The following is a 69664-nucleotide window of genomic DNA, read 5'->3' as shown; positions in this document are numbered from 1 at the left end:
GGACTGGCCGTGACCTATCATGCACTAGGAATACGGTTTAGGTACAGGTGTAGCATATTCAACATCTAAACCCTTATTTTTGTTTCTTATAACACCGGTCTAAGTGCATGATTTTGAGAAAATCAGTTCATTATGTTCTTTACATTTGGGTCAGGATGCGCCACAGATGACTAAAGTATATGATGGAGTAGACTATGTCTCACAGCAGGATATGGTTCCTGAATTTGAAGGGTAATAGTGCCCCGAAAATTCATAAAGAGATGACGGTTTGTGAAAACGATTGCCAATTTTATAGCTCTACTGTGAAGTTGAAAAGGAATTTCTGAACTAGTCACATGCTCCTCATAGACGAGCCAAGACCTGAAAGTCCATCATTGGATGATGATTGATGCTGTCACAGCGAAGAAAGTGAACTGTTTAATCCTGAAAGACAGACGAGCAACCGAACTCATGATCATAAATGAAACTGGTCTCAGTTATGGTAGTGTGTGGACAATTATCCAAGACGAACTGCACGTGTTTCACGCTGTACTCCACGATTGCTGACACCTTTCCAGAAACACACATTGTTTGTCCTTTCAAGACAGATATGTTAATTGTGTGGTAACAGGACGAAAAGAATTATTTTTTTGGTCATGGAGGAATTCTGGGTCTATTAGTATCATCTAGGTATGGAATAGAAACATTCCGATTCCTCTGCCCCATAAAGGCAAACTGTCAATGTTAGCAGTGAAGGGCATGTTCGTAGTGATTTTTTGGGGACTGTCATGATTTAAGTCCCACATGTTACCTTGCAATTAGAGAAACCATCATTGGCATATACTACAGCAACCTTCTGGACAAGTTACGAGATTACAATAGTCTCTAGAGGCATTTATCTTCTATCTATCAATACACCGGCTAACTCATTTCAATTTTCAGTTGAAAAAGCAAGGGAATGTGGCTTTTAGATCTTGCAGCATCAGCTTGATCCTATCATTCTTGCTGTAACTGACTTTTTGTTTCCCAGATGTGAAATATCCGTTTCTGGATAACCGATTTGACTAAACGGCAAATATAATTCATGAAGTGGAAGAATGACTTAAAGCTCAAGCTGCAGATTTCTACAATAAATGTATTCTAAGGGCCAAGAAACGCTGGGAAAAATCTGCAAATCTGGATGGTGACTATGTAAGGAGTCGTTAACAACTACAAATAAAAACTTTCTGTCAAATTCATTCGAAGAGGATAATTAAAACTCTACGATACCCCCTCGCATGTTAGTAAATTAACTTATTATTAAATTTCTTAATTTTAAAATGAACTCACAACAGTCAAGTTAGAGTAAAAAAAATGCTACGTTTATCCACAACAAAACACATTTATTTCTTACGAGTACGTGTTAACCTCCTCACAACACAACCCACGATCTCGGAAATTGCTACAAATTGCTTCGTTTATTTGTTGTGATATCTTCAATGAAAATACCTTAAATGTGCTGGTATTCCTAACAGTGTGAAAATAAAATATTTTTGACACTAATAAGCAATTAATAGTCACTATACTCTGTTCTTGTTGTTACCATAGAATATTTCGTAGAGGTGTTTATATCAACAACAAAAATTTTTGAGGGTAAGTATTTATTTTTTCAACTAGCTGATTCACCCGTGTTACGCTACGGCAGTCTAAAGGCAGAACATTGCTCATTATACATGCCCCTCATCATGGGTACGCCACTGCTTGGTCTCAAACGAAAAAAAAAAAATCTAATTTTTTAAAGCAGCCTATGAAAAAAAATTACAAAAAGATAACAGTAAGTAATATAAACTAAAGACGCAATCTTGGATTCATCAGTTTTAAAATACCTTCAAATTCGCATTTATTTAACCAGTAGGTACCGTGTCAACGTGATGGCAAAGATGATTACGGAAAGACTATCCGAACGTGAACAAAGTGATACTAGTGCAGTAGCCGCTGGCAGGAGACAAAGAAAGCATGACCAACAATACAATAGCAGTTGCCATGGAGGTTATCGGGTAGACCATGGAGGTATTATTATACAGAGTAGGTGTCTGTTCCGAAGTTTCAGTCAACAGATTAGCAATTGGATAGAAGCTAATACGCTATAAATATGTTTAATGGCTTGAAAATAACTCGCTAGGGAGAATCGTAAAAATGCCACCATGCAGTGAATATTGGTAAACAAACATAATACCAACACATCTGCAAGAAATTAGCGCCAAACTTAATTAAAACCAGTCATTGTTTGCTATGCCCACTGGAAAGACTGGGGGACGTTCATCATTTTGAATTCAAGAACTAACATGGCAAAGATTGTAGTCATGAACTTTTCATCACCATGGGAAAGACGTGGTCAAATGAAACCAATTAAATTAAAAAAAAACTAAACGTATTTCGAAGGAAAAAAAATCTCCTTGAGGTGCAGTCGGACCAAATGTTTTTCTCAACCCCTCCCTTTTTTTCTAAGAATTCAAGTACCAAATTTCACGTATCTATGCCTCACTGTCTTCCACGCCACACGAACCAATGACAGACACACTCAACAAAGCTAGTTAGATTGATGAAGGATCATTACATTCATCATCCCATCCGGCAGGTGTAAGGAATCGCAATTCTTAGCCGTCGTCCGGGGAAACGCCAATTTTTATTTTTCTGCGGCGTTGCGCAACGGCCCTTTTCGCACGATTTTGAAGAGAAGGGGGGGGGAGGAAAAGGGGCACGTAGACAGGCGTTGCGTGCATGAAATTCCTACTCCGACATTGGGTAAGACGGGCGCCGCGGGAAAAAAAAAAAAAAGAAATAAAAATCTGCGAGTGGTTACGTTTTGCAACGCATACCGCCCCAAAACGTGACTGGCCGTGCCTGGCGAATCCCCGAGGCGAACCCGACTGCTCGAGACGAAGACATCCGATATGACGAGCACCCGGGGATCTCTCTGGGACGTGAGTGCGGTTACAGGGCCGCTTCGTGCTTCAAATGGTACTCTTTCCAGAAGACAGCTGCAGTGCGTATTCCCGGTATTTCTCCCGCGGAAACTGCCACTCGCTATCGAGTAATATTCACTGTAAATATTTTTTGCAGTTATACTACTAATGCGACTTCCAACAAGGTTGCGTTAAACGTTTAACGCTCCTGGGGAGGGGGAATAGAAAGAGAGAGAGCGAGAGTGAATGCTATTGTAAGGAACTAAGTAGAGAGTAAGAAAAAAATAAAGTTCCTGACAGTTTGTAGTGTCGCCATATTTGTTTCAATTTTCAATACCCTTTTTGTATATTACAATTTAAATTACAGGAAAAAAAAATATTGGTTGTCTGTAAAGTCGGTTTACGGACGATAGTTTAACGTGACAACGTCATAACAAAACATTGATGAAATGATTGATCCAGAAGAAAAGGAAATATCATATTCGGCCTGAGACTGAGCCGTAATAGGTTTTTGCAACCAAACCATTTAGGCATTAAAAATATTATATTCTTCGAGGAAGAATTTTTTTTTAATTATTCAATCTTTCGCATGATAAAATCTACCTCTGCATACTTTTATGAATAAAATTGAATCATTTTTATTGAATTATCACTATTTTGTATGGATACAAAGAAGTGAAATGAAATGTGCAATTGAATTAATAAATTTACTTTTATTTGCATTCAATAATACAAATATATATTTATTACTTTTGAAATGTTGCGTGCGCCATATTTATTTTTACATTCTAACAAAATGTAGTTTCAAATGTTATATACATGTATATATTTATAAAAACTTTGTTCACGGCAAGGGTAAAATATTAACACGATTTTATAACAAATACGCATCCCAAATACACCAAACATATTTATAATGTGTTACAATATTTTTTAAAACATTGTGCAAAAGATCCCGGGTGTAATTTGAATTATTATGTGTAACTGTAAAACACCATTGTGGGTTCAAAACGTATTTGAATTTTCAACATTACTTTTAAATAACCGTACCGATTGTGCTGAAAATCGGTGGACGATCGTTTAGTTACATAATATTAATAATTCAAACGACGAAAATATGATTGAAAAGTCAAATCGATGGTTGTTCCAATCGAGTGGAAGAGAAATGCCACGCATGCGTACAATGAGTATGAAGAGAGAGCCACGCATGCGTACAATGAGCAAACAGAACACATCCGTAGTGGGACATCCATAGTGGGACACTTTTTCGTGCGTGCAGCCGGCGTTCATCGATTTATTAGACGTTGTCACGTCAAACATGTTTCATAGACACTTAAATAGTAAGTGTGTGTCATTTCTCTATGTCCACGAGGTCTCGCCGCGTTAATTTTCTCCTTGGGGCGAACCCGTCCACTTAATTAAATAAACAGCTTTTATCGTTGAATGATTTCATGATTTATTTCATGAAAATCTGCTCTCATAAAAAAGTTAGTTTTATAGACATTCAATAGGTGTCTCTCTCTCTCTGAAAATCAATCTATGAATCGTTACAAATTTATTTCCTTAATTTTTTTAGTTTGATTTGATTAAATATGATTTCACTAAAAATCAATTTCTACCCCTTCCTATTTTCATTTTTACATTACGAAGTTTCACTTCTTCCGCGCGGAGGGACTCCACGCACTAATTTTTCATGCAATTAAAAACTATTTTTTAATGATGCCAAAGAAGTATAACTTCTCACACGCGTACCTAAGTACACGCACCCATTTTTTTTATTACAGGGGCAACTCCCAAATAAAATAAGAAAGTCAAAAATTCAATCTGTTTCCTTTTCTGACACAAGATCATGGTAATTACTTAAAAATCTAGCTTTCGCAACATGATAATTAGACATACATTCAACGATTGGAAACTTATCTCATTAATTTAGCTAACGTCCTTCGTTGTGTCCTAGGGTGGGACAGATTAAAAAAAAGTGACGCAGAGAAATTTTGTTGACGCAATTTCCAAACTGGTGTATCTATTTCTCAATACTGTCGCCGAATAAAATATTTTCCTTGGGATTTGTTACGATATTTTTATTATTTGGCCAATAACGAAGACTTTTATGTTTTGCCACAATTTTTTTTAATTGTGGTACCTGTTTCTCCTTATTGTTACAGAATCAAGTCATTTCCTCGGGATTTTGCTACGGCATTTTTTAATCTGGCCAAGAACAAAGACTTCGATCGTACAGGATGATTCACGTGAAGCTTTTTTCGTTCTGACAGCTCATTTCTTACGACGTTTGCCGCAAAATACCTGCTATAAATGTCGGTCGTATTCCAAATATTAATTATTTAATTAATTCGGAAAACTGGAAGGACAGCTTATTGCGAGTGGCGATGTACGAAGAACATTGTTTACCAAAGGACTACTCAAACACATATCACGCAGGCCGCTGCAGTAGTCACAGACAGCCGTGTGCAGCAACGTATAGCAACACGTGCGGTACATAAGTGTGTGACTAGGGTCGGTATTCAAAGACGTTCGGGTAAGGCAGTGAATAAGCACTCCCAAGTTGGGATACAACAGTGTCCTAACTCGCGGTCCGTATTCCAGGACGTGTCCAAAACCGAATCCCAGCAAGGAACCAAATAAGCAACTGTTTTAATAATGTCCAATATGTGCACCTTTTTAGGCACACATCAAACCTGTCTTCCAATTATTCTTACACTTTGGTTAACACGTCCGGATTAATGGAAGCAATAGACTCTTCAATTCTGTGTCTCAAATCTGGCAAATCATTAGGTAGTGGCGGAACTTAGACACGATCTTTTCATAAAGCACGAAAGGAAAAGATCGCATGGCGTTATGTCAGGTGAACGTGGAGGCCAGCGATAAGGAGCTCTGTCATATTGACCATTACGAACAATCTAAAGATCAGGTACTTCGAGGATCGAACTCTGAAATTACAGATTCACTCTTAGCAACTTGCAGAACACAAAACATCTGTGAGAAAACAACAAAGTAGTACTCGGGCATGTGCTTATTTAAACCTGTGACCTCGCACACAATACCTTACAACGCTTACAGTTTATACAATTAACATTTATAACTGGAACATTCCTTTATGGACGTACGGCATTTCATTGATAATACAATTATATGATTTGAAACTTTTATTTGGACAAACGACATAACTGATTAAGCGCAGCATGTCGTAGAGAAACCTTAAAAACAGACAAGATAATGTGTTTAATCTCATTGCTTTGTTCGCCTGTGCGTCGCTTTGTTGTCCAAGGTCCCTTTCTGTTTCAAATCTGATTTTGCTGTTCTTGCTCCAACCATCTCATCTTTGTCAGTTCACTGTTTTCGTCTTTGCTGTGATAGATTTGCCTAACTAATACCTTCCACGGAAATCTCTGTGCTGTCTATACATTTTAAGTTTTCATACCGACTGATTTTGGTATGTTTTCTATGTTTCATCTCTTTGTCCGTTCTCGATGTTTCTCCATTACTCACAGTGTAAACCGGCGACAGCTTTCGTACAAAGAATCGTTTTAAATCAATGTCGTCCACTGCAATAAACATTCATAACACAAATAGATTTATATTTTATGTATTCTTTGAGGTTTTGAATACCAAGTTGGTATTTGATACATTTGAAATATTTTCCAGGGTACAAAGATACATCTTTTTTTTTTAATTCATTCGGATATATATATATTTTTATTTATATATATCAGAATTAAAAACTAATTTTGTATTGAAATAATATTTCTCAAAAAGGTCGAATACTAAGCGAATACTAAATGGCGAGAAGCTTTATATATACATAGTGGTTTGTTTCTGTTCTTCGCACAAATAAAAACCTGCAAGTTTACGGTAACGTGGTATTTTTTTTAACCCTTCACGTCGTATACTTCGTGGCTATCGTGATGCTCAAACGGCAACAGTGCTGCAGACTTGATGCATATTGTGGACGTTAAATATATAACCGTGAGACAAACAGAAGAAATAAATCCAATAAGTTATAAACTATCGTTTCTTTCCAGTATATACTTGACCCATTAACACATAAAAGTTTACAAAATTGTTTGAACGGACGTGATTTAGATAAATTTTGTTTGATACTAATCAATGCACGTAAAATTTTCTAACAGATTTCCCGAATGAACTTATCAAATAAATAGTACAAATTAACGCATATAATCGCCAATGCACCAGTTTGGCCAACAAATGGTAATCGAATTCCCACGCTCATTTCAGTGACGTCGCGCGTCCAAGAAGGGATGACAACGATAACAAAATAAACCTTTTTAATCTGTAAGTCTGCCGCATCCGTCATTTTTTTTACCGATTTGACGTCGCTGATGTTTTGAAATGGATGCTGAAATCACAATGGCTCGAAGATTGCGATGCAAAGGAAAAATCATTGCGTCATTGTGAACTTACGTTTTTGCTCGCGCGATAAGCAAGAATAAACGATTGCATAAAAAATGTTTATCGCTGTTACATACGCATCAAACATACGTCAGACATCAATGCTTTCTTGCGTAAAGATAGCTCGTTCTGCTTGATAGAGATTGGTTTCATTTGAATTTAACATTAAATTGGAAAAAAAAAATCACTGTGCGTAAACACATCTCAGAGATTTCACAGATTATTTTAGTAAACAAAATACGAGAATAATTAAAAACAATTTAGCAATGCACCAGTTTAAAAATCTTTCGTTTAACGAAATTCGAGGACACGCATTTCAGTAACGCCGCGCTCGTCACGCAATGCAAAAAGAATATCTTTATAATCGGGAAGCCTGTCGCCTCAACAAGTTCTGTCACGCTTACGTCATGGATGCGTCGAGCGTTATTGTTTGGAGGTATTCGCGTCACCGTGGTCGCACTACTGTTATTAAATTGTATCGCGATGCAGTACTATTGTTATTCCAGCATTATTACAGCATTACTTGTGAAGTAAAAACCAAAAACGTGAGTGAGTCTTCGAGCACTCGCCAATGTTCTATAACTTTTAACTTTGGTAACGAGGAAATTCATATGTTCTCATGTTAAAAAAAAACACATATATCATAAGTAGAGACCCGACAAATTCGCGGGTTCAATGACCTCCAGGATAGACTCCAATATCCTCTACACACTCGGGCAAATGCCACCTGTTCATTGGCCGCTGACTTGTGAGTCGTCTCGACTGGGTGGACTGTGATTCGACACTTCTATGAGTGAGGGTCTCTAATTGGCCCTCAGTCCTCCAGATTAACAGTGAACCAATGACAGAAGCAGCACTAAGGTATAATTATTTGAATTTTAGCATAACACGAAATGAACCCGCGAATTTTACGGTTCTCTATTCATAAGGAACTATACACGAAATTATTCTTTAAAATAATGCCGAACGTGATAAATATCCGGAAATTATGTATTCAACTACATTTCTGGATGCAAGTCACAAGGCAGTTTCAGCACCCGCCGCTAGAATTCACTACCGGAGCAGCTACGTCGACTATCGGATAATTCCATTTGCAGACCGAAAATTTTAATCATACGGTATGTCCGTGTGCCTTCAATTTGATTTAATAATTGTTGTAAATAGTTATAATACACCGCTGAAACAGGGAAATTCTTTTATGGAAATGCTGTATAATGAAATGGCTTCCATGATATCGAAAAATACTTGAAAAATTACTAAACCTAGGCTCTGGACCTGATTTTAATATTAGGAATTTTATAATTAGGAATTTTATTAAAATAATTCCCACTTTGTTAAAATTCATTAAACAGTTAATATTATAAAGTTTCCCTTTGGCTTTGTGAACTTACGTTCGTTCCATCCGCCACAGATTACTCCTGCCAAACGCCTTGTACCGAGAACTAAGGTGTTACACATCAAAGGGCCTTTTTTTAAATTTCTTCCTAGGAAGGAGTTTATTGAACTATTCTCTCTCTCTCTCTCTCTCTCTCTTTCTCTCTCGTCGCGGAAGCTCGGACCGGAAGAAGGTTGTCGACGGAAGCGGCTGACGTCACTCGAGAGACGCCGCCCGTTCCTGGCGATACGTCGGGATGACCTTGGGAAAGAGCGCGCGCAGGGGGGGGGGGGGGGAATAATATACCTGCGCGCGTCTTCTTGGTTCCTCGCTCCACACCCAGAGACATCTCTCTCTCTCTCTCTCTCTCTCTCTCCACCTGTCTCTCCTAGAGACCTCCTACCGCCCGAGACACCTCTTTCCATGTTGTACCTCCTATCCCCCCTCCACCAGACGTGGGAGCGCCCGCGTATAAGTGGCCGGGGCGTGTCGCAAGCTCCCGCACTGGCAGCCAAGCCCTCTCCCGAAGTCCGCCGACGTCGAAAATGTTCCTCCGGACGCTCTGGGTCGCAGCCGCCGCCGCCGTCGTCGTCGTCGACTCCGGACTGCCGCTGCGTGAGTCTCCGCAGTGCTCTTCCACCTTCCACTTCCCAACCTTGACTCCGCGAGCAGCGCTGGCTACCGATACCCCAGGGATATTTGCCCATTTACGGGGGTACCTGCGTAAGTCTTCGGGTTTCGAGGGGAAAAAAATTTATATTTATCCAATACAGACCAAAAAAAATTCATAAATTGTTCGAGCCTACGGCGAAAAAAAAAAACCTTTATTTTTCTCCTTCCACGCTTGTGTTTTTTTACCTTGTTTACAACTTTAAAAAAAACGTAACTCGGCAGTCATGATGCACGCGCCCTTGTCCTGCATGGTTAAAAACCCGCATGGTAGAGTGTATAGTCTTCGGTCTGAGACACACTTAGGTCCTCACCTAACCTGGACCCTCCCCTTAGACGCTTAGAATAAATTAGGCTAGGAAAAAAAATCGTCGGTATCCAGCTTAGTTTGTATCAAGATCCAGTTGTCAGTGCATGTGGAGCAACGAATATGTATGGGTACCAGGAGCGTACCTATGGGGTTGTGTGTGTGGGGAATGGGAGGGGGGTGGAATACGGGACTCGTGCCCCAGGCGCCGGGTTTCAGAAAGGAAAGGGTGGCCGCTAAACTTGCAGAGTAATTTTTACCACATATATATTTACTTGAAAATCGCAATGTCAGAACAAAAAAAAATAGTTGCAGGGCAGATGAAGTGAACTATTTTTTTTTGTATTGAAAGATACATATCGTCAAATATTCAAAAACTGATATCTTTCGCGTACTATTTAACTTACGATGTATTAAAAATGAGATGACTGCAAATAAATATTTTTTTTTACCATCTAAGTTGAATCAAAATTTTGGAATATGTGGTGGTGATATGAGGTGTAGACGGGAATGGTTTTGAAGTGGTCGGTGCAAAACATAGTTGGGGGAGGGGGGGGATAGCAAAAATTCGTTCTTCATAAATGTATAAAAAGAACTTGCAAAATTCCCATAATTTTCTGGCCCAGATTCGACCCAAAATCGTGTGCCTAATAATATCAATGACAGGCGTTACAACTGTTCAAACCTTTGCACTTAGACTTTCAACATGTCAAAACTCTTGGTTCTGCTGTTTCAAATTTTTTTGCCAGCATTTTTTAATGAAGTTATTTTTATGTTGAGTTTTGCTAAAAGATTTTAACAATAAAATAAATAATTAATTCTTGCGTAGCAAGGAATTTTATGATAAATGTTTCATTGACGAATAATGTCAATTTAACAGTGGTTTACATTTAACAGTGGTTTGACGATCGTTATCATGAAATGGTTACCTATATTGTTGCCTTTTGCTGCCCAAAGTTAAATTGATAGTCGTTTCACCTTTAAAATGATTCAAATGACAAGTTAACGTGTTAATTAAGTGTAAAGACACTTTAGCCTCAAGTGGGTTGTAACTATATTAGATATGTTGCTTACAATAAAAATATTAAAGTTTTAAATAGGTATTACTTTTATCATTTCTAAATTGTGAAAGTATTCATTTAAATAATACACATCAGTAAACATAACCCTTTATAAACTGGAATGACATAAATAAAGGTTCACATCTAAGTTTATCATAAGCTGTTCTAAGAAATACTCCCCGCGATAAATTTTAGTAATACTGCAGTGGGCTCCGAATAAAAATTGTGAGTCGTTCGGAAATTTGGAATTATGTTAGGCACCCCGCAACATGTTCATGTCACCAACAGCGAACATGATCACCGAGAAACCAAAAGATATACTAGCAATACTGCTTTGGTAAATGGTATAAGAAGTGCGACATAGAGTCTATTTCTATGTTACAGAAAAGAGAGTTGTCAAAATTGTCTAATATACAAGTTATACCAAAGAAAGTCTAAGTCTGATTTCAATTTCTAGACTCTGGTTTTGAATATGTATATGATGTTTAATGAACGAAATTTTCTAATGTAAATTTGTTTGTCCAGTGACTTGAAGCTAATAATAACCTTTACCTTCTTTGGCATTTTTTGAAAGACTCCATTGAAAATAAAACCCTTTTGAGACCACCACGAAATAACCGTGTCAATTTTGTGCCACACTAAATATTTTGTGGCAAAAACAAATTAATATTTAGCTTTAACAATACAGTTATTATTGACAGAAAAAATTCCCTGCCACTAATAAGCAACTTCATAAGCACTAAAAAATTATTTTTACTGCCACAGCGAAATATTTTTTGGGGTGTTCTATTATGACAGGTTCTTTTTAGACACACTATCGTTTTAAATTTAAAATATTAGACATAATCCTTTCTTTCATATAACCAATCAAATTCGTTCACATTCACCGAACGCAATTAGTTCTGTTAGGTGCCAAATTGTTTGAATTTAAAGATTAATTATAATTTTTCAAATATCATTAATTTGAAGTTAATCATTTCAATTTTAAAAGTTATTTGCATTTAAAAATTTTGTCTTGACATTTTATTAAGGATATGTTGTTAAGTGTGGGTGAAATGTTATTAAACGTAGCGTTAACAGAAACTACAGAGTCACGGCTGTTAACAAGGCTGGAAGAACTTAACCATAGATGGAAAAATGCCATGATTAGCTGGCCATCGGAGATAGAGTAAAACTGCAAAACCGCTTATGATAAAATATGCAGAAACCATACAGTAAAGGAGTATCGATAAAATTTATGCGATAAGAGACTTCTATTAATTAAATTATTTTAATTTATTACATTATAAGTTATATATAGGTATACACTAGCCATGCGATCTGTGTTGCCTTGTGAAAAAAACAATAACTATTGTACATTTAAGTATTTCAATTAATGTTCCCTATTCGCAGTCAGTACACCGAAAGTTATTGACCTAATTATCAGTTACATGACCTTTTGGTTAAATGCCTTTCGTTCTAGCGACTGTCGTTCGATTGCGTGTTTGTGATAGTTGAAACATATTTTTGTATATTTTTTTATAAAGATAAATATTTGGGCTGTCGGTGGAAAAACTGTCGGTCAAGTGAATTATTGGTTAAACGACTGTAAGGGAAAATTACTGTTTGTGTAGTGTCCTTCGGTCAAATGACTTTCAGTCAACTGCAAAGGTAATGTTATGGACACTCATGTTGTTTCACGTGTGACAAGACGTGCCGTTCGCGCTATGCCTCAGGCGTGGACAACCAGCTGTCCCTAAAATCATTCAATTTAAACTACTGAGGCATTCGTCCATACCTGGCCAAGTGAAGATTAGTTAGGACAGCGTTGGACACCTCTGGAATTGCTATCACTGTAAAAAAAACTACCTCTAGTGTAACCTATTTGATAGTTACTTCTCCCGCTATCGTGTCGTAGGCCAGTTGATAGAACTTCCGTGAGCATGTTATGTTATAATTCTGAAAAAAAATTGATTTTTTTTGTCCACAAAATTTTACAAATTTAACTTTGACAGCTGATCATGGCAAAAGTATGAAATTTATACATATTATGAATATTTTTATATGTTAAGTGGTAATTAAGTGTCCACTTTTGGTCCAAAAGAAATTTTAAAAACATAATTCTTTAACATGTAATGTATTATTTGATGATTTTTGGAATTGAATTGACCAGCACTCTAAATTGCATTCTAGAAAAAATTACATTTTCCTTTTCCCAATAACACGAGGCGGAAAGAAAGTTCCTTTGACTGCTGTGAATAATAGTTTCGGGATGTTTTAAACCCCCTCCCCCCTCCCCTCCAAAAAAAAAATTCTCATATTACGCGATTTTAGCCATTTTCACTCTTATCAAAATACAGCTTATGAAAAGAAATACTCACACATTCACAGAATATCCTATAATGCTTTCCGTAAACAGACCCTACTCGAATATCTTGAGCAGTTTTCAAACTGCGTTTTTTGCCTGAAGCTCTGCACACCGTGTGTGTGCCCGGGCAGGCGGGGGGTCATTTAGTGACCGTTTGGTTGTGCCACTGAAGGACATGCGAGCAGCACAAGATTTATGCAAATTGTCTGATTACGAATATCATTTAAAAGCGGTTACACTTTCCTTATATAAGTTTAGATTTCATGGATGCGTCTGTAACGTGTATTTATTGTACAGTGGAAAAGTTATGAATAAATTCTACACAAAATATTGTATATGGTAAGGGAAAGTCCCAGAAGCGTTTAATATTCCAGCTTAAATGTTAGGGTCACCACCTAAAGTCTCATGGAAGCACGTTTAACGACGCAAAGACTGCGCGCCGGTTCGGTGGATAGCCCTTAGAGGCGAAGAAACGTGTGATGAGCGAGCCAGTGTCGCCCTTAGCGTCCCAAGCTTTATATGCGCTCAGCCAGGAGGCCAACTTGTGAGGGCCCGCTTAGTTCAGGTGTGTATCTGTGTCGGTGAGGTGGGATGATGAGCGCGACGCTCGCTGGTGCTTCAAGCGCTGTATTGGCTCTGAAACCGGCGCGCAGTCTTCTCGACGTGCATAATGGCAACCGTGAAATTTGAGCGGTGGCCGTTAACATTATATGGCGGGGAAATTAAGATGAAGGTGTGATGTAAGTCCCTCAAAGTGCGTTCAAGAATCTGTGCCGGTTCTTCCTTTTTTGCCTAGATGTTACTCTGAAAGCACGCCTTATGCTGTAAAACTACAGTTTAAAACCGTAATCCGGAAACAAAAATCTACCAACCAGCACTCGGCGTATTCTTAGATTATTTTCCGTGGACAGGTATCACTCTTGAGTGGTTTTCAAATCGCTGTGTTTTTTTTTTGACGTCGGCTGCACGCACGAAAAAGTGTCCCGTTGCGCACATTGTCCCGTTACGCTGTGTCCCGTTACGCACATTGCGCGCTTGCGCCGCATCTATCTCTCTTCCATTCGATTGGAACAACCTTCGATTTGACTTTTTCGAGGCACATTTAACTTGAAACACTCCTATTCGTTTCCTTCTTTTTCTATCATCGTCCTATCTTTAACAGAATAACACAGATTGGAAGAAGTTAAATAGCAAACATGTATAAAAGGTATAGTTAATATAATCTCTTCGTTTAAGTAAAAAAAAAAATATTTTAATTAATGAGTGCAAATAAAAGTAAATTTATCAATTAAATTGTAGATTTAATTTCACTCCTTCTTTGTATCCATACAAAATAGTGATAATTCGATAAAAATGATTCAATTTTATTCATAAAAGTATGCAATCATTTCATCAATGCTTTGTTGTGACGTTGTCACGTTGAACTATCGTCCGTAAACCGACTTTACAGACAACCAATTTTTTTTTCCCCCTGGAGCTGTGCGCACCGGGTGTGTGCCCCCGTCAAGGGCCTGTGCGGTGGACTCGGCATCTTGTCGGCGACCAGCTCAAGGTCCCTCGCCGCTCTCCGGGACTAGTGTCGACACGAGGGGCCCCTAAGGGCTCGAGTCGGTTGGAAAAGTGTCGCTACCGTGGGGGGGGGGGGGGGTCACTCATTAGCTCGGCCTTCGCCCGTCGCCGGGCGAGCAGGGGGAAGTTGGCCAACGCGGTCGACCCAGCTGCGCCCGACGACGCGACGGCCCGGCCGAGAACGTCTCCCCCTCCCCTCTTCAAACAGTCGGGGATGTCGTCGTGACGTCGGGGGGGAACGTTGCGACAACGTCCCGCGTGTCGCAGCTCCCCGGGTGGCCGTGAACGCCGCGGCGAGTCGGTCCTTTGCGCAGTGTACACTCGGAACGTGAGGTCACTCTATCATTGCAGAAACAGCGTTCACAGCAATACCGTGCTTGGATCGACTCTTTGTGTTGCTCCTGTACCTCCAATAGGTAATAGTCATTTGTAATCCGTTCCCTGAATAGCTTATCAGTATTTACTACGTTCAATTATAAGAATAATACAACAACAAAAAAAGTCATGTATTTTAAGTTAGAAATTTTGTTTTTTTTTGTGATTTGTTAATATTATTCTTGAATAAAACATCATTTAAAATTTTAAAAATATGCCTGCAGGCGGCTGCAAGGTCCGTCCACCCGACTCGCCGGGTGCCCGGTTTCGGGTGCCCGGTTCCGGGTGCCCGGTTCCGGGTGCCCGGTTCCGGGTTCCGGCAGCTCCCGCCCGCGACACGTACACTGCCATCACGACACTTACCAGCGCCGTCTCTTCGAACATCCCACTGCATGTTGTGTTTGGCAGAAGATGCTGTCGCCGGGCACTTGTTCCGGTTAGAGCTCTTCAGCACGAGTCGTTCGGGACAATGTTGTCAATTTTCGTAAAAAAAAAAAAAAAAAAAAAAAAAAATACTCAGTAGAGGAGAACGTGGTAATATGTAACCCGCTGATTATATGGAACCTCTGGATATTCCGGCCGGGAAGTGCTGCACTCACTTGGTGGGTGATGGAACTAGTCCTTCTCCTCGAGAAGAAAAAATAAATTTGTACCGGTCACAGGAAATCAACACAACATGATAAAGACCATGTTAAATCTTCGACAAATCAAAGGTAAACGCTCTGAGAGTTCATATTGAAGAGGAAACTGTTGTGTATAGTTTAACCTTTTTTATCTGGCGAAGTTTTCACATTTTTCTATCTTGTTTCGTTGCTTTCCTGTGTCCGGTCGAAACGGCACCGTGAATTTTGAGGACACCTCTGTTATTTCCTGGCAACTGGATTCCAAAGACGTCTGCTGTAAAAAAGCACAGAAGACAGCGCCTCTCGCGGGCGGTGACCTTGGGCGGCGGAAAAAAAAATTGGTTGTCTGTAAAGCCGGTTTACGGACGATAGTTTAACGTGACAAAGTCATAACAAAACATTGATAAAATGATTGCATACTTTTATGAATAAAATTTAATCATTTTTATTGAATTATCACTATTTTGTATGGATACAAAGAAGGAGTGAAATTAAATCTACAATTTAATTGATAAATTTACTTTTATTTGCACTCATTCATTCAAATATGTTTATTACTTTAACGAAGAGATTATTTTAACTATAACTTTTATACATGTTTGCTATTTAACTTCTTCCAATCTGTGTTATTCTGTTAAGGATAGGACGATGATAGGAAAAGTAGGAAACGAATGGGGGTGTTTCAAGTTTAATGTGCTTCGAAAAAAGTCAAATCGATGGTTGTTCCAATCGAGTTGGAAGAGAGATAGATGCGGCGCAAGCGTACAATGCGCGTAACGGGACACCGTGTAACGGGACAATTGCGTAACGTGACACCTTTTCGTGCGTGCAGACAGCGTTCATCGATTTATTAGACGTTGTCACGTCAAAAACTTTGGGATGCGTTCCTGGAGGCGGCATGACGTCATCTGTGCCGCAGCGCCTATGTCCTTCCCATGAGCACCACCCGCCCCCCCCCACTTCCTCACCGCAAGCATCGGTCACGCGGGTCACGCGCCACGGACGCTTCCAGACGAAGGAATCGCCTCGTTTGCGTCCGTCCCAACAGGCGGCCTTCTGTTCGTCACGTGACTGCTCCGTCGCCGACGCGAAGTCACGTGTCACCCACGTCCGTGCATCTCTTCAATATATATATTTTTTTATTCTTCTCTGCCGTTAAGGGGGTGCCTCCCATTTCAGGTCAAGACTTTATATTTTAAAGTAATGAATTACAGATAAACTTGTAGACTATTTTTTCAATTGTTTAACTTTCACGAAATGAAAAATATATACACAGGGCATACGTTTTGCAAAATTTTCAAGACACGTCACATGAGACAGACGAGTCTAAGGGGCTCAGATAGTATTTTATTTCGGTGGAGATATATTTTGCATTGGTCATTTAATTTATTATTGTTATTTTCTAAGGATTTACTTAATTGGCGGCCTAAAAATGTGCTTATCTTAGGTGTAATTTAAGACAATATATATAAATATCTTTATATATATATTTCTTGTGTGCGTGTGTATGTCACTGAACTCCTCCTAGACGGCTGGACCGATTTTGATGAAATTTTTTGTGTGAGTTCACGGGGATTCGAGGATGGTTTAGATTCACAATTGGATATTTTATCTAGATTCTGAGTTAAGAAAAAACTAAAAAAAAAAAAAAACACACTTTAAAAGCAAAAATCTAAGCATTGTTGATAATTAGCCTCCATGGCAACTGGATTTTGCATTGTTGTTGCCTTCTGCGTAAACATGGGAAAGGTTTTTGGTAACGGCAGTGGCGTGCCCAAGAGGAGGGGTATGTATAATGAGAAGATACAAAATTTCCAGCGTAGAAATACTTACCGCCATATGTACATTTGGGCAGGACAATGTCTGTCGGGTCCGCTAGAAAGATATATAGAGATATATATGTAGAAAGATATATAGAGATAGAGATATAAATATAAAGATAGAGAGAGTTATAGAGATATACATAGAGATATAGAGAATTAGAGAGATAAAGAGAGATGCTTAGTATACGTTTAAAAAATTACAAAAAAAAAATTGATTGAGGCTTGCAACGCATGCCGGGCATTATCTAGTATGTATATATAGATTGACGAAATTTGCCGAAACAGTATTTGAAGTCCCACTAAAATATAAAGAACATGTAGCTTAGTTCAGAATTTTACCAATTGACTTACACACATGCCAATACCAAGTTATTCACAGGTTCGTGGTAACATGTCCTCCAAAGTAATGCAGACAAATTTGCTCTGAGTTTTCTTTCACTTGACGTCGTGAAAATTTTTTAGCCGCCTCGAAGCAAACGTCGGAGATTAATTTCGCTGGAAATCCCGGTCGTGCGATAAAGAGTTTGTCCTCCAGGTGTGTGACGCAGCTCACTTGTTTGCGTCTCGGACTGTGACCAGGGGCCAAAGCAGCCCAGGGGAAGAAGAATGCGAAATGCTCGCTCCGGGAACAGTTTACCCACCTTCTTCGCTTCAAGGCGAAAACCCTCGCCGACGATTCCACGAACCGTGACACCGGTGTTTACCCGCGAGCGAGGTCCAGGTTCCGCGCGGAATATCCGACCAAGGACAAGGTGAAGAGAGGATGGCCTAAAGTTCACAGGGATGAACGCCGCAACCCCGACCCGAACAGTTCCGAAGTTTACCGAAGTAAATTTTAGGTTATGTTCGGTCATTGTAACCAGAGATTAGAGAAAGTTACAGATGGAGCATAAGCTCTGAGCACTGTGGCCAGTTTTTGCACGTAAGAAGATGGCGGCCATTTGTTTGTATAGTATATAGAAACGTCGTTTACTACATACTCTTGTACACAATCATTTTTCTCGAGTCAACAGTTCTTATTTGTTTAATATTCAGGTACTTTTCCACCACCATACATACATCACTTATGAGAAAATGCGATTTTCTTCATTGCACAATATGGCGGCGACCTGCTTCCCCATTACGTCCCCTGGCTTCAGCAGAGATACCTACAAACTGTGTTTATGCTCCATCTGTAACTTTCTCTAAACACTGATTGTAATAGATAAAAGTTCTTTATTTTTTTTCCGGGATGGTGTGTTAGTTTAGGCTATCGTTACCTAAATGAAAGGTTGGTTATGTTAAGTTAGCGTTATTTAAAATACTCTATCTGTTAAATATACAATTCTAGTGTTACCACGAGCGAATGGTAAACTTCGGGGGAATTTCGGAATTGTTCGGATATGGCTCTCATCCATGTGAACTGTAGGGATTACAGAGAAGAGAAGAAAGGGGATTGTGAAACTGGAGGAATTACTGAAGCTATAACTGAAGACATTTGCATCTCACAGACCCCGTGGAGGTAAACAGAAAGCGTGTGTGTGTGTGCCATGGAGTTGAGGATTGTCAGATGACGGCATGCTGTGGCGTACTTAAAGTCAGTTTATTACCTCGCCGTAACCGTATTGTTACGCCCAAAACATTGCGGAAATGGTAATTGACCACGTATGGTGATGGTTAGTAAGTATGAATTATAATCTCCGTCGTTAAACAAAGTCACTTCCTCTAACAAAAAAAAAAAGAGCCCGTTTAACTCAGTCAAACCTCGACTCGTAACTATATCGTAAGGGTTAAAACGGCAACGAGAGAAAACATGATTTAACAAAATTATTACTCATTTCAAAATAACTGCTCAGGATTTCAATAATTATTGATCAATCAATAATGATTAATTATTAACCAATATTACTCACTGTTGAATAGTCACACCATAAAATATTATCTTAAGATTTTCAGGAAACCAACTATAGCACGAATACAATTTTAACTAAAATTAATACACATTTTAAAAAGTAACTCAACTTCAATAAATTTTATTGTCAACCATATTCATAATATTACATAGTATTACTCAGAAAAATCATTTATACAATTTAAAACCAGATAACACAGCGCGAAAATTTTTGCTTTCATTTATTTTTCAAGTATTTAAGAATGCTAACTTTTTTGTAATTATTAATAATTAGTTTCAAATAGAAATAAATAAATCAACATGAATTAACAAATTATTTACTCACTTCAAAATAATAGGTCAGTAAATTAATAGTTATTGAACAATTAATATTCATTAATTAACAATAAATATTACTCACTGTTGAAATACTCAAAACATAAAGAAATTTTGTTATTGAATATCAAAGTTCGTATTGATTAATAAATTAGTTTTTAATTTAATTTAATTTTATATCTATGTTACATGTGATCGAGCATTCATATACATAGACTGCCTTTGTAAATCTACAAATATCAAATTACCATTGAGTTATAATGCAACAGATTTTGCCAATGGGCTGCACAGACATACTGCAATGTATTCATATGCATTGATAATATTCTGCCGTCGAATGAATGGACAATGTGTAACATGTCAGCCGCTTCTCGACGCGAAAACTAAACGGTTCGGATTGTTTTTGTTTTTTTTTAACATTTTGCTAAACATACGCCAATGTTGGTTTACACTCATGTCAAAGAGAAAACCAACATAACTGACAAGGAAGATGAATACACAAACATACGATAAAAAAAAACCAGCCAAAATCCTTCGAAGTCAAATTTTAAATGAATCGATGGAACGGAGAATTCTATGGCAGGAAATGATCAGGAAAACAATATCATTTCACGGACGATCACATTCGACTGACAGCGACGAGACATTTGCAAGAATAACAGAATAAAAAAAATTCAAAAACAACCTTGTACAGCACAGCGACCAACAGACGAACCCACCGATTATATAACAGATAAACTTCACAACACAACGACGCAGGGGCAAACGCAGCGATGAACAATTCCAGTTGTGATATAAGTACAAAAACATAATCACTCATAGCTTTTCATATTAATTTAGAACATACCCTACAGTTAGTGAATTTTTAAATAGAATAAAATTGGTTAATTGTATATAGTAAAAGTTCAAAAAAAAAAAAAAAAAAAAACAAGAAATATGCTGTTAATAAAAATATGCGAGGTATGCTTCTGATGACAGAAATTAATGGCCAGGGTACTTATTGTATTCAAAAATGGTTTGTAAACACTAATCTAGAGATTTTTTTCCTTTAGCAATGTTTCGAAACCTCATACCCTTCGTGTCAAAAATCAACAATGATCAAGAGACGAATCGTTTATGAATGAAAAAATAAAAACACTGCATGAAAGATTAATTTAATTAACTTTGTCCTTGAATTTTTATAACAACGATTGTCATGTATTTCCACTAGGGTACATTAATTTTAATGTAACTATTTTTCTTCTATTTTTGTCATTTAAATTATTGGTCGATGGCTATGCAATATATAAGTTGTTTTTTAAAATTTAGTTATAAAGTTCTGTCGTTTTGTTTATTTAATTCATATACCAAAAGTGCATAAGAGTTCTTTCATCAGACCAAAATTTTATAAAGTAATGGAGAAAACATTCAAAAATATACATTTATATTTTTAAAGCATATTGCTAGTAAATTAATAGCAGAACAAAGTGTGATGGAATAAATCTGTTCGCGGGACATTATTCCGATGTATCATGAAGCGACGCGACGTCCCTTTTAATTTCAACTCCAAAAAGGATCCAGAAAATAAAAAAACCTACTAATTCGGGAAGGTCGGCAGCTGGGCTCGCGACACTGTCAACTTCCACGCGAGGCTCAAAGGACTGGTCGCGACGGGCCCACTCCTCCGGGAGGTGTTGACTCTGACCGGAACTGACAAGCATTTGGACCGGGCAGGGTCGCCAACAAACCCAATCACTCGGGATTGCAGCCGCTCGCTCGCTGTGGTGGCAGCACCTGCTTTTGTTCTCGAGGAGAGAGAGAGAGAGAGAGAGAGAGAGAGCGTGCCTGGGGCCAGACGTGACTGAATCCAGCGACCCCTGGGGGTGAATGGAATTTGTTTGCCGGCCCGGAGGGTGATTCGAATTTTCGGGAAAAGCGGACGTTGTTGACAAAAGACGACTCTTATTCGATGGAGCCAAAAAAAGGACTGAAAGTTCATGAAGTATCCACTGCACCTCTCAAAAGCGAACTAATAGTGCAGTAATTTTTTTTTTTGTTATTTCATTTTCTTGAGGGGGGATTACGCCTCGACTTATTGTAATTTAAAATGTTGCGAAATAAAACTAAACTTTTCTTTTTTTGTTTTCCACGGCGGAGGACTTAGCTTTGCATATTTTTAGAAGACAACACGTGTGAACACGTGTAATTATCATGACAGTTGCAGTAGTGCGCGGTAATTATTACGTTATTTCCTTGCGACGCTGATAGACTAGAGCTTGTTAGTAAATATGTGTTTGCAGCAAGGTACAGAAGGTATTAGAGACAATCATTATTTATGCCTAGACATGCCAAAAATTGGGATGAATAGTTGAAAATTAAAATTGTAGAAAAAGGTTGGAAAAATCTAAGATGGCGGGGCGTAATTCCTCTTAAGTTACCATCATTGGAGAGTCTTCCCCTGTTAATTATTGGCGATACAACAGCTCCCTTCAGTTTAATATTTAGTCTTAAATATTCTTAACAGACATCTACTAAAGGTTATCTAACAGCAGTTAAAACTCCTGCATGTTTTCATAATTGGTATCACGTCTGTGACCTTTTTTAGTTAAGAAAATGTTTAGATAATGTCTGGTGCGATAGTTTGTGACCCAGTAACAAAAATTATCAAAACTATCGGAAAAAAATTTACAGTAAACGCTATTAAAAATAGTAATGACAGAAAATTGATACACGTAACTTGGCGCGTGTGAAAACGAGCCTTAATATACATTTCTGGAAGCCACATATACGGGGACATATACTTACCTTTACTAAACTATGACCCAAGAGACAGTTATGGAATTTTCAACAATTTAGGGCATGTTACATAAAGCTCAGAATCCCCACCATGTCTGTTTTTGTTTATTTATTTTATTTTTATAATTTTAGATATTTGGGATAAAATATTTTTATAATATTGGTTCAGAAAAGTGCTCTTCTTTTACAAGAAAAATACCTTCAGAGACTAATTGCTAAGAAATAGTTTGTAATAAATACTATCACAAAATGTGTTACTTTGTTCTGTTCAACACATGGATATGGTTTATTGCTTACATGTGAAATTCATTTATATTTTAATTGATGCGTAATTTTTTAAATCATAGAAAAGAAAATTAATTTTCATTAAAATAAATTTAATTGGTTTTTCCATTATTTTTAATATGCACAGTTAATACTCGGACAACATGAAGCATCAGTTCCCGGATAAGAATCGGAACCCATTATTACTGCGGACACTATGTTGTAGTGATACGGTTTTTTTTTATGTAAATGTACAAATATCTGTAATTTTACATGGATATTTCTTTTTCATTTACAAAAAAAAAAAATTACAGTCTATGGATGTTGGGTTATAAGTACTTTTGTAGTAGTTGGAACTCACAGAAAAGTAATTTCTATAAAAGATAAAATATCTAGACACCTTGCTCTATTGAATAATAATGACAACCTGTTAATAATTCTGAATGTATTGCGCATCACAAATGTAATCGAATTTCAACAACTTGAATTTGTTAACAGATCAACTTTTCTCCGGTTGAGGTGGATTATGCCTAGCCAATTTGCAATTTGAAATATTTTGATACAGCTTCCAATAAAGCTTCCGTGCAAAAAAAAAATTTTTTATTGACATGGCGTAGGACATACCTTTGGCTATTTGTTGAAATCAACACTTGTGAACTGATGTGATTATCGTGATAGTTGTAGACACCCACGTGAAGTAATAAGTTATTTCCTCATGGCTCTTACAGACTGTTGGTAAATAAGTAGAATCCGGAAAAATTCGCGGATTCATTTCACGATATGATAGAATCCAAAAAACTGTAGCTTTAATTGTTTCGCTGATGGCTCACAGTTTATCTGAAGGACTTTGAGCCAATGAAAAACCTTTAACCAAAAAAGTATCGAATCGCAAGCGTCCCAGTTGACATGTGTCACGAGTCGGTAACCAATGAGCAGGTGGCATTTGCCTGAGTATGCAGGGGATTATGGAGTCTATCCTAAAGGTCAACCAAAGCGCGAATTTTTCCAGTCTCTATAAATAAGCTGTTGCAACAAAGTATAGAAGGTCTGGGAGATATGATTTATGCCTTTACATGCCAAAAAATTGGGATAAATAGTTCAAATTTAGAAATATAGCAAAATTATGGGAAATACCAAGATGGCAGGGCCTAATCCCCCTTAAATTTTGGGCCACGTGGGCATCACCTTCGCTTATTGCATGCAGTCTGTTGCTTGTGCAAAACCAATAAAAACATTTATTTTTTTCCTTGACCGTTATTTATTGTGCTCAGTTCCCCACAAAATATATTGTTACCATGAGATTTTTTTTGTATCCGTACAGAAACTCTGCTGTTATGGCGTAGGTCTTCATATTAGTACATTTATACTTTTTTAGGAAGAAGATAGGAACCGTTAAGTGCAATTACGAGTTTAAGGTTATTATGCCGTTAATAAAAATTAATTGGTAAATAGGTATTGAAAATATAATCTTTTAAAGGTGGATGTCACAATTAAAGAGCATTTTGAGACAGCATAATAAATAGTCTATTGACAATAGGTAATAGATATTAGAGTTATAACATTTCCCAAAAAAAATATTAGATGCTATTTATAGTAGCCGATTCGTTTTATCTGCTTTAACAAACACCAATTTTAAAAATTAATTTTTTAAAACACTAATGACTTAAATATTTTGAAACCAATATGGCGTTTTTCTGTGCTGATTTATCCCCCTCAAATTTATCGAGTTGTTATTTTGGTAATGTTATGACAAGAGCAAAAATAGATAAACCTTAAATATTTTATAATTGGCCTGCGAGTATTAACGATTTTTTTTTTACAGATTGTGGTTTTAAAAATATACGCTACTCTAATTTAAATTTGAGCATTGAATGACACAACTGCTGAAAATTCAAAACAAATTTTTTTGAGTATTAAAATGGCTTAAACGTTTAATAATTATTATATTAATATATATTATATATTATATATATTAAATCAGGCATGTATTTTCAAAATTAGTGAAATGTTGATGATAGAGAAATTTTTACGCTGAATTATTGGTTTCTAATCAATAAAAGTCATTAAATTTTCGAATACACTATCGTAATCCAGCGGAAAGTTCTTGAAAAACATCTAAACAATTTAAGTTAATCTCATATGTTTTCGGAAGGTAGTTTTCTCTGTGCACCAATTAATATTTTCGTTCTGTTTGAAGTAAAAGATTGAAAAAGGGGGGGGGGGGGGAAGTGACGGGCGGATAATTTATACTTCACGCTCTACTTTCTACATTTATAAAGAAAAAAAAATTTTTTTTATTGGAATCGTAAATATTTATTTACTTGTATTCTGCTAACTGAATATAAGTTTTGTGTGTCTGGCAGACAGTGCGAATTGCTTTGATTTTTTATCCAAATTATTATACAATTTCGAAACGGTCACCTTTCACATGCGACTTATCCTTCGTGTCGATCATCGAACTAGTCGATAGTTGATCCGCGGGAACGCGAGTGAACCACACCATCGATCTAGTTTCCTTACGAACGGGCCGGGGGTTTAAAAAAAAACACGGATCTAACCGGGTTAACCTGGGAGGTTTTCGTAAGCGCCTTTCGTCACCGCACGTTGCGTCCAAAGACATCGGAAGGAATTTTAAACCGCGTGTCCCCTTCTCCTTCCCGCAAATTAAAAAAAAAATAGAACCGAGACGCCAGGTTGCACGAAAACTTGTTTTCGCCGCTAACTCGGGTCTGCCGGCCCCCTGTGATGAGCTCCAATCATTACGCAGGCCCACTGCTGTTAGAACAAGAGCCGTGCAATCACGACCTTTCTCAAACGTAATCGTAATTGTCTCGTTCTGGTCTCCTTGCAGCGCCGTACATCAAAGCCTGCGGCCGACATGACCCGAACTTGAACGAGTGCGCCAGGAGGAACGGGAACGCCGCTCTGCCGACTTTGGTGAAAGGTCAGTCTGAAGTATATCTGTTATATAATAATATATATGCATAACATATACATTAAGAGGTTGTAAGGTGGCTAAGGCTCACGTTGAAATGATGAATGTAAAAACCACTTTTAATTTAATATTTAATACATACTAAATTTTTATTAAAAATTCCATTTTTTAAATTTTTCGCAAATAAAAATTATTTTTGATATATATATATATATATACATATATATCAGATGATAAAAGTATTTAATAAAAAATTATATATTTGCTCTTAATCAGTAATTTCAGCAGCAATAATTTGATCACAAAAGAAGAATATTATATAAAATTTCAAAAAGGCGTTATTACAAAATATATAATCTGCAAAAAAAAAAACTTTCAGGCGTACAAACAAATATTATATACATAAAACAATTAAAAATACCACAGGTTTTTTAATAAAAGTTACTTAAGTTAAAGATAAGCTTTCTTAAAAATAAAAATAAATTTTATCGGAAGGTCATAAATACAAAATTCACAATATCATCAAAAGATTACCAGTGAATCAAACTTGGATTTAAAAAGAAGGAATTGTTTTCATCGTTTGTCGTTTAGAGCTAAACCTTTTGAGATATGACTTTTTAGTGATTATAAGCATAGTTATTCGTAAGGAGCCTAAGGCATCCATTGAAATTTGATGAATGTAAGAAACAATTTAATAACTAAGGCATGTTACACTTACTGTAGGTGTATTTCAAATGTTACTCTAGTGTTACACTTACTTTTTTTCTTTTTACTTTATACACGTCTCTATGGAGTAGGCAAATATTTTTGCTTCATGATAGGCATGTATCCAAGATGTAGGTATGTATGTATGTATGCTTGAATAGTGAAGCATCCAGAGATTTCCTTGAAACAAAATACAAAAGTAATGACGTGAAAATGTAATAAACAGAAATGACGTGCTGATAAAACGTCAAGCCAGCAACATTTGAAAGGCCGGTAAAAAATTTCTGTTCTGAATCAAATTCCTAAGTTTCCAAAAGAGTCGTTGGTTTAGAGTTAAAGGCAATTTTCCAAAGATATTTAATTCACACCCGGCATTACAATATATTATGGGCAAATTTTTCTACGTCAATGATTAATAGCATTTCTATTAATAACAATACTTCCAAATAAAAAGAAACATGCTATACTTTAAAGGAAAATTATATTTGGAAGATTTATGCAGCAGAAGAAAAATAAATCAGGTACATTTTACTTGTCATACTATTAAATAAAATACTTTGTTTAGCAAGCAAGTTTTTTTGAAAATATGGCTAATTAAAGCAAATAACTTGCTAAGTTAGTAAAGTAATTTTTTTTCAGTGTGAATAGTCAAAGTTTCCAGATTAAAAATGGTTGCCACATAAGTCGCGCAAAAAAAATTTTTTTACCAAAAGTAAACTATTTCATGCCTTACTTTATATTTAATTCAAAAATTGGGGAATATTAAGCTTATTTATAATTCCGTACCAAGCATTTGTAATCACAGTAACTAATAATTTGGTTCTGGGTATGAATTTAAAAACTTTTAAAAAATTCCTTTTACTCGAAAACTACGACACTTTTTGAATTTTGGTTAGTTATTCAATAGCCTAGCAACTGTTCTCTGCTTGAAGTAGAGTTATGGGACATCCTGTAGATATTTATATATAAACATATTTATAATATCACGATGCAATAAAACATTAAACGTGATTGTTATGTTGTAAAAAAATTTTTTGTTGCAATTGCCCTGAAACAAAGTAATGATATGAAAATTAAATATAAATTTGTGATGGATGAAACTGGACCATGATAACAACTATAAAAAAATATTTTCTTTATTAATATTCGTCAAAGTCTAAGCATTCACTAAATACATTTTTCCTTATAAAACAGAAAATGAAACCTATTTTAGAAAAATATATTAACAATAAAAAATTACGAATATGCCATTTAAATATTAATTGAATATATTTAGTTTATTTTAAAATTAATGTTTATTGGGGATTAAAGTAATTTTTACATGTAACACAAACAATATATTTATGGTAATTACAAGTCTTTGGGAAAGTGGTGCCTCTATTTAAAGACTTTTCAAGCTTACTCTAGTTTTAAATATGTTTGCAAAACAAAAAAAAATTGCTAATAGAATCATTATTTTTGCACTAATTATTGTTTTTGAGCAAGGCAAGTTGATAGTAGTGTACAGTGAGTGTTCACTACACAAAGGACACTGCAGGAGTTGCGCGGTGCTTTGTAGTTTTTTTCTCGCAAGCGGACACGCGTAGAACCACCGCATGACCCTTCCTTCCTCCCCCCCCCTCTCTCTCTCTCTCTCTCTCTCTCTCTCTCTCTCTCCCCCCCCTTCTCCTTATACAACCAAACCAACCCAAACCACGGCTGCGTGGTCATTACTGGCTGCCCGCAAGCTGTATTAGGAGCCGCCAATGGGACGGCTTACGGGCTAAATTACCGTGACTTACCGAGCCCGCCTAATCGGAACTACCCTGGATTATTGATTAGGGTCAGCGGTGATCAACCCGTGGGCCGTAGGCAATTTTTTATTATTTTTTTATCTCCGTCAAGGCTAGGGCAACGACCCGCTACATGCTAACAGGAAACCACTGCTTTTCAAACTGCTTATTACATTTTAAATCAGACAAGGTAACCCAGTTAATAAACACGTTCTTTAAACGATTCAAGAAACGAGGAGTTTTATACAATACAATTTCTTGGACATGCGCCATTTCATTTTTTTGCACTGTTTGTAATGAAAAACTGCAAAACAAAAAAAATAAAGATAACAAGTCAAACAGATGGACCCAACAATGGCCTTAAACAGATATTATAGACATCAGAAAACGACCTCACAGACCAATGTATTTAAACTTAAAATATCAGACAGCAGAAAGATTCCGTGGTAGGAATTTAGTCACGAAAATACAACAGCATTAACAACGGCGAGACAGTTACAACAAGAATAGTTAAAGCAGACCGACAACGCAGGCATACCTACGAACACAACGATGAAAAAATAAACAGTTGTTATGGACGACACAACTACGAGAGCACCGATGAACACAGCAGGTTTCCTAAGACAAAACAGTTGCGACATTTTGGGAACATATTCCAGTGCCCAGTGTTCGTGGTAGTGTAGTCCATTTATAGGCCAACTAAACACGGATTAAAAAAAAAAAAAAACTCAAAAGTTTTAAAGTAGTTTTCGAGTTATTGGCAATTTTTTCCAAAATATTTTAAATCTTCGCTCTGCACCAAATTATTGTATATGGCGAATACAAATGTTTGCTACTTAACCCTAGTATTGATAACAATTCAAAATAAAGTCAAAAATGCTAAGTATATAATTTTTGGGGGTAATTGTGTTCACTTGACTTATGCTGCATGGGTTTTTAATCGGGTGACTGATTATTCCCTCTAAAAAAAAGAAATTAGCTTACTGAACAAGTAATTCGCTCTAACTAGCCATCTTTTCAAAAAACTTTCTATGTTAATTAAGTAACTTCTTTTTAAAAGTATAATCAATGAAACCGAAAATCTTTTTGCCGCATGAGTCTTCCAAATAATTTTTTTTACCCAAAAAGTATAGAATGTTTGATTTTATTTTGAACTTACATAATAAGTGGTTTTATTTTTATGATTGTGTAGCAAAAAAATAAATATTATTCACAGTGTCTAGTGGAGATTTTAAACCTTTTTGATGAAAAAATATGTATTTAATTCGAAAACTACGACTCTTTTTTTGTGATTTTTTTTTTAAATTCAGAACTGTGATTAATTTTTTTGTCAAATGTTCTCAGCCTGACGTTGAATTATGGGACCACCTACAATTTTTTTTTTATCTTGATATATGTCTGTCGCCGCCGGCTTGGACGCGTGGCCTGTCGCGTCCTTGAAACCACAAGGCGTGGGGCGCGCGCGCCACTTTCCCCAGCCGTCATCGTAGACGTAGCCGACGACGTAGCCTACTCACCGCTCTTTTTTTTTCCTCCCCCTTCTCTTGACACGGCTGTTGAACCTGCGCTACTTCTCCTCCCTACTTAACCCCCCTTCCCCTCTCTACCACCGCAGAATTCCACCCGCGAGAGGGGAAAGTGTGAAGTACCCGGGCAGCTTAAGGCTGGTACTCACTCGCCGTTGTTGTTTCATTCTCTTTTAATTACTGTTATCTCAATTTTTGTTGATGTGACAAAGTCTAATAAATCGATGAACGCCGGCTGCACGCACGAAAAAGTGTCCCATAACGCACATTGTCCCGTTAAGCTGTGTCCCATTACGCTCATTGTACGCTTGCGCCGCATCTATCTCTCTACCACTCGATTGGAACAAACATCGATTTGACTTTTTCTAGGCACATTAAACTTGAATCACTTCCATTCGTTTCCTTCTTTTCCTATCATCGTCCTATCCTTAACAGAATAACACAGATTGGAAGAAGTTAAATAGCAAACATTAATAAAAGTTATAGTTAAAATAATCTCTTCGTTAAAGTAAGAAACATATTTGAATTAATGAGTGCTAATAAAAGTAAATTCATCAATTAAATTGTAGATTTCATTTCACTCCTTTTTTGTATCCATACAAAATAGTGATAATTCAATAAAATTGATTCAATTTTATTCATAATAGTATGCAATCATTTCATCAATGTTTTGTTATGACGTTGTCACGTTAAACTATCGTCCGTAAACCGACTTTACAGACAACCAATTTTTTGTTGTTGTTTTGTGATTTCATTGCGATAGATTTCTTTCACGTGTTGGGTAACAAATTAATTTTTAACCCCGTGTTCGCTTAAACGTTATTTTATAGCTGTGAATTACCACGTGAGATAATATGATTAACAAGCGCGCGCCTTTATCACGTTCACACATTCACTATAATCACTGGAATTCCAGCTTTAGGTTTTTACAAAACCTTGAGATTACTCTTTACTATGAATATTTTAGTTTGCCAAATAGATTCCAACGTAGTTTCACTATCATAAAGTTTCATTTGGCACACCGATACGTTTGGTATGTCCTTTAATGTTAACGAAAGTGACTATATACGGGGTTATGTTGCTACACGTGGATCCGCCATCCACTGCCTTTCCAGTTTAATGAAATTACTTCTACCGAATTCCGTATACAAAGAGCTAAGGTGTTATTTACACATAAAAAATTATGACCACTTACAAGACTTCCTCCGCTAATTGGCAATACTCGGTTAATATCTGTGGAGAAATTTTGAGACCAAGACGGTTAACGTGACGATTTTACGGGAATGACCTCAGATCCACGTGATGACAACGAAACCAACTAAGCAATGTGTAGGGACACCTGTATTTCGCGAATACATTTCGTGTCAAGGTATTTCAAAAAATACTGTAGCTTTTCTTCTGTGGTTATTGGCTGAGGTCGGTGAGAGGTGTCGTCCCGCTCTTGACGGGGCCAATGAGAATGTGGTCACCGTACTGCTGCACCCTCACAATTTGCCATGACTCTTAGAAAAAGCTACAGTGTTTTGTGAAATACCTTGACATGAAATGAAATCGCGAAATACAGGTGTCCCTACCAATGTGAAGTGTGCGGACGGGCCTTAAAGAGACTAGACGACCGCGCTGTCTCGCAATCGCCGGGCTGCAACAGGTGCAGGCACTTGTTAAGACCCCTCGCGGCTGGTGACCTCGCTGATTAGCAGTTACTTCTTTTTTTTTACCGTTCGGCGTATTGCCGCAACACCTCTTAAAGACGTTGCCAGCTGCGACGCCTTAAAAACCACGCCGCACTTAGCCGTGGCACGAGGAAGAGTTAGTGTCGGTGAAATGAGGGAGGGTGTTCGAGCCTCGCACAACCGCAAACATTCCTGCGCTCCCGCGCGAGGTTTGCGTCAGACTCGCCGGCCTCCGCAAAACAAAACACTCTTATAAGTAGAGACCCGGAAATTTCGCGGATTCTTCTGGCCTCAGGATAGAATCCAAAGTTATAGGTGTGCTCGACCCATGTTTACTTTCCCACTGGTTGATTTTTTAGCGAGAACATTGTTATCTTTGTTATTCGGCACTACCTGATTCGCTTACTTCTCTCCTAGCTGGGCATCGTTGGCTCACAGTCGTATAGGGGCGTGTCCAAACAACTGCGGGCCAATCATGAACACAGTGAGAGAGTGTGAAGGTTTTCATTCTAGCTTGCGACTAAAGGAATGCACGAAAATTATAAGTTTTTACAAAACGATTTATTTGAAGCTAAGTTTGAAAGAGGTTTTTGGTTTTAACGGTACAGGTAGAATATGTCAATACAATAATATCCTATTATTTTTTTGTTCATCCAATTTGATACCTAAAACCACAGATAGAGTTAAAAATATGTTATCCTTCTGTCTTTACGAAATTATTTGACACAAATACTACTGATACTTAAGATCGTTAACTGCAGGATTAATTTTGGTATTTAATTTATCAATATGTTGTACCTCTAAGAAAACAATTTTATGTAAACTAAGTTTTACAGATTAGTTCACTGCACCGTTAGAAATAAAACATATCTACGTGCACATTCCTTATTTAAATAATATTAAGTCATATCAGCAGAAATACTTTATTAATAGTCTGTCTGTGCTCGAACAGCTGTATCTTTTTTTTTTCATTTGGGTTTATCTACATCGGACTAAGAGCGTCTTTGATCACATCTAAATCACAAGTCGACGGTCGCACGTTTGATACAAACACCCAGCCATGACCCAAATTTATGACCATCGAGTTGACACCCAGGTGTGTTTGGAAACGCTCAATACGCATGGAGTTTCAGTCACGCTAAACTCATGTATGAAGCAATGCGACATAACATTCATTAAAAGATTATTTTATTTTACTTTTGTTGGATGGAGAGTCGTAAAGAAAATATCAATAGTTCAAGGTAATTAGAAAAGAAATAGGTAGTACGTAGAAGAAAACTCGACGTTTATCTCAAATTATTTCAGCTGAAAATAAGATATTAACTGCCAAAATGGCCGGACCATAGTTAAAACTCAAGTCATCCCGAGAGTGAATCCGTGACGATAATCTGCTCGTTAACATTTGACGCCGTAAACATATTACAGAAATCACTCCAAGTAATGTATTTGATGGGAAGGCTTTTTTTTCGATTTCCTTTCAAAATAACACGTGTGTGTCAATACTAATAATATGAAGACATAATAAATTAATAGAAGTAAATAAATGTCATTCAAAATTATTTTTAAAAATTTTATTTTGACAATAGACATGTAAGGTCTGTGTCACGTTCCTTGTCTCGTGTTGGTCGTTTCTCAAAAGTAATATACAAGTTGGTATCCATTTCCCGAATTGTCACGCAAAGAAACACGTAATGTTTCTTGACGAACACTTGACAACAATACGAAGTTGTTTACGTAAACAGTTGAGATAACGACAGTTCTAATAGGAGGTACGAAGACCAATGGTAATATATTTTAGATCCGTCAAATGTTATACAAGTTGCATGACCAAAAACTATAAGTGCAACGAACACATCGCGAAGAATTTAAACGATAAATGTGCCATACACTGTTGGATATTTTCACTTTAAATTTACGAAGAACGCTGTTTATAAACTATCCAAGGATCTTCGAAAATTTACGGCTATCTTTGTAAGTTTACTGGGAATGAGTTCACTTACTCTGAAAACGAATCAAAACTAATAATCTTATGCTATTAAGAAAGCATTAAAAAAATATACAGTCTAAAGAAAAACCTTTCTTTTTTCTTCCAGTTGAACGTTTACTTTTTTTTACAACGTAATGCGAAACTCGGAAGTTGAAATACGGCGTGCGTTTCTACGAAGATTCATCTATCTGATATTACGAAGAACTCTTCTTTTATTTGAGGTGAAAACGTTGCTAAAACATTCCGTATATTTAATGTCATTTATAACAGTGTAGCGCACAGCTACTGACTCCATTACCCTGAAGTCAGAGGTGGATTAAGAAAATTCTTTCTTGGGTGGATTATAAATAAATATTAAAAAATAAAACCCGTATATTTAGGACATTTACACCAACAACAAAGAGTTTGAACTGTGGCATTATCATTTTAAACATGCACTTCCAGTTTATTTTGTAGTTCCGTTGGTTGTGACAAATTTCGAAAAACAAAATATCATAATTTGTTGCCAAGGGGGGTGGGGAGAGGTTATCTACCCTTTTCCACCATTTGCATTCGCCACTTCCTGGAGTTATTTCGCGGCAACTACGGCCCTACTATAAGCGATAAATAAAAAAAGCAGCATTCTGAAAATTCGCGTGATTTCGAAGTGAAACTTCTTTGGTGAGGGGGGTTACCATTTTCGAGCGTTACGAAAATTAAAATCGCTTGAGGGGAATGGTTATACTATATGTACGGGCGGTGGAACCAAAAGAGGAGACGGCAGACAGGAGATGTAGAAATGTCGCAACATACTTACATACTTGCATACTTGCATACTTGCACTTGCACTCTTGCATACTTACATTCTTCCATACTTGCACTTGCACACATTCATACTTACATAGTTGCATACTTGCATACTTGCACTTGCACTCTTGTATACTTACATAGTTGCATACTTGCATACTTGCACATGCACACTTGCATACTTACATAGTTGCATACTTGCACTTGACAATTATATACTTACATAGTCGCATACTTTCATACTTGCATTTGCACACTTGCATACTTACATACTTGCACAATAGCACAATTTAGCACTCGCGTAGTTTCATATATATATATATATATATTTTTATCTGCGACCTCAGGTAAAGAGATTTAGGTTCCTACACCTAATAATAGGCCTATAATAAGCAAGATTTTTCACTTCTGTCGCAAGTGCATTCCACGCACACTTTTTTTTTGACGTGATAACGTCTTATAAATCGATGAACGCCGGTTGCACGCACGAAAAAGCATGACTCATTGTCACGTTCCGCCTGAGCCGTGCGTGCAAGAACCGGCCAACCTCCGTGCGAGATAATCTTCTATGATATCGAACAGGTTAAGGCGGGCCTTTTTTAACTAATCGTTCGTGATTATATTTAAACAATTTAATTATATTACATTTGCAAAAACTGTAAATAATATTTGAAAATTAAAAAAAGTATGGAATTTTTTCATCAATGTTTTTCTTATGACTTTATCACGTGAAATTATCGTCCGTAAACCGACTTTACAGACAACCCCCTTTTTTGACGTGACAACGTCTAATAAATCGATGAACGCCGGCTGCACGCACGAAAAAGTGTCCCGTTACGCACATTGTCCTGTTACGCTGTGTCCCGTTACGCTCATTGTACGCTTGCGCCGCATCTATCTCTCTTCCACTCGATTAGAACAACCAGTGATTTGACTTTTTCGAGGCACATTAAACATGGAACACTCCCATTCGTTTCCTACTTTTCTTATCATCGTCCTATCCTTAACAGAATAACACAGATTGGAAGAAGATAAATAGCAAACACGTATAAAAGTTATAGTTAAAATAATCTCTTCCTTAAAGTAATAAACATATTTGAATTAATGAGTGCAAATAAAAGTAAATTTATCAATTAAATTGTTGATTTCATTTCACTCCTTCTTTGTATCCATACCAAAAAGTGATAGTTGAATAAAAATGATTGAATTTTATTCATAAAAGTGTTACCTAGTCGTTGGAAATTAGAATGGCAACAAGAGCTTAAGGAAACACAGAGCAATGTATAACACATATTTAGTACGGCATGTACAGAGATTTATTCACACATTATACAAACATATATAATCCTCATATAAATTTTCTTATTATGTTGGCTGTTACACATTACTGCTACAATTCATGTTCCAGCGATTACCAACAAAACACCTGAAATAAATTTATACAAAATTACGTACCATTCACTACTTTTTAAACATTTTCTCATAACCACACGAATTATTCCTCAATAAATAATTCTAACTGGACCCTTTTCTTTTAGTTATAATTACAAATTCTTTTTAATACAAAATACTTAAACCTTCACTTACAGATCAAAATTAGACATTGTTTTAACAGTACCAGAGACTTAGGAACGAGATATTTCTAACACAATTTAAATTTCAACACTTCTCCCGAAATAAAATTGGCTAAAATCTTCAGTGTCGTTTAAGTGATAGCGGCGAGTGTTTTTTTATTTCCGTTGATCCTTGACCTGATCACCCCAGTCGGACCGGAAACATCGACGGAGCGAATGTCTTTATTCTACCACTGCCGCCGTGCTGATTCCCTGATACTTGCACCTTTTCGCCGGCTCTTAATTCACACTATTTGGTAATAAAACGAACACTATACTAGTGCAGAAAATTGGAGACAAATCACCTAACATGCTGTTGCTTGAAATTATTTTAAAACAGTTTTTCATTAAAAATTTACCTCCTTGTTTATGTTCATTGGTGGTCTTAAACGCCACGACTGATAGTCCCGCTAATGCCACTGCACTACGCCCTTAACGTTTTAATCAAGTAGTAGCACCTTTTATTTTCACCATATTAATAGAACGAGAAAATATATATATATTTTTTTAAAGTATTGCTGAGCAGAACTCTGTTATGCTCCTAGTCGCAAACCACTTCATGACCCTCGGCGGAATTTTCTATGTTCCCCTTGGTCATTTTACTGCAAAGTCCGACACATACTTTTTACTTCCGAAGTCCCGTGCCAACTTGCAAATTGTTACTGGGCTACCACTGAATTATTACCAAGTCCGTAACTGACTTGTATAATTTGCGGCCTCTCTTACCGCCTTTTTCGGCATCCGTGCGCAGCTTGAAGACCTCAGCGGGCAGCCTTTCGGCGTCGATGATCGAAAGTGCGGGTCGTGGTCACCGCATTATTCACGCAGCCGGTTGAGAGAAGACTCTGTGGAACTCGTGCTAGCAGCCTGCTTATATACTCGCTGTGCTCCATACTAAAACAGCGAGGAATATTCTGGACATCCTGAATCGGAAACGCGGCTCGGAAACTTCCGACCACGTCCACGTGCTCCGATCAAAGGCGATTAGGCACGAGTGGACCCGAGGATCTGCTATCCAACGCGCATCAATTGAAATTCGCGCGCCGAGTCCGTGCAGTGTATGGCGGGAGGTATCCCACTAGCCCGCAGGGGCGAGTTTCCTCGTTACGCAGTACCAACCTGCGTAACAAAAGTATGCAATCAATTCATCAATGTAATGTTATGACGTTGTCACGTTAAAATATCGTCCGTGAACAGACTTTAAAGACCACCCCCCACCCCCCTTTTTGTTTGTAATATTCCAGGCGACCCGAAGTACAGGCTGCCTGTACTGGACCCTCTGCTCGTGGAGCGCTTCATGGTGGACCAGGGCTCCGGACCAGTCAGCATCAAGCTGGAGGGCACGGACATGCTGCTGTACGGCCTCAAGGACACCAGCATCGAGGCGCTCAAGTGAGGCGACCATAACCTCAACCGCGTCCCCCCGAGGCCCGTCTAGAGACCTGCAAATTTCGCGGTTTCGATGGCCTTCAGGATAGACTGCACATACCCCTGTACCCTCGGGCAAAATAACGCAAGTTCATTGGCTGCCGACTTGTAAGTCGTCCCAGCTGGTTTGTCTGTGATTCGATCCTTCTTTGGTTGAGGGTTTATAACTGGTTGAGATTCGTCCAGATGAACAGTAAGCCAATAGCAAAATTATCTAATAGGTATATGTGTTTAAATTCTAGCCTATCACAGAATTCATCCGCGAATTTACCGGGCTCTAGTCATGACTGGTGACTTGGAAAATATTCGCGATCTCAATTACCTGTCCAGGATGGACTCCACGACCCTATATGCGCACGGGAGAAATTGCGCCAGCTCATTGGCTGCTGGCTCGTGGGAACTGTTTACTGGGAGGCTCAATCGTGATTCGATACTTCTTTCGTTAAGGGTTTGTTCGTTGGCTCAAGAGTCCTTCAGGTAAACTGTAGTCCAATGCGGAAGCAGCAAAAAGTTAAAAAGGATTTTTGGATTTCTAGCCTATCGCGAAAATGAAACCGCGAATTTTTCCGTTGTCCATTTTTAACGCGTTATTTTATTCCAAAATAAATTTACTATTTTCATTGGGGATCGATGTCATCTATCATACAGAAAAATTCATTCAAAAATAACATTTTTTAAAAATTGAGTCTGAATATCTGTCTACGGGTTATGTCGTTCCAAAATAACTTTACTATTTTCATTGAGTCTCGATGTCATCTGTCACCATAAATTATTTTATTCCAAAATAATTTTACTTTTGTTTCATCGAGGCTAGAGTAATTTTTATCAAAATTTAATTTATCTATTTTTTATTACGTCTCGCTGTATTCATTTATATCTGATTATTTTATTAAAAATAACTCTTTTATTTTTAAATAAAAATCGCAGGCTTCCTGATGATGGCAACTGCAACTTCTACCGAAACGTCGGTGATATCTTCGCCTTTAACGCGGGGGTACATCCCAGAAGCCAAGAAACCCCATTCTATTATTTTTGTTGAGTCTCGGTGTCTTTATATAGTTTTAATTCATTTCTGTGTGATTTAACTATGTTTATTTAGGTACCATAAAAAGTTCCATTACAATATAACCTAAACCTGGCTCATTGACACTCAGTATTATTTGCACTATCTCATTGTTCCTTTTCAATAAAACTAGCGGCATTAGTTACACAAGATAATATCTCGACACTAACTTTGCGTTACAACACTTAAGTTACAATTGTATTCCGTCATAAATTGAGTATATTTTATATGTCTCCGGTCAGCACACCAATAACAACTTATGATTTTCATTCACATTTTATTGTGTTATTTATTCAGTTTTAAGTGATATCATATTTAAAGAAACTGAAATAAAATCATAATCTCGGTTAGTAGAAATAGATGTATCTATATTTATGAGACTGCTTTGACGTTCATACCTTCTACGTTTCAAATAAATATTGTTAAATTGTTTAATTATATTTTTTTTAAAGTAATCTGTGCAATTTCAATGGTTACTTAATTATTTATTTTGTATGTTCATTGTTTTGATACAATTATTACTGGGCATAAATATTAAAATTATTTTTAAATATTTATAGTAAAACAAGTAAATGGATAAAAATTATAAGTTTTTTATAATTATTTTTATTTTAAAAGAATTTATATTTTATGTATTGACATTTCTATGAACTTTTGGCACCTAAGCCAGTCGGCATTAAGTTGTTTCACGTAATTTTCACCAATGCTGGTAGTTAGTAACAAAAAAATGGGGTGATTTCAAATGGTACCACATTTGTGTAAAGCAACCGCAAACACGTTGTTGTTTGTCTCGTTTCAGCATTGACCTGGACGGGAATAAGATGTCCGCTCAGGTCACCATCCCGCACATATTCATCAGGTCCAAATACCGCCTCGTGGGACAGGTCCTGGTGCTACCCATCAGAGGGAACGGCTACTTCAACATGACGATAGGTGCGCATCCTGAGGATAGCTTACAGTTCACAGGGATGAAAGCCACAACCACAACCCGAACAGTTCCGAGGTTTACCGAAGTAAAATTTTAGGTTAGGTTCGGTTCGTTCAGCGTAATAAATAATATCTTTATTATTTTTTTCCGGGAGGGTAGAAGTTTGGTTGGGTTAGATTAGCGTTATCTTTAGACACTATGGTCGTAAAATATATAAAAACTTGCAATTTTGTATTTTTTCAGGAGCTATAGACGAACTTCGGATAACTTGGGACCTTTTAGGCCTACGGTGTGGCTCTCATCCCTGTGAATTATAGGATTCCAGCATCACGAGGGCATCTCGAAGGGGAAATAGTGTTGAAGCATAGTATTTTTTAATATCTCAAGAATCAGAGATAACAGCCAAAAGATGCAATTTTGGTTTCAGTAGTTTTCATGCGTTAACAAAATTTATATCATTTGTTTTCCAAAGTTTTACTTTTTAAAAACATAATAAATAATTTAATGGAATTTTTTTGAGTTAATTATGACTTTCTGCTATAAATATTTTAACTCTTGCAGTCATTAGCATTTAGAATTTTCATTAACTTTTTGAGAATAATAGGTAATTATTACTTCATCTGTAATAGTATAATCATCAATCGGAACTATGTTATGGTCGTTGTGTCTCTTTTAATGTGTGATCTATGCTTTAACTTGCACAAATGTTCAACATTAATAGATAAAAATGTTTATTGGTATAAAAACTGTTGAAACTTATATGTGGTATTATTGTTACTAGATCTGCCCCTGAAAGAAAACAAAGGATTTTACTTTTAATTATTATTGCATTAGCCTACCCAAATAACAGAAACCAGTCATTTTCAGACATTTTTAGGGAGTTTAAGAGGACCAACAAATCATAAAAAGTAAAATATACAAAATATCACTGTTTATAAATAATATCGTTTTTATTAATAATATTCTTTGCTGAAAGTAAAATTTAGAATATGAAGTGTTTTCCCAAAAATACCCTTAAGTTATGGAGAATAATTCCTTTGCCTTGATACACAGAATGTTAGTAGATTTCTATTTTAATGAACATAACTGCAGGGTGAAGTTAAGCGATGCTAACGTGATTATCTATATGGGTTTGCTACGCTCTATCTTAGATTTAGCAAACGTTAAGCGTAGCTTTTAGTAGAGCTTTCATGTAACAGCCTGACAGGGCGTATAATTAACCCCAGACAATTTTTGAAAGCCATTGTTCATAGAAAAGTGTAGCTACCATAACCCTAGTAGGCACCCGCGTCGAATAATCTGATGTTTCTTCTTGGCAGTTATATACTTAAACATATTAATACATATAAGACTTAAACAAACCTTAAAAATGTGCTAAATTTCATTTACCTCATGTCAATAAAAGTATATGTGTCACTGATTAATTAGAATATATTTTAAATATAAAATAAATATGAATTCAAAAACAAAATTTATCAAACCTCTTTTAATGTTCTTGTGATCGCGTTACGAAGGATCTGACTACAGTCCATGGCCAGGCCACCCTGATTTTATTTTCATAGTTTCCTGAAATCATTTCGATCAGATTCTGAGATATTTCCATTTCATATTCTAATATCCTAGGTCAGCGGTTCCCACAAGGTGTCCCTGGGGTTCCGTGGCAGGGTCACAAGGAATCCGTCAGTCAGGACGAATGCCGGGTAAAGCAGGCACAATTATTGTCAAATAACATTCTTTGAAGGAGTTGGGGTTCCACCAAAAGGAAAGTCGACCATAGGGTTTCCCTGGCCGAAAACAAAATTGTGAACCACCTTCCTAGGTCTGTATCGTATCATTAATGGTGTCTGATGAACCCGGTTTCAAAGAGACATTTAACCCAATTTCAATGTACGAAACAAATATTTAAATATTGCTTGGTTTAAAGTAAGTTTAAAAGTGAAAGTAAATTAATTCATACAATTTTTCGGCGTGACAACGTCTAATGAATCGATGAACGCCAGCTGCACGCACAAAAAAGTGTCCCGTAACGCACATTGTCCCGTTACGCTGTGTTCCGTTACGCTCATTGTACGCTTGCGCCGCATCTATCTCTCTTCCACTCGATTGGAACAACCATCGATTTGACTTTTTCGAGGCACGTTAAACTTGAAACACTCCTATTCGTTTCCTACTTTTCCTATCATCGTCCTATCCTTAACAGAATAACACAGATTGGAAGAAGTTAAATAGCAAGCATGTATAAAAGTTATAGTTAAAATAATCTCTTCGTTAAAGTAATTACCATATTTGAATTAATTATTGCAAATAAAAGTAAATTTATCAATTAAATTGTAGATTTCATTTCACTTCTTCTTTGTATCCCTACAAAATAGTGATAATTCAATAAAAACGAATCAATTTTATTCATAAAAGTATGCAATCATTTCATAAATGTTCAGTTATGATGTTGTCACGTTAAACTATCGTCCGTAAACCGACTTTACAGACAACCGCTTTTTTCTTATTACCAGACGGCTTCTCGTGCACGACCAACCACATCCTACAGAGGGTCGAGGAGAAGGGACAAGTGTACCTGAGGTTCCTGCCGCCGAAAATCAAGTACGACGTGAAGAAGGCCACCATGTACTTCGAGAACCTGTTCAACGGAGACAAGCGATTAGGTGAGTCTTCGGCACGGAGTGAGGAATCGTCAGCGGATTGTATATTCAGCCACTTCATACCTCACCGTCGCCACTTTGTGAGCACCCATAAAATTGCATACATGATGCTTAGAGTCCTGAAAAATTCGCGGGTTCATTTCGTGTTATGCTAAAATGCAAATAATTATACCTTAGTGCGGCTTCTGCCATTGGTTCACTGTTAATCTGGAGGACTAAGGGCCAATTAGATACCCTCACTCATAGAAGTGTCGAATAACAGGTTACTCAGTCGAGACGACTCACAAGTCAGCAGCCAATGTACAGTTGGCATTTGCCCGATTATGTAGAGGATATTGGAGTCCATCCGAAAGTTCATTGAACCCGCGAATATTTCCGGTCTCTAGATAATTGACCTGCTGATAGTTAAAAAGTATGGATTATTTCCGCGGTTAAACTCAATCACTCCCTTTAGTTACATTCTTTTAAAACGTTTTCTGCAATGTAAAAAGTACACGTAACCATTGTTTCGGTTTTCTTACGAGAAACTCAGCTTGACCAAAAGCGACTGCACGCAGTATCGATTCCACCCACTGGTCGTTGCCCAGAAAAAAATTCAACTGGGCAGAGTCAGCATTCGAGCGTAATGTCTAGGCAATACTGTAAGAAATTGTAGAAACTCCACAATTCCTTTTTCCTGAGTAAAGATTACAATAGTAAATCTGCGTTTCTTCTATAAAATATCCTGAAAAAAATCTATATAATTGAATCTGTATAGTTGAGATTCGGACCGTTAAAGAATTTTCCGGATTAAACTATATCATTCTTCAAATAAATTCTAATCACATAATAACGTGTGATTACATAGTTTATTTTATAAGCTCTGTTTAAACGTAACCAAATCTCGGGACGAAATGAGTGACACCAGCGGAAGTTCCTTAGGACAATAGTGTAAGTTGTTCTAACGACAGGTCACAATGCTCGACAGTTGGAGATGTACAGTATGGTAGAGGAAGGGGGTACAACTGAATGAACAAGTCTATTTTTGGCGTTGGTGCTCTTTCTCGCAGACCTTAGTCCTTTTTGACTTTTGGTTTCGGGTTACCGAAGTTCGGATTGTTATTGGTACTCTACTTATGAACTATTAAAAATTACAAAAAATATTTATAACATATTTTTAGAGCTCAACAGACAATTAACCTAAAACAAAGGTGTCTTTGTAGATACAACCACTAGATATTCGTTTAAACCACACCAGGATCCCGCAAACAATTTTTTTTCGTAAACAGGTTAAACACGCAGTGAAAGTACATAAGAATTATATCTCTTCTGTAGACTTAAAAAAATTTGGCTATACATTAATACTTAAAGATGGCTGTTGTAAGTTCAGTTGTGAAGTGATGTAAACACAGTTGCAGAAAAAAATTACGAATATGCTATGATATTTTACCATTTCCCATCGTAAATTTAAAGGATTTTTTTAAAATACTATTTTATAGCATAAGCAGCTACAATGCGTTTAGTGATTGAATTATCTAATGAATTAGGTATCGCCAACATTGAGTTCATATTATAATGATTGAGTGAAAAAGAAATGCATTGGAGAGCGGAAACAATAGTACCCAGAGAAAACCAGAGAAAACCTACTACGGCAACACGGCAATATCAGAAACATTTCCTAGCTGAGAAAAAAAAATTAAAAATTGACCTCTGCAGGAATTAAAATTGGATTACCTTGTTGGGAGTGATGATGATTTTTCCGGGAAAATTGTATTGCCTTCTTGGACTTTGCCAGCTAAACTTCATCACCTTTTTGGCTCTGTCTTGTAAAAGACGTTTGCACAACATTCAAATGGGCCAATGAGAATACAACTGTTGCATTACATAACGTAGGTTCTTCCAACCAAAAGAGTATGAATAAGTGACAGTGGTTTTTAAAAATACTTTGTTCAACCAGAACATTTTCACGATATATATCTCTACTGATACCTTGAGACCAAAATAATTTGAGGATTCTTTATGACAGGCTGAAATTCAAATACTTTCATTCGTGTGCTGGCTCTTAGTTCGGTCTGGAAAACTCTGAGCCACTGACTTAGAAATCTTAAAGTAATTATAATTGACAGATATCTATGTGCAGACATCTCGCATTTCATCTCAGACAATCATAAGATGGTATTTGCCAGAGTTAGCAGAAGACCGTAAATTCTATACTGTTAAATTTCTTTCACCTTAAATTTACGAATAATACAGATTACAAACTATCCAGACCTTTTCGTGAGTTTACAGATATATCCGTACTTCCAACTTAGTGATCACGAAAATACAGTTATCTGGAACTTCAAAGGACCGGTTCTAATATTTGAGCACATTCTTCCTGGGAAAGTCCATAACTTTACACCAATTTCTAACTTTTTATGCTAAAGATCATTGAACCTGTAAATTTTTTCCGGTTATTTATTATACTAGGGCCATGTATTTTTCACAACAATGTTTCGAGACTAGATGGGAGTTATAGCATTCTAGCATCGTATTTATTTCGTGATTTGTTAATTTTCTTTCAAGTGCGTGTTTACCATCGATACACGAATCACATCCAATCAGTGCAGAAGAAACCATGTCGTAAATGGCCTGGCCAAATAATTCAATGGATTATTTTGCAAACGGCAGCCAATTACAAGAAAGAAACCACTGGCGCCGTCCTTGTTGAATTTTTATGAGCATCAGATAATTTAACGTAAATAATAAAGGGCTAGAGATGATTTATCTCGAAAATTATTCTTGAACAAGGGTAGTCTGCAATCCAATGTACGTTCATGTGACTTGCGTAGTTGGGCAATATTTTTTTTTCTCACAACAAAGCTAGTTAAAGGAGAAACATAGAGATATTTTAATGCTGTTAAGAGTTCCTCATTTGTTAAATCAAGCATGGAAGAGCTTCTTTCGCTGGTCAAACCATAAAACAAATGTAACCAATGAAATTTAGTATAGTGTTCCGAAGACTTAGAAATCTGTAAATTATTCTCGCGATGTAGCATCATTCTATATGTATAGCCTTACTAATGCCATGCCTCTAATCATTAGTTTATGGTACCAAGAGCATGCCCAGAGGGCGGCAAAATATGCTGCCCTCCTTCCGATGTGAAAAAAAAAATTTACAAGGAGCAAGAAGCTGTGGTTAGAGAAAATTTGTAACTGTTCCTTACAAAAATTTTAAGTTTTATTTTCTATGTTCTTGATTTTGTTATTTTGGTTTATTACGTGGCACTATAGATAGAGACCGGAAAAATTCGCGGATTCATTTCACGATTTGCTAGAATCCAAACAACTGTACATTTATATTGCTTCTGTAATTGGCTTACAGTTTATCTGAAGGACTTTTAGCCAATAGGAAACCTTCAACCAAAAAAGTATCGAATCGCAAGCGTCACAGTTGACAAGTGTCACGAGTCAATAGCCAATGAACAAGTGGCATTTGCCTGAGTATGTAGAGGGTTGTGGAGTTTATCCTAGAGGTAATCGAAAGCGCGAATTTTTCCACTCTCTGACTGTAGACCCTCTTCCCCTACAGACATTCTGTAGAACTACGAAAAACTGTTCCCATTTCCTTCGGTTTCGAGATGGATGCACCTTTTTCACGTTCAGTACATGCTCGCTACTTTTCTGCTTTTTCTCTCTCTCCGCAGGCGACACCATGAACTCGTTCCTGAACCAGAACTGGCGCGAGCTGTACAAGGAGATCGGCCCCGCCGTGGGCGAGGTGATCCGCACCGTGTTGCAGACCATCCTGTCGGCGGCCATGGAGGGCGTGGCGCTGGACGACCTCTTGCCCGAGGGGGCCTGAGCCCGGGGGCAGCTCTGCCCCCAACGCCGCCGAGGGGGCACCGCGCGCCTGCATGCTCCCGTGCTTCCAGCAAACCACGTCATTCGCTTGTGCATAGAGACCTGCAAAAAAAATTCGCGGATTCATTTCGTGATATGCTACAATTCAAATGATTATTCCTCAATGCTGCTTATACCTCTGGTTCACTGTTAATCTGGAGCAATGAGGGCCAATCAGAGACCATCACTCATAGAAGTGTCTAATCACTAGAGACCTGTAAAATTCGCGGATTCATTTCGCGATAGGATAGAGTCCAAATACTTTTGACAATATTTTTTTTTGTTTCAGTGATTGGGCCACAGTTTATCTGAAGGACTCTGGGCCAATGAAAAATCTTTAACAGAAGAATTAGCGAATCACGATCAGTCCAGTCAACAGGTGTTACGAGTCGGTAACCAATCAGCAGTTGTAATTTGCACGAGTGCATAGAGCATCATGGAGTCTATCCTTTAGGTATTTGAAATTGCGAATTCTACAGGTCTCTACTAATCACAGACACACAGTCAAGACGACTCACAAGTCAGCAGCCAATGAACAGGTGGCATTTGCCCGAGTGTGTAGAGTGTAGTGGAGTCTATCCTGGAGGTCATTGAACCCGGGAATTCTTACGATCTCACTTATACACACACAAACACCTATACACATGTATACATAAATACACACAGTAAACATGAGTATACAAATTTAAACACATATGAACATACATGTGCATACACACATATGTAAACATGATAATTCTGATTAAAACCAGGTGTGTAGTTTTTTTTTTGTAAAATTGCAATGATATTGAAAATCATACAATTTAAGTTAGCGGTAGGCACAGTGAAAAGGTGTTTAGTTAATATTTTATTATAAAATTTATGTGACAAATTTTATTTTAAAGCAAATTTTTTTAATGGTGTTGTTTATATTTAACCTAGCCATGATAACCCATTTTTGGCGATAAAAATCAAGAAATTAATGACATAATTTTAAGAAGAATATTTGTATGGAAGTTTTCAAAAAATTGAAATTGAATTATAGATGTGAAGAAATGGTCCAAGAAGAAAGATACGATTTTGCACAATACCACAATTTATGTATTTATGACAATACAATCCATTAGAGCTAGATTTTTTAAAGACGTCAGTTGGTTTTCTCCGTGTGCTCCTGATTGTATCTGGTTTGTGTTCTATGGGTGGGAAAATGACAAAGCTACACTCCAAAAGGAAAAGAAAAATCAAGATAGAACTACACGTGGCTATTGCGCGAGTTGGACATGAAACTTCACACTTCAATCATCAAATTGAATGATAAAACCAAATACTCAGTAATTCAATTGAACGATAAAACTAAACAATGAAGTACAAAACGGGAGTTCAGACTAGAGGTTCACGATGGTGACAAACCTGTTGACGCAATGTCTGCAAAAAGTCTTACAGTTGTTTGACTTTCCACTTCATTCCTAATTTCCCTCTCACATATAGGCTGCCCTCGAAACCATGGTAGAGCAATTTTCCATTCATAAAAAGGGAAAAGTCAAATGGAAATAAATAGCCTATCCTATTTTTATGCTACGTTTTCCATAAAACGTTTAAAGAAGGGCTGAAGAGGGCAAATTCTTCGGTGCGATCAAAATCCTTAATGGACCTTAAACTACTGTGTGTCACTTTCATGCGTGTAGCTTTGCACCCGTTCTAAAGGACTTATTTCCAACAATTAATACAAATAATCGTTTCTCATGACTTGGGACTGGAAAAATTCGCGATTTCAATGACCTCAAGATTCTCTGTGTACTCGAGTTAATATTACCCGCTCATTGGCTACTTTCTTGTGACACCTGTCAGCTGGAATGCTTGTGATTCGATACCTTATTTATGATAATTTTTCACTGACTTAGAGTACTTCAAGTAAATTGTGTTCAAATCACTGCAGTACAACAGATGAGAACGAGTTCGGAGTTTAGCCTATCGCGAAATGGACCCGCGAATTTCTCTGGTCCCTACTCATGGTTCTTATGTTGATGTACTGCTGTATTTGTGGATGGAAACCAAATTTCCAGACATTTGTCATATTGGTGACACTTTAATCTGATGCCTAAAAAAAGCATCAGAAAAAAACCCTTTGTTTTAAGCTTAAACAACATACTTGTAGACCCTACTAAATCAGCCAATCCAAAGCTTCTTGAGTGCTGTTATGAAATCATATTTTGGCCGACACGTTATAGACTCATTGGCTGTCTCTATGTCAGAAGCACTGCCGTTTGAGGCGGCCAACATCGCATGACTATGAGTGGCTTGCTATCATTGTAATTTCATGTATCCCATAGACCTTTTGAAATGTTGTTCAGCATTGACTTGCTAAATGCTTGAAAGATTTAACAAATAAATATCATTGTTGTTTCAAATTAAAAGTGTTTCATTATTATTTAACAAGAGTTGTTTTAATAAACATTTTTTATGGCACTAAACATTAAAATTGCTGATTATGACCAATTTTACATTATGTTTTCAGTGTTTCACAAGCTTCTGTAAAATTAGTACAAAATTTCACTATGAAGACTATTCATATATTTTTTGTAGATATGTAAGTAAATTATTGGCAACAAAAGGTTTAGTTTATACGACAAAACTAAATTATTTAATGTGAATATTGTTAGTTTTACATATTTATAAATATAAACTGTACTTGACTGAGAAGAAAGTGCTTTTCAGATTACTCGGAAATCAAGATTTTGCATCTCAAATGGAGTGCAATAATTATTTACTCTCTTTTAGAATTGGTCTTCAATTGCACACATAAAGTTGTCACGCAACACAATTACTATGTTTATTTAACTCTTAACTTTTATGCTGCTTCATGACACAGGCCATTTCTTATTCATTGTTTTGAACACCTTAAACCAGCCAATCATAGAATTATAGGAGATATTTCGTTTCTGAAGTACCTGAAGAACCCTGTTGTGCATAAATGAGAACACATGTAACTAGTTCCTGAGTGAAACACACTCCAATGAAGTAGCTCAAAATTCCATGTTACTATGGCTTTAAACGAGTGAAGACATGCTAGCCTCAAGTGACTGGTACTATGCTGTGTCTGTAATACTCGTTTATTTACTTCTAATTATGAACATGTTAAAGTCTGCAAATAATACTGGTGTGTCATCCCCCCCACCAAATCCGTCTTTTCCTTTATTTTTTTCATAAAACGACTAAATTATCGTCTGAAATTTCAGGGTGATGTTAGAATTTTGAAATCAAGTAGTTTTATTATTAATCTTCGCGTAGTGAACCAATCTTAACATTCTTAATCTATGGAGATTTAAAATCAACTAATGACAGCAAATATCTCTTCCTTAAACCGAAGGGAATAACTGAATCTAAGATCAGCAATTATTTAGTCAAGAATATCTATCAAAACTCAGTAAGAGCTATATATTTAGTTTTTGTTATAAACCCATAGTGATACTTCATGTAACGTTTTAAACTATATCATGCCTTTCTTTGATATATTATAAAAAAAGCACTTCCTGCAATAACACCGTAAGTTTTAACTGGTCTTTAGCTTAGTCACACAGACATGGATGTTTGGATCCACAATTTCTCTAAATTCATTGGTTTCGTTTTACTTGTTTAGGCAATGATGTCTGACTCGAAGCCACAACAAACCTGTAAAAGTATAATTTTATAGTTTGGGTAGAGAGGGGCAATTCCGATCACTTCAAATTGTGTTGTGAAAATAAATTGTTGAAAATAAGATTAGGTTAATGAAAATACATGAGCATAAACTTCAATATGTATACTTAATATACCTTGAATGAAAAAGGTAATTAATGGCACATATAAATTTACAAAATAATTATTCTTTAAAAGGTGATATCACAGGATTCACAAAACAAGTGGGGTAATTGCGATTACACACGGGGTCAATCCGATCATAGTGGGGTAATCATGATCACACACATTTACCGCATCTGAATTGTTTCTTTCCTTTGACACCCACACAGATTTCATGATACCAGCTTCTACATTTCTGGCACTTGATCCAGTCCCCTCTGTTGGCAGACTGGCTCCATCTTCTGTTGCAAAATCCACATGGTGCGTCACTTGAATCTTTCATGATGAGGATTTCTTCTCCACTAGAGTCCATTTAATTTTCTGCAAACAGTCTTCGTCTCTTCACTATGCAATCTATCTGTTTCTTTTTTAATGTGGCAATTTTAACTTTTTCTGCTGTTGCCTTGATGTTTCCATCCGATGTCAGATGTCGAGATTTCTGCTTTCTGGTTTGTTTCGGTGCATTCCTATTTGTAGATGATTTGTTTGGGGTTGTAATTATGTCATTAAATCCAATGAGTTTCTGTTCACTGGGAGACTTGGACGTAGAAGCTGATATGGACATGGTGGATGAAGCTTGGGAACTGGAGCAAACTGTGTGTTTTGACGGGGAATGTTGGCTGTGTGACTTATTTTGAACATGATCAAGAGAAACATCAGATGAAGGACCTGAAGTTTGCATGGTGGATGATTTTGTTGATGTAGAAGGAGATTCAGCTCGGAAAGCTACAGATGGTAGAAATTTATCCATCGAGATAGCCTTATGGTTAAATGGGTAGAGACCAGTACACTGAAACCCTTTAGTAGCATTCCCATGGGATGCAGCTTTGTTCCACGCAGCTGTGAAAATCTTTCCAAAGTCAGACTTGGTGATCGATTGTGTTGGGTTGTTGTGAAAGAATGTGGTTGCTTCTTGATGGTAGAAAGTTTTTAATGGTTTGAATAGTGTGCGATCTAGAGGCTGAAGGACATGAGTGGTATGAGGTGGTAAACAGAGAAGTTCAATTTCATTTTCTCTGCAGTAGTTCAGGCATTTAAGCGAACAATGTGATGCGTGTCCATCCAAAATAAGAAGGCATTTCCCTGGGAGTCTGTGCTTTTGAAAGTGTTGCAATCATCTGAGAAATAGGTCCTCATTTATATATCCAGATTCAGACATTGCTGCTACAGATCCAGATGGCAAATTAGCACAGTATGACTCTCGATACCGCACACCCTTGAAAATCACGAATGGTGGTATGTACACCCCACTAGCACTGAAACAAGCTACTACTGACACATTTTCCCCACGTTCTACACTTGTCAATTTAATTACTACTCTTTGGCCTTTTTCACAAATGATTTTTGATGGCTTATTGTTTAAAGGAAATCCAGACTCATCAACATTATAAATTCTCTCTGGCTTCTCCCTGAGTTCTAATTCATTCGTCAAATCACCAAAGAGGTCATAAAAGTCATTAAATTCTTTTTCATCCATGGCACCTGCCCTCATTTTTGACAAACCTTCCGGTTTCCTCAAAGAGAGTTGAGGATGTCTGGCCATGAACTTGCCAAGCCAATCTTTACCAGCCAATTTTTCGGTATTACTCCATGGAATTTTTAGACCCTTCTTTTCAGCATACATGTATGCTGCATTTCTTACCTGAATTGTGGTCAAACCAAAGCCTCTTTTCGACAGGTTGAGCAGTCTGTCACACAGTTCATCTTCCTCCTCAGCATTTAGTACAGGTGGGTGACCAACTTTATGTTTGCACTCTTTCCCTTTGTCTCCTAATAACTGCTGTAGTTTTACTTTTTGGATCCTGTTCTGAAGTGTGGTGAATGGCACCTGATGTAAGTTAGCAGCTGCTCTGATGGTTGTTTCTCCATGGAGGACACTGCTGATAGCATTTGACATAGACTCCTCGGACCACTGAAGAGTGGTGTTCTTTCTTTTGTAGTTTCTGACCATCTGCAATTCACAACCATAGTACATATTAGTGTTGATTTACATTTTAGATGTTTTAAATGCATGCAACACTTCAGTAAAATGCATCAAAATGTTTATCTCGGTTATAACTTGGGTAGTGTGGAATTATGTTATCGTCTCGTATTCCAGAAAGGATTTGGAGATTAAATAAATTATTAATAACAATATTAGATTTCAGTATCAAGATGTTTAAGAACATCCGTAATTAACTAAACTTTGTTGTGAGAAATCTTATGCTGATATGGTCCCCGAAGACCCATTTCGAAAGTTGTTAGATTTCAGCACACAGCAGTTGGTACTAAGAACCAGTAAAATTTGTGGATGGCAAACACTCTGACAGTATTTAACCAATGGTCATATTTCAAGGTACAAACTTGACACTTTTTCGTTTTATATATGTCAAGTTGGTAATGCCTTTATTTTATGGCATCGAGATGAAAAAATGTGGGCGAGTTATTTAAAGTGTGGCCAACACGGAGTGCGATCTTCCAACTCTTTTTTGAGTAATATAGGGTGCGACCCGCCAAGCATCGGCAGCGAAACCAATCACCGCAACGGAATGTGCGGTAGTCGAAAAGATAAACATCAGTATCTACAAACTCGCGACAGCTAGGTCTCTAACTGTCCCCTCAGCTATCCTTGAAACATTATGATAATACTTTTTTCTGTCAGCTACGTGCACCGTGACAATAGAGCAGTGTCGAGTAATCGCTTTTAAGATTAGTTGATAAATACGATCCTTTCTGTGCTGTATTCTCCAGAGCAATAAATTATTTCCTGTGATCGAAATAGCCCCAATAGCGTGATCGGAATTGCCCCATTTTGTCGACTTTTACCTTTGCCGTCCAAACTGTAAGAGGAAACTGGTTTTTATCAGAACTGATACAAGGATATTGTTTTCCAGTAAATATTCTACGTGAAGAAACCAAAGTATTAAAAGATATCTCGTTTCTGTAATTGTAGCTTCTTATTTTGGAACGTGAGATTTTATATAGAGTGATAAAAATGCATGGCGTGACTTACCTTGGTGTTGAATCGCTTCTTTACACACAGCAAAGTTTAGAATAACAACGGAAATTTTTTACCACGTGAACACCAACACTCCCAGCTTGCGACTGATGGGATGATATTGTTTCCTTTCGGCTCATGGCTTGCTGTGTTGCCAATTCTCTTATTATGATCGGATTTACCCCGTGATCAGAATAGCCCCGCTCTACCCTATAATTCACCCGACCCGTCCTCAAAAACAAGCATTGGAGGTACATATCTTCCTTTTGTCATTTTGAAATATTTTTACTTAACTTTGCGAATGCCATTTCTCTACAATCATTTGTATAACTGGAGACTATTATCAATTAACCTCGTACTTTGTTAATTTTCTGAACTAGAAACAGCTCTTACGTGTGTAAAATAAGTGACTCTTGCTGCCACTCTCAAATTATATACCAAGGGACCAATTTTTAGTACTTATACTATTTGGAGATGTTTTTATATGATGTTTTCCACAGTCTATATTTTTCACTAACATTATCCTAAAGTGATTGAACACTCTTACATTGACACATGTATTTTTCTCACATTCTGTCTGATTGCTTATCTGAATTGGATCATAGAATCTGTGTTTCAGTAAAATATGCACCTCACTTTTTTTAACAGACTACAGAAAATAAGTTATGTGCAATACTAAATCTTTACAAACGAAATTGTAAAAGATTTAAAAATTAAAAATAATTGCAGTGGATAGATACTTAAAATCTGAATGCTAAGCCAACTAAAGTAAAAATAGATAAATTAAGATATTAATCTGTTTGTTGCTTTATCCTTTTCTAAAATCAAGATTTGTAAGGTAGTAAAATGATTAATTTTCAATTTTTCGGAAATTTTGCGAGTCTCTTAAATGGAAATTTAGTGGGTCACATAAGGAAAAACTTTTAAAGATAAAGAATTATATTGTTTTATTGTAATGTTATGTTATCATTAGGGGCATGAAGATTTCGCGAAAAGATCTGAACACTTATTAGACTGCAACAAGGTTTACCCGCAAATGTGGTTTCTTCCTTGTGTTTGGCGGCCGTCTGTGAGAGAAGTCGTTGCCTTATTTGACCGACCCACTCAGGACGCGTTTACTTCCGCACTGAATCACTGTGATTGGTGTTGTTACAATCAATATGTACCTGGAAGAAACTCACCCAATAACGAACCACAGACGATGCTACAGTGTTTTGACTTTCATCTAGTCCCGAAATCTTTTCGCGAAATTATCATGCCCCTAGTTATCAGTATTACTACTAAAACTGCTAAAACTATCATATCATCCGATAAGGAGTTACTTGAAGTGATCTTTTTGAAACCTGTTTAGTCATATGAAGATTCATTTTTTAAATATCTTAATATCCCAGTCATTGCATCTACCAAGTTTCTACAGAAATATTTTATTTAAAACCTTTGTTAAGCTTCATTATGCAATTACAGAGCAGTAGACAGAGAAATTCATAGCGATGAAGATGAAGATGAAGACTGCAAATTCTTTCAAATCTTTCATGAACATTGAGACTCAGATCTGACTGAAATCAAAGACGAATGAATTCTGACAAACGTTGTCAAACGCACAGACTATATGTATGTATTTTATGGGGCGAAAACGTCATTATAAACTAGTATATAGAGTTTTTTTTCAAGTAAAAATCGATTATCTTATTCTACTTAAATATTTTTCTCTCCCTATAACGTAAACACATCGGACATATGCTGCTACTCTGTTTACAGACCCTAACAAATGCACTTATATACTCAACTTGATTACTTAGTTATGCTAAGAACTCTCGGAATGCCTTCACAAAAACTACAACTAACATTATCTATAGGTATTATATTCGTCATAAAACGCCAAAAATTTCTGCCACTATCAAATCGTTTAAGTATTTCATCTTTATTTATTTTACCTGCCTACCGAATCCTAAACATCCGTTTGTGTTCTAGCATAATAAAAACCAGAAAGTAACATTAATTTAGCTTAAATTCACATAAACATTTTCAAAAAATGTTTTTTCGATTCTCAATTGATATATTTTTGTTAATTTTACTTGAACACTTCAACTTCCACCCTCCCTCCCGTTGACATAATTGTATAACCTTTTTTTTATACTTTCGCTATGGGCCTACTGTTATTTTTTCAGACGAGTTATAGTGCTCTATACACAAAAAAAAATTAAATATTATTTTAGCATATTGTATGACCCAACTGAGAATGGACTTTGGACGTGGTAATTACCATTGTCATATTTTTTTTGGAATGATTTAAGAATGTTTTTCACGCACACATTAATAGGTAGAGAATTCTTCAAATATTGTAAAACAATTATGGTAGTTTGCGTTGGGTCGTGGCTGCAAGGTTCAACGTGAATAAGTCGTGTAAACGGGAAGCATTCGTACTACACCGTACGCACGTTTATACGAAAGCAAACTTCATCGCTACTTTATAAAATTGTTCGCAGTAATACTGGTTTCAGATTCTTTCCCCGGAATTTATTCCTTGTGTTGTTCCAGTAGTACCTACATTCCAGTATGCACAGCACACATTAATGACCAAAATAAGAGAAATTCCGTATTCCGTTAGCTTTTACATGGTTTAAATTGTAATGCTTATTACACAAAACATCATTCAAAACTTAAAATTATGTGCCAATTTTCATAAGCCAACTCAGGTGACGTTAGCTTGGAATCAGAGCTTCGAATCGAAACACGAACCATAATTATAGTACCGTGCGGCAAAACTCAGGTAAGACTGAAGAAACGCATAGAGAAAGAAAAAGCAAAAAAAAAAAAACATACGAGGAAAAATTACAAATACTTTCATAAACCTTATCCTAAATCAATGTAAGAGTAATTTAGCCTTCGAAAGAGCTATACTGTAAACAAATCAACTTGTCTGCCTCTGACCTTTGCACTTTTGAACAGAATTCACAGAAAATCACCAAGTTCAAGGGGCTATGAAATGAAAAATTAAATTTTGTGCATTAAGGAAGGGTACCAAATCTTAAATAACCATAGATAATGAGCAGTGAAGCATACCAGCTTCGTGGGTTACACATTTTAGAAGTCTTTTGACTTCGGTTGTTCTTTAATCGGAATCCAACTGATAAAATGACTCATGGCCATCTTAGAGATCCAGTAATATAAAAACTTAAAATTTCTAACAAGTAGGGAGTATGTATGGGTTAGTAATCATACCCAGGACTATAAGAAAACACATCAGCTTCAGGTTGATCGGAACCCAGTTTCTGGACAAAGCAGCATTTTAAATGGTTAGGTAACTGTTTATATGATAACAAATTATGTTTGATTTCATACCCACTTAAAATACGCACCTACTGGCGCCTAGCGAGGCGAAGAGAAGAGGTGCGATTTATTCCGCGGGGAATGCGCAGGCGCCCACTGCAGGCGAGGCGAGGCGAGGCGAAGCGAAGAGAAGCGAAGAGAAGAGAAGAGAAGAGAAGAGAAGAGAAGAGAAGAGAAGAGAAGAGAAGAGAAGATAAGAGAAGAGGCGCGCGCCTCGCGAGCAGCGAGTAGCGAGGCACGAAGCAAGCGGCGTAACGCGGCCTTGTCGGCACCCTTCGGCCACTTCCGGGACTGTTCGGCCCGTGGCTGGCACACGATGCACCACATATTTTATTTGATCGTGTGGAATATTTCAATATAAGCCATATAAAAATTTATACATTGTGCATAAAATCACTGTGTTCTGGAAACTACCACGGTAAAATAAAGTGTAAATAACATATATTTGAGGACAAAACATAAATTCTAAAAAATAGGTTCAAATTTTAAATATATATTTTTTTTAGAGTAGCGGACAATATTTAATTTTATCCGGTTATTATTTTCATGCTTAGGGAAATTTTTTTCACTGTTCTCATCATGTGCAGATTTTTATAGAAGACAGTGTCATTTCAGTAGTAGTACCAATTGTTCCGAATCTATCAAGAAAAATGCAAGGTCACGCAGTTTTTTTTTTCAGACCCCATTTTTAAGAAATTTCCATAAAAAAATAATAATACATTTCACCAGCGCTAAAATATGAAATTATTACTACAAATGATTCTAATACAATAAAATATTAATCTCAGAATCTAAAAACAACACTTAACAAAGAGAGGAAAAAAGAAAAATGAAACAAAAAATAAATAAGTAGGTAATTAAGTGTAGGAACTTTGAAAAAAAAACATATAAAGGTCCTAATTTTCTAAAATATTTAAGCCCTATTTTTTAAAACCCTTATCTAAATAATAAACAAATGTAACCAAAAAGATTTTCGCACTTGGCAGTCAAAATTTTATTTTTATGAGTTGTTATGCATATTTTAAACACAGAAAACTTTCAATAGCAATAGTATCTTTCTATGTACCAATGAAGGATACGAAACGTGCTTTAACTTGCACAGAAGTAGTTTCTAAAGAAAATTAAAGGTAGCAGCACCAATACAGACTACAGTGTGAAACCTAGGCGCTTGTTGAATTTACGGAGTCAGCAAATACTACTGTCAGAGCAATGTCACGTGACGCGATTTAAGTCGAATTAGAGAAAAACGTCGAATGAGTATTTAATTGCTTTAATATCTGTAATTTGTTGAAATAAAAACAAATCAGATGACAAAGAAGGGTTTTTAAATCTCCTGCTGTTGAAATATTTCAATAATAATTCGAAACACGTCAGAGAGAGCAACGAAATAGTTAACGTGGCGGCCGCAGAGAGAGCAGCACCGGCGTGCGACGTCAGCGCTACCCCCAGGCGCTCGCTTGAACTACGTGCGCGCGGCGCGTGCGGCAGTCGAAGCGCGGAAAGCGTCGAATGGGGATCTCGGGACGGCGCGACGCGCGCCCCATTCAACCGCGAGGTGTGTTCCGAATCCTCTCGCGGGTGCCGCGTGTTGAACGTGAATTGACGTGGTTGACGGGCTAAACGGTGACTGTGTCGAACCACGAGGGGCGCGGGCGTGGGTTGGTGCTGCTTGTTCACCGGGTGCGGAGGCCGTGATGAGAGGTGTGTTCTAGTCGCCGGCACCGGTGGACGGAATAAAGAGCCAGCTGGGTCGCCAGACGCGGCGGAGTAAGGTGTCGTCGACCGGACCTGCGGCGATGTGAGAGCCAGGCGGGGGCGGATGCCGGCGCGGCTGCTGCTGGCGCTCCTGGCGGCCAGCTCGTGCGGCGCCGCTGCCTCCACGCGCACCGTGCGCACCAAGTACGGAGCGCTCGGCGGCGTCGTCGTGGCGTTCGCCGACCCGCGCCTGGGCGCCGTCGAGGCGTTCCGCGGCGTGCCGTACGCGTCGCCGCCCACGGGCCGGCTGCGGTTCATGCCCCCGGTGACGGCGGCGCGGTGGGCGGGGCTGCGGCCGGCGGACCGGCCCGGCCCGGCCTGCCCCCAGCGGCCGCCCCCGGTCGCCGACGAGGCTAGCGCGCTCGAGGTGATGCCGCGCGGCCGCCTGCAGTACCTGCGCCGCCTGCTGCCCCACCTGCGGCGCCAGGACGAGGACTGCCTCTACCTCAACATATACGCGCCCTCGCAAGGTAGGACCGCCTCTACCTCAACATATACGCGCCCTCGCAAGGTAGGACCGCCTCTACCTCCACATATACGCGCCCTCGCAAGGTAGGACCGCCTCTACCTCGACATATACGCGCCCACGCAAGGTAGGACCGCCTCTACCTCAACATATACGCGCCCTCGCAAGGTAGGACCGCCTCTACCTCAACATATACGCGCCCTCGCAAGGTAGGACCGTCTCTACCTAAACATATACGCGCCCTCGCAAGGTAGGACCGCCTCTACCTCAACATATACGCGCCCACACAAGGTATGACCGCCTCTACCTCAACATATACGCGCCCACGCAAGGTATGACCGCCTCTACCTCAACATATACGCGCCCACGCAAGGTAGGACCGCCTCTACCTCAACATATACGCGCCCACGCAAGGTAGGACCGCCTCTATCTCAACATATACGCGCCCACGCAAGGTATGACCGCCTCTACCTCAACATATACGCGCCCACGCAAGGTAGGACCGCCTCTACCTCAACATATACGCGCCCACGCAAGGTAGTACCGCCTCAACCTCAACATATACGCGCCCACGCAAGGTAGGACCGCCTCTACCTCAACATATACGTGCCCTCGCAAGGTAGGACCGCCTCTACCTCAACATATACGCGCCCTCGCAAGGTAGGACCGCCTCTACCTCAACATATACGCGCTCTCGCAAGGTAGGACCGCATCTACCTCAACATATACGCGCCCTCGCAAGGTAGGACCGCCTCTACCTCAACATATACGCGCCCTCGCAAGGTAGGACCGCATCTACCTCAACATATACGCGCCCACGCAAGGTAGGACCGCCTCTATCTCAACATATACGCGCCTACGCAAGGTAGGACCGTCTCTACCTCTACATATACGCGCCCTCGCAAGGTAGGATCGCCTCTACCTCAACATATACGCCCCCTTGCAAGGTAGGACCGCCTCTACCTCAACATATACGCGCCCTCGCAAGGTAGGCCCGCCTCTACCTCAACATATACGCGCCCTCGCAAGGTAGGATAGGACCGCCTCTACCTCAACATATACGCGCCCACTCAAGGTATGACCGCCTCTACCTCAACATATACGCGCCCACGCAAGGTAGGAATGCCTCTACCTCAACATATACGCGCCCCCGCAAGGTAGGACCGCCTCTACCTCAACATATACGCGCCCACGCAAGGTAGTACCGCCTCTACCTCAACATATACGTGCCCACGCAAGGTAGGATCGCCTCTACCTCAACATATACGCGCCCTCGCAAGGTAGGCCTGCCTCTACCTTAACATATACGCGCCCTCGCAAGGTAGGACCGCCTCTACCTCAACATATACGCGCCCTCGCAAGGTAGGACCGCCTCTACCTCAACATATACGCGCCCACGCAAGGTAGGATCGCCTCTACCTCAACATATACGCGCCCTCGCAAGGTAGGACCGCCCGTCAGCGGGTATAGCCCTGCCATAGCTTCGTAGATCCTTACAGAGCGGTAACACTTATAATTAAATATTATTTAAAATGTTAATAACGGAGTTAAATAATAACTAGTTGTAAAACATTTTTATTGTTAGCACCCGATCGCTTCTATTATAATCGTAGAAAATGAAATTATTAGGTATAATGAAGTCTATATACGTAATAAAGAATAACGTGTTTAATACCGAATAAATGAAACCTTTAAGTATTCTGAAATTGTGTCAATAATCCTAGCAATAAATAAAACTTAAGGTATTCATTATTATTAATACTCTATTATGCTAGACTGATAGTTATCTAGTGTCTCCGTTTGAGCTTAACAAAAGAAGCATGTGCGTGAAGTTCACACGCTACAGAATACAAACTTCTTAATTATTAGGTATGGATAAAGAGAAATTAATAGTAATTTTTTGTTGGACTAGAGATAATTATTGAGAATAATAAGATTGCGGGTATAATATCAATTTTAAAAAAACATGTAGTGACAAACACAAGTAGCGTTACGAGAATTCCGTAGCATCACTGCTACGTCATTTCTACCTCTCCCCTGCAGTTCCCCTTCCGGCCGTTACTACTAGCATTTAGCATGCTGCACTACGTACCTATCCCCCCCCCCCCCGGTCTCCGTGTGGGCTTCCCATTCGACCGCTAATGCATGCGTTGGAGTGGCGTCGCAACTGACGCACTCTCCTGCTCTATCTGTTCCTCCGCCACGTACCTAACTATTCCCCTCATGCGATCGGGATTTTCGTAACGCTCAATAATTGTAGCCCCCACAAGATAGAAGTATCACTTCAAAAATAATTAACCATAGATTTCTGTCACGTTTCTTAATTTGTTGATTCATAGATGGCAGTATAGTCGGTTATTGTATATGTGTACAAAAAGACAAGGTCAAGTTTCCAGTCTTTCAGATATAGAGCTGTATCCGAATACTAGCCTAATGGATCACTTAGGTAAGGGTTACACTATAACTGCATCGTAGTGGACGCTGCCTTTTTTTCTTGGCTTCCGAATTCTCACAAGCGATGCCGATCCATCTCTACATGCGTCCAATGAAATGCGACACTCGCATCCACTGATGCACCCCTACGCCAATTAACTTCGTAACCGTGTTTTATATTGTTTGTTTATAATATTAGTTAAGTTTTTGACATGAAATTTGTTTTAAAAATTAATAACGTACTTAAGTGATAACAGAAATAGAGTTCACCGAAAGGCGAACTTTAAACTTATAGAAGTATTTGTTTCTCATTGTAAGTTTTTTTTTTTTTTTTTTTTTGTATTTTGAAATTCATAACAAACTTTTTTTTTATATTTTGATCGCTAACATTTACAATCACTGCGCTACATGAAATGTTTTTTTTTTAAATTGGTCGTTGTTACTTACGTTTTGCTGAGTATTCGTAGACATCACGACTCGAAAAAGCTACGTGTAAATTAGCAAGACTAATTGTCAACAGGTGGTGTTGGTAGTAAAAGTATTTATTCGGTTTTACTATCCATCAATTAGAAATGCGTCCTCTACATTGCGGCTGCATTTGCTAAGGGAAGTAGGGATGTTATGTATTTGTGGACGCACCACTGTGTGTAAGCATACAGTTATGGTCGGTGTTCCCCTGTCTCCGCTGTCTTGTTCGGCTGTGGTCGCTAAACTCGTCGCTTCCAGGTTTGCCCCGGTAGTTTGGCAGCTCGCTGCAGTCTCGCAGCTCCCATAACCTCGGGCTCAGTGCCACACGCCAACCCCATTGTCACTGTTTCGCCCTTCCAAATAAACTATAAGGTCCCGGGGTGAAAAAATTTTTTGTAAATTGATTTTCATGTACTAATTGGTTGTTTTCTTAAAGGTGATCGTCATTAACTCTATCCTTCAGGGCAAGGCAAGTAAATCGTGATCCAATGACACGAATAATTTGAATCTACGAAACCTTTACATTCTAGACTTTCGTCAAAATATAACGTGTGTTTTGCAATGCTTAACTTATCAGTAGCGCATCTGACCGCTCATTGAATTGTAATAACTAGAGACCTGTAAAACTCGCGCATACATTTCGCGATAGGATAGAGTCCAAATACTTTTGACATTATTTTGCTTCAGTGATTTGGGCCATAGTTTATCTGAAGGACTCTGGGCCAATGAAAAATCTTTAACAGAAGAATTAGCGAAACACGATCATTCCAGTCAATAGGTGTTCCGAGTCGGTAACCAATCAGCAGGTGTTATTTGCACGAGTGCATAGAGGATCATGGAGTCTATCCTTTAGGGATTTGAAATCGTGAATTTTACAGGTCTCTAGCAATAACGTATGCCCACGCCAGCGGTTTCTTCCTCGTGATTGGAGGGCAATCTGTTAAAGAAACCGAAACCATTGTCATATTCGGCCGGCCCATTCAGGACTAGTTTTCTTCCGCAATGGATGGCTATGATTGGTGTGCTGACAACATACTTGTAGGTAACTGAAATAAACCTACCAATCACGAATCACAGACAATGCTACAAAGTTTTAACACACAACTGGTCTGGAAATCTTTTCGCGACAAAAAGGCATGGTCCTACTTATCAAGTATACCAAGCCACCCATGGCTCAAGACCCGAAAAATTAGCGGATTCATTTCACGGTAGGAATAAACTCACTTATGTATGTAAACCTCTAAGCCAATTCCGTAGATGGCCCTCTAATCACGAGGAAGAAACAGCTGGTATAAACATACCTTATTGCAGTTTAATGAACGGTCAGATTTTTTTAAGCTACAAATACGTGCTATACTGATAAGTTAAACCTTGCAAAATACGCGTTATCATTTAGCGACACACTATAATGTAAAGTTTTGTAGATTCAAATGATTCTTTTTATTGGATCACAATTTATTTTAATTTCTCTGAAAGATAGAGTTAATCACCATTACCTTTAAAAAACCAAACAAATAATACATGAAGATCGATGTATAAATATTTTTTTAGGTCTCTGCTAATAGCCTAAGTGTTGTCATACTTACTTTTTCTTGCACTAACGATGTCGGCAAGACCTAAAAAACTAATAAAATATATTATGATACCTCTACTTAAATCTAATTTACAAGTAACGAAACAGTACACAACAGGATATTCCCATGCATTGTTTTAATGTTATAAAATTGTGTCGGTGCGCATTATTTACACTAAATCTATAAAGTAATTTCTGTTCATAGTTTATTTATTTGTAAACCGTTCCCTGAATAGTATTCCAGGATTGACTAAGCACAATATTATGCATAATAAAACAACATAACCTCAAATGGTTGATTATTCGAGTATCTCTTCCATGGTTTGAATAAATTATACTTTAATGAAATATGAGTTAAAATATAAAATTATGCTACCATTTTCGTTTTTAATTCTCAGTATTATTTCGAAAAATATATTTCGTATAAGCTAAAATATGCACATCCATGTGTTCTAAAAAGGTACAATATCTTTCTTTGAATATTACAAACTATTTTTTGGCAACTGGTTTCCTAAAGATTTTTTTTTTAAAGTATAGAAAATTTTATTCTTTGCAACTTGCTGACAACTTTTGAAAAGTGCGTACACTTTTAGATGTTAGAAGACCAACAGCCCTGAGTTTTCGCGTCACCGAATGCTTATGACATTTTCGCAATGTGTGACTTATGTGTAGCTTTATTTTAATACATTATATATTTTAATTTCATTGCATATAATCAATATTATCGCTGGTATATGTGCGTGATGTCCAATGCGGGGCGATTTCCTAAATTAAATAAGCTTAGTTAGGGACTGGAAAAAAACATTTGCGGGTCCTATGACCTCCAGGGTGGACTCAGCTGTTCTATGCATACTCGGGCAAATGTCCTCTGTTCGTTGGCTGCTAACTTGTGAGACGTCTCAACATGGGAGCCTGTGGTTCGATTCTTCTTTGGTTGAGTATTTCTCATTGCTCCAAAACCTCAACATACTTACACGGTGAGTCAATATCAGATGCACAGAGAAAAATGTTTTGTTTGAATGAAACAAATATTTTTTTTAATGTATAGAGAAACAAATATTTATTTGCTGTAACAAAATACTTTGTTGGGCTAACCAAATTTTGTGAATGACAAAACTAATACGTTACACATAACAAAACATAACACATCAGTTTGTTGGGTCAAACAAATCTTTCCTGCAACAAAATATTTGTCCGAATCAACAAAATATATTTATTTCACCATATACAAACAATTTTGTTGATCAAACAAACATTTCTCTCAGTGTTGAGGTCAAATTTATAAGTATTTTAATGTTGGCCTATTGCAAAATGTATCCACGAATTTCTGGCTATTGGAAAGTAATGGAACTGAAACGAAACCTTATATAAATCGTGGGGGTTATTTCAAACGTTTAGCAAGTCCAGTTTCTTTAAATCTGGTGTTTTGTAACAACCCAAACCAAAATAATGTATTCTGTGTCCAGAATAAATCAGGGTGTTCAAAGAATTTTTGCCGCGGTTGTTTCAAACCATGTAAAATATTGACAAGTATAATTTGGTATCATTGTGAATACCAATTTACTTTTACTTGTTTCGTTAGCTTACTTATCTTTTCCAGTTACCCTAAAAAGTGCTGCGCTAACCTTAAACAATTTCCTTGGTTTTCTCTCGAAGAGAGCCCTAAAAAGATCATAGCAAATTAAAAAAATTCTCTTTATTGTTTTTCTTTTAAACTAATATCCGTATTTAGCCAAAATGATACGTGATCTAACTGTATTCAAAATATTGATGCGTAATATTTGTAATTTTGGCAGGATTATTTATCTTTAGTTTGAAATTGCCTCCTGAAGCATACGGCGAAAGGACTTTCCGGAAGCCAGGTGGAAGAAACCTTTAACATTCAAAAACCTTCGAAACGTTTGAATATAAAATTCTATATCGAATTCAAATAATTCGACCCTTTATGTAAACCAAAAAGGCCAACTGATTATTATCAAAGAAAAATAAAATGAAGTGGTTTTTTTTTTCATCAACTTACGAAATTAATGAATTTTTTTTTTCCGTTAAGATAGTTATCCTTATAGCCGTTCTCACTTTCTGTGTATTCCTGACCTTGGAAATTTTGATGAATAGATTTCAATCAATATTTCACTGCAATATTAATTTTATTTATTTGTAGTGTAATTATATGTTTATAACCAACATTGATCTAGTACAAACAAAATCCCTCGTAAAAATTGTTAAGTTCTTAATGCTTAATTTTTAAACATATATTTTTGGGCAATAGTGTCTATGTTATACAAATTTTTGAAAACTAAGTATAAATACAATCAAATGTTGGAAACACCACTTAACAATTTCTATGAAATCTGAGCGTGAAATTTCAGATTTTTCAAAAATGAATGGAGATAAAAATATGTATTCATTTCTCATTTCCAAGTTTAATTGCCGTGCGAACCATTCCTATTGTCTCGGAAATCGTCACAAAGAAAGGGCAAAACTGACGAGGCGCCGTATTTTGCAAGTACGAAAAGTAATTTCTCTTTCTTTTGTTGCTTGTTTCGCTATTAAGACAGTGTCTTGTTTCACCGTTTCAAGTTCCAGCGGTGATATATTTCCATAATCTCAAAGGTCGCTCACAACAAGTCGTTCATCTTCCTGGTTTTAAATCTCTTCTCTCTTCTTGGATGTGAAATGTTTCTCCGGTGAAAATTGTTCACGATCATAACATTTTAATCTTTTATTTATAAATCATGAATTGTAATTTGAAAAACCAAGTTTTGCATTCAGGTTCAACCATCCTGGGCTTTTACGTGGTTTTCCGGAATCACTCCAAAAAAGAAATTGTTTTTATTTAAAAAAAAACATACCAAAAATGTGAGCGTGCCTGTCAGTGCTTGTCATAGATATGTAAAATCTAACCTCGGTAATGAGCAAGTTGATGTGATCACAAGTTGCAAATAAACCTACACTACGAAACTCGGACACCAAATTTAATGTTGAAATCCTTAAAATAAAATCGAGCTTGATAAATATACGAAAGGTATTCATTTTATGAATAGTAACGGTGCAAATCATTCCCCTTTTTACTACCTAAATATAATTCTGTTTAAAAAGTTGGTTATATTGATTTCTCAGGACTAGCCGAACAAGAAGAGTTCCAAACGCATGTAAATGCCTCAACACTGAACCTGTGACATTTTGCCCATGGCCGGAATCATCATCACCTGCGTTTTTAAGGTTATGTTTCTATATAAATGAAGTTTTAGTATGCACCAGAAATGCAATGAAATAAACGCGCATTACACAACAGAAGTATAACAGAGTGGAAGTCCAATGCGCTTGCATGCAGAAACTGCTATAGCCACGAGCCGAAGTAGTCAAGATGGCGGACCCACGCGTGGCAACATGCACCTGTATATATTAGAATTCGCGAACATCGGGGGATGTACTAAGCGTATTGGCGTCCCAAAGTAACCTTTATGATAGTGAAACTACCGTGGGATACATTTTGTACACTTGAATATGCATAGCAGTATATAATAAAAAACTGTAAAGAATACCTGTAATTTTTTTAGCCTGGAAAATTCTGTTGGGACAAACATGGCGTCAAAGATATTTAATATTTGTTGGTTCTCTAAAGCATAAAGAACGTGGCGCTAACTTTGAAGCATTTTTTTATAGTTTAAATCCAATGGATCCAGGTTTAATACTAGTTATTAACAAGGAATTTTATTAAAATTCGCTAAAATTCTATAAATTTTCCGCAGCCCTTCCACTTCGGTTACTTACCGCCTTGACTATTTACCAAGAATTCACTCAGGTCAAACGTAAGCGATAAGGCGTCAGCTACACTGGTAACGTGACATCTCACGTGTTGAATCATAAACCGAAAAGCGACTCAACCTCTTCACCCTCCTACCTAACTTCCCTAACTGCTTTTTAGGTTTCCACAACGAAATAAGTGGCTGGTTATCGGTTCCCAGCTCAAACTCACCTACTTCAAGATAATCTGAAAACTTCTCACACGCAAAGCAAGCCGAAGCTTCCTTTCCGCCGCAACACTCCATCTACGTCTTGACTCAATACCCGAGAGACGGCCAGGTACTACTAGCATTAACATTAAGAACGAACTTACGCCTGAAATCCGGCAAAATCAATAGTGGTGTTGTGGTAAGAGATTCTTTCACCGCCTGAAAGGCTTCCTCCTGTTCTTCTCCCTTCACCCCCCCCCCCCTTTTTTTAAGGTTATTCAAATTTTCTACTATTAGGGATAAATTAGGCACAGTATGATCTCTCACGTTTTTAGGAGTACCAAAATTTACTACCTGTTTAAATTATTTCGGGTTCAGAAATGTTTCGCCATCATGAACTACAAATTCGAGCACTTTTGCTTCCAAAAGTGACCTTTTGCCGGGCTGACAGTAAGTCCGGCCTGTTTGAAGGCTCTCACTACGTTGCGAACCTGACCCACGTTTTCTTCCTTGGTCAACTTACGGCCCCTGTTCCGACAGGCTGCTTGTATCTCATCACTTATAGTCTAGTCTCCTAACTATGTGCATCGGATCCCACGAAAAAGGTTTTTCTGACTCCCTGATGCTTTTGACCGGTGTGCTTGGCCCCTGTTCATGTGAAACACAACCGCCAGTAACAAACAAGGAATTAATAAGTATTGATTCGTATAGGGCAGACCGGACGAATCTCACTCATAGTCACGAGCCGATAAGCAGACACGTCAAGCCGGTGTATGCAGAAGACTGTGGAGGCTTTCCTGCATGTTATTGGAATTATGTAGTCCCTGGAGATTTGCCATGAAATAAAGGCTAAAATAGGAACCATCAGCAGATGGCACGTTGCAACGTAGTTTATGTCAGTTCGTACCTCGCCGTCACCGCATTTGAACACTGCAGAAATAGTGATTGACCTCGTCCGAGTTCGTTAATAAGTATGGATCAGCAGTTCCGTCGTTGAACATTTAATTTTCATGATGTGGAACCAAATATAACTGTTCCCACGAAAAAGGAAAAAAAACTGTACTTAAACAAAAGATTCCATTGGAAATCTGTTGCCAACAAATAGATATTGTTAAGTCGTAAAACACATGTTAATGGTTATTTTTGTATGTATTAAATACATTTTTCGATATAAAACTGAGTATTTCTTACCAAAATTGGCGAACAATTATTATAAAAATCATTCAAATCATTAAAAAATAACTTTTTAAACGAGGAAAAGATGTTAGAATATTCAATAATTTGCCTTGATTTTGTTTTAGCGTGCTTATTAAATTGCGCAGTCAATACTGGAAAGCTATTCAGGGAACGATTTACAAATTACTTTAGCTATTGGAGGTACTCGGACAACACAAATTATAAATTTTTGAGTAAGATTCCGAACCCAATGTTACTGCGAATACTATTTTGTAGTGATACAGTTGGTTTTATGTAAATATACATTTTTACAAATACATAATTGCAATTTGAAAGATTATTTTGGTTCCATTTTCAAAAAATTGCATTGAAGCAACTACTGTACTTCTACGTTTTTTGGGTCCCACAGTCATGAAAACGTGAAATTTCTCAAATATTTGTTAACGAGATTCAAATAATACAGTAATACACTCCTTAGAAACCTTTAAAATATTTATTGTTTTGAATACAAAACAGAACTAGGGTGTATGACCTATAAATAGTAAACTTGTATAGATTTGTTAAAAAAATTATGGTGACAGTCTCCAGAAAACTCTATGGTTAAATAAGAGTAAGTAAGCTGTATCCCACTGACAGCATTTCAAAACGATTGGTTCCTTTCATAGATGTAAAAATATATTTATCAAATATTCCCCGCCGGAAGCCTGTCCCTCGTAGTTCCTTGCGATACAGAAGTTCGCCGTCAGTCGCCGTTGTAAATAAATACCTTCTCAGCCACAGTGGCGCGCATCGTAAGCAAGTCAATTTATCATCCCCGCCACTCGTCCATTTCATTTTTTTTTTTTTTTTTTTTTTTTTTTTTTTTTGCCTGCGTGGTGATAAATGTTTTCTTCGGAGGGAAAATGGGGCGAGGGGTTGGAGGGTTCCTACCTGTTTTCCCGTTTGGTTTGACAAATTTCTCCTCCCGCCTGTTTCATTCGGTGTTTCAAAAAGACTGTTCGTCGGGGTGGGGAAGGGGGGGGGGAGGTATGCCCACTGAAGCTGTTAACGATCCTAGGTTGGTTTTTCTCGTAGGTGGAGTGGAGTTATACGTGGAAGGCAGGGGAAAGAGAGTTTATATATATATATATAAAGGCAAGGTTTAACTTGAGTTACGCTCGTGTTGGTTTTGTTTTGGGGAAGGGGTTGTAAAAGCGTGAGGGGGGGCGGGAGAGTGTGTCTGAAATATTGGATGCCGCGGAGCAAAGACGGGGCGGAATCCAGTGGGTGGTCGCTTGAAAGGAAGACTGTTTATAGTCGAGCGACGGTTTGAGGTTAACTCTTCCTAGGGGAAGCTGTCGAGACAAATGTTCCGAGGCGGGACTGGCTCATTTTCTACATCGGCGTCCGTCCGTTCGCGCGCGGCGAAGCCAAGCACGGATACGGTTGGAAAAAGGGGGAGGAGGGGGTGTGTGTGTGTGCCCTTCATCCTTCCTCTTCTTCTTCTTTTTTTATATCGGGACCACCGTCCTGCGATTTATAGATTGGCGCGACTCCGTTCGTCCGGGTGAAAAGGTTAGGATCCCCCGGAGCTCTCTTTGTCGAGCTGGTCGCAGCTGACGGATGTGCGCTCGGCGAAAAGGGAACCAAGAGACTCGATGACTCGAGAAAAAGTCGAGTATTCCGAACAAAGGTCCTGAATCGATACACAAGTTTTGCAGCTGTGGGTACTCGGCGACGGCTTCGGGTGCACAGCAACCTTCTGAATAAACAAAAACATTTACTTTCTTGAAAACCAATAAAAAAACTGTTGATAATCTAAAATAAAAAAGAATTAAATATATTTAGTCACTGTAAAAAAAAAATATTGTCTTTGTTGACTGTAAATTTGTTTCCAATTAAATTGATAAAAAATTTCGCTAAGATTTATGGTTAGTAAAAAGCGCTCTTTTAACACTAAAATAAATTTTCTTTGATAAGCAACATATTTTGTAGACTCTGGAAACGTTTTCCACTGAAACCCACCAATGTTATAAATATTAAGTTTCGTCTAAA

General features: G+C 37.6%; 1 protein-coding gene across 1 annotated transcript; it reads left to right on the top strand.

Moving 5' to 3' along the window:
* The first annotated feature begins 9183 nt into the window (after positions 1-9183).
* Positions 9184-48073, top strand: LOC134531963 (protein takeout-like). Its single transcript, XM_063368063.1, has 6 exons — positions 9184-9342; positions 25598-25690; positions 36988-37135; positions 39034-39167; positions 41673-41822; positions 45485-48073. The coding sequence occupies exons 1-6, from the start codon at positions 9273-9275 to the stop codon at positions 45640-45642; spliced, it is 753 nt and encodes a 250-aa protein (XP_063224133.1). The 5' UTR covers positions 9184-9272; the 3' UTR covers positions 45643-48073.
* Positions 48074-69664: the final 21591 nt, after the last annotated feature.

This window comes from Bacillus rossius, chromosome 5 (genome assembly GCF_032445375.1).
Source record: "Bacillus rossius redtenbacheri isolate Brsri chromosome 5, Brsri_v3, whole genome shotgun sequence".
NCBI classification, from domain to species: Eukaryota; Metazoa; Arthropoda; class Insecta; order Phasmatodea; family Bacillidae; genus Bacillus; species Bacillus rossius.
This window is presented reverse-complemented; position numbering and strand designations above follow the sequence as displayed.

Excerpts from the sequence above, each read along its gene's own strand:
- LOC134531963 (XM_063368063.1), top strand. The coding sequence starts at position 9,273 with ATGTTCCTCCGGACGCTCTGGGTCGCAGCCGCCGCCGCCGTCGTCGTC. Across the intron at positions 9,343-25,597 it reads CGACTCCGGACTGCCGCTGC|CGCCGTACATCAAAGCCTGC; the intron begins GTGAGTCTCCGC and ends GTCTCCTTGCAG. Across the intron at positions 37,136-39,033 it reads ACCAGCATCGAGGCGCTCAA|CATTGACCTGGACGGGAATA; the intron begins GTGAGGCGACCA and ends GTCTCGTTTCAG.